The sequence below is a fragment of the Talpa europaea genome, assembly GCF_964194135.1.
Source record: "Talpa europaea genome assembly, chromosome: 13".
In the NCBI taxonomy this organism is placed as follows: domain Eukaryota; kingdom Metazoa; phylum Chordata; class Mammalia; order Eulipotyphla; family Talpidae; genus Talpa; species Talpa europaea.
In genome coordinates this window covers 27,553,857-27,625,945 of record NC_140080.1, presented here as the reverse complement: position 1 = coordinate 27,625,945, position 72,089 = coordinate 27,553,857, and the positions used below count along the sequence as shown (strand labels likewise).

At 43.2% G+C, this 72,089-nt stretch overlaps 1 protein-coding gene and 2 pseudogenes across 3 annotated transcripts; 1 reads left to right on the top strand and 2 right to left on the bottom strand.

The window, feature by feature from the left end:
- The first annotated feature begins 7,639 nt into the window (after nucleotides 1–7,639).
- LOC311183026 (large ribosomal subunit protein eL39-like) lies at nucleotides 7,640–7,790 on the top strand (annotated as a pseudogene). Its single transcript has one exon. The product of its transcript is annotated as a large ribosomal subunit protein eL39-like (transcript).
- A 9,779-nt stretch (nucleotides 7,791–17,569) lies between these two features.
- HSPA4 (heat shock protein family A (Hsp70) member 4) lies at nucleotides 17,570–57,013 on the bottom strand (the record flags this gene model as incomplete). The annotated part of the gene is made up of 19 exons (XM_084252443.1): nucleotides 17,570–17,845; nucleotides 18,029–18,190; nucleotides 19,523–19,642; nucleotides 21,010–21,117; nucleotides 21,658–21,783; nucleotides 22,500–22,652; nucleotides 24,144–24,233; nucleotides 25,122–25,303; nucleotides 26,234–26,367; nucleotides 26,774–26,880; nucleotides 27,375–27,526; nucleotides 28,679–28,755; nucleotides 33,602–33,846; nucleotides 34,902–35,035; nucleotides 35,629–35,728; nucleotides 39,075–39,197; nucleotides 41,295–41,435; nucleotides 44,141–44,198; nucleotides 56,907–57,013. 19 exons carry the CDS (start codon nucleotides 57,011–57,013, stop codon nucleotides 17,642–17,644), a joined length of 2,523 nt encoding a protein of 840 aa, XP_084108569.1. The 3' UTR covers nucleotides 17,570–17,641.
- LOC311182819 (U1 small nuclear ribonucleoprotein C-like) lies at nucleotides 43,408–43,866 on the bottom strand (annotated as a pseudogene). The gene has a single exon. The product of its transcript is annotated as a U1 small nuclear ribonucleoprotein C-like (transcript).
- Nucleotides 57,014–72,089: the final 15,076 nt, after the last annotated feature.

Here is a 72,089-nt window from a genome sequence, read left to right as displayed (position 1 = left end):
ACTAGGGTAAGCAACCCCTTGACCTGCCCTCCACACCTCTCCTTCCCTCACACCACATGCCCAGTCCCTCGCCAAGTCATGAGGGTCCCACTCCTTAAATCTCTCTCAAATAAGTGCACTTCTCTGCATCTCTGCCTCCACCACCCCGTGCAATGTCCCGTTCTCCTCACTCCCACGCTGGCTGCTGAGCGATCCATCTCAACAAGGAGCCAGGGCAAGTCCCTCTGCTGAAAACCTTCAGCATGACCCCACTGCTCTTGTGACAAGACCACATCTTCCCCTGGCTTTGAAGACTGTGCGGCCGCCTCTCCCATGCCATCTCCTACCATGGCGCTCCGCACTCCAGCCAACAGCCTTCACCTGGTCACCTTGATCCCTCCCACACCAGGCCATCACCTTCCATGCCTACCATTCCCCTCCTGTTTTATCACCTCAAGGTTATCCTTCAGGTCTCAGCTTAAACATGCCCTCCGTGGTAGGACATCTCCCTATGTGAACATTTCCCTCACCGCACTCACCAGTTGGTGATAATGCTTTCGCTTACGTGTTACCCAATGTCTGGCCCCACTGAGATCTTAGTGCCATACGAGAGGGACCATATAGAGCCTATTCTGCTCATCACCACACCTCCAGTGAATAATTACCACATAAATAATGAATAAGGGCAAGAACAGGGTTCCAAATGCGGGCCAACCACCTCTTCTCAAGGTCAGTACCTACTGTCCACATGACTCAGCCCAAATGTCAGCTGCCAGTGCTCCTGGGCTGACTCTTGACCCCAACAGCAAACCAACACTTGATACCAGCCCCTCCTCTATCCCCTCCTTGAGAGAGCAAGGGTGGTTCAGGACACTTTTCCACAGGCTTGGAGACCACCACAGTGCTCTCCCCTGTATCCTCGAAGCCCTGCTGAGGAACATCAGTAAAATCACAGCAAAGCAGCAAAAGAAGCCATGGTCCGCTCTGCCAGAACCACCTTCCCACCCATGGGCTTCCAGCTTTCCTCGTCTGTCCCCACCCCTACACGTACTCCTCAATGTGCTGACCCCTCAACTTCCTTCAGAGAAAATAAACAACCCCCAGCAAACATCACAGGTATGGGGAGAGATTTCCAACAAGCCTGGCTGGCTCATCAGGTCTGACGACATGCGGGGACGGGGTCTCCTAGGTAATTCGTCTACTGAGACATTAAGGCATCTCCCAGGAGGGGATTTGTCCTAAAAGGGCCACACATGACAAACTTGACCTAGAGCCCAAGACCATGCCTGGTAATGAGAGGTGTGGTCAGCTCTGTCCCTGAGGATGCAAGTGGGTGCAAAGGGGAGAAGGCGATCAATCAAAACCAGAAAGCCACCCTCCTGTGAACGTGGCAGAGCCGCAGGATGCTGGCAGCATGGACAAGGCAGTCCCCTAGATTGAAGAAAAAGTGAACAAGGAAGAGATGACTTCCTTCACTTGTGCATGAGCTCAGGTCACACAGCTGAACCTGAAAATACCCAAGAAAATGATAGTGCCCTTCAAAACCCGGAAAGCCTAGCCAGAGTTAGCAGGACCCAGAGGATGGAGCTGGAGCAGAAGACATTCCACCCTCGGTCTCTGATGAGACAAAATGATCATGGATATAACACGTCTAAGGACCCGGTGCTGGGAACTGGCTCCTGATGGGTCCAGAGTCAAAGAAACTCCTGTAACTGTGTGCCAGGGGGACAGAGTCAGATCCCCCAGTTACTTTTCAAAATCTGTAAAATCAAATGGTCCCCAGAGACTCCGACCTTCCAAATCTGAGTTCAGAGAGACAGGTTTATGGATCATTATTAAACTGCTGAGAAAAGGTATAAACCAGGAGAATATCAGGCATAAATCAGACAAATGAGGCTGTGGCCCCATTAGTAATGAGGAGGCTTGGACATGGGCCAGCAGCACCCACGTCTCGCAGACACTTGGTTCAGCAAGGGCAAAGACAGGTGGGTGACTGCCTGAGCTACACTCCCCCTCGACCTCCAACCAGGCCCACCTCCCCACCTCTGCAGGAACACCTGTGGCCCAGCAAGGCAGAAACAGTCCTGTCTGTGGGAGGTGACGGTGAATCCTGAGGAGTGAAGGGTGAATTCTGAGGAGTAAAGGGTGTGGTAGGACCGGCAGTTCTTCATGCTCGGACAAAAACACCCCAGCCAGGCCCAGAGAGAGGCTCAAGCCCTCTAGAGAGATTCTGGGAACAGCCAGACCTCCTGACAGTGTGGAAGAAATGAATGCAGATAGAATTTGCCTACTTTGGGGAGTTTGGGCTGAGCCCCAAGACTCAGCCCTGACACCTAAAGGAAAGGCCCCTACATTTCAAAGAACAGCCTTGCCCTCCCCAGCAGGACCTGCTAAGATGTGGCCAAGGAGGCCTTCCCTACCCACCCTTCTGCCCCTCCTGCTGGAGAAGCCAAAGCCAGTGATGTCAGAACCAGGAACTCTCAGAAGGGATGGTGGACTTCTGGAAGAGAAGAGAGGGCGCTCTGCCCCAAGTCCATGCTGGAGCTTTAAAGATGTCACTGGTAGGGCCTCCCCGGTGGCGCAGCGGTTGAGCGCTGGGTTGCGAAGCTGCCCGCGGCCTCTGCGGCGCCGGTTCGATCCCCGGCTGCTCCCAGGCCACTGGAGGAGGGTCCCACATGGCGCGCAGACCTCTCCTGCCGCCCGCTGCTCCCCTCAGCAGTGTACTTCGGTCCTTCTGTCTGCTCTGCTCCCCGCTCTGGCTCTGGTGAATTCTCTCACCCTCCCGCGCTTCTGACTGTACCCAGTGCATGTATAAACAAAACAAAAACAAACAAACCAGCAAACAAATAAAGCATGCCTCTATTAAAAAAAAAAAAAAAGATGTCACTGGTAAAGGGTAGAGGTGAAGCCAGGAGGGAGACCCCAGCTCACCCGTCCCTGGAGTTTTCCTGAACTGTGGAATCACAGATGCTAGTGCTATTAGAGACCAGGAAGTACAGAGGGGGAGGAAAGGAGAAGACAGAATATCTACTCCTGCTCCACGCAAGAGACTGAGGTTCTCAGAAGTTACCAAGATGAGGTAGCAGGTGGGGTAAGCCCTGTCTCACCTCCTGCCTAGGTGGCAAGAGCCAACATCCCCTAATATTAGGTTCCCCCACATGGACCAGGCACAACTGCAGGATGCATCCCTATAACTGCACACAGGACCACTCCCTTGCCCACACACCCTGAACCCACGCACCTACCAATACCAGGGCACCCTCCTAGGACTCCCAACACCAGAGGAGTGAGAATAGGAAAAGGGGTTCAACTGCCCCCCACACTCTTCACCCCAGCAGCATGGTGGCTCTCTCGTTAGAACAAGTAACCTCATGGAAAACAAGCAAGGACAAACCCCACCTGCCCCTGGCCCCTTTCACCTGTACCAGTCTGGCCAAGACCCTCCCACCACAGCAGAGCTGGTGCCACACTTGAGTCCACAAGGAAGGATGCCCTTTCATTTTACTTATAAATTACCATCTTGAGGGAAGGCATAAAATAGAGCCAGATCATTGGGTTAAAATAGCTTGGAACGTTTTTACCTAAGAATGTCAGTGTGGAGTGGACCAAGTTCATACCAAATGGGCCTCTTACCTGAGACCTGGCACTGCCATGCACCACGACAGCCGTGCTACAGTCAGTTCAACAAGCATTTACTAGCCACCGTGACATTCGGCTCTGGAGGACAGCAAGGAACAGGTTACACACAATTCTTGTCCTCCTGGAACTAAAAAGCCAAGTGGCTACAATGCCACTAACAAGTACAGGCTAATACTAATCATAATAGTTTCTATTTCCTAAATTCTGACTCTACGGCAGGCTCCATTTCAGCATTCCACATGAATTCATTCATCTAATCCTAAGAGAAGAGCTGTATTCTATCTCCATTTTATACATGAGGCACTAAGAGGCCTTGTCTAGGGTCACACAGCCAGTAAATGTGAGAAAAAAGCAACAATCACAGGTATGTCTGGTTCTAAGCTATTTCCACCCCCTCTCTCTGCACCTTTTGTGATATGACCCGTATAGGAAACAAACATGGTGATGGGAAAGAGCAACTGGTTGAAGCCTTTTTTATATGAAGATTGAAAATCACGTAGGACCTCTCCAAGGTGAACAGAGACCTAAAGGTAGTGACCAAGGTGCCATGTTGTTAAGAAAGCACCTGAGAAGCAGCCTGACAGGCTGTAGAATCTCTAACACAAAGTTCCTGATGCAAAACCAAGTGTAGGCTGGTTCAGGGATGAAAGTAGGGCAGGGGAGCGGGGAGGCTAGAGCTGGGTGAAAGAGGGTCATGGGAGGTGAGGTGGCTGGGGGGAGGTCAGACCCACATCTCCTCAGAGGGGATTCAAAGTGCACCAAAGTCCCATTTCAGCAAAGCCTGAGCCAGCAATGACATGGTGCCATTAGTTCTGGTGGAAAGTGGGTGGGAACACAGTCTCTGAGTCTCTGATTCCTCCTCTGCCAGGTTCTTCCTCTGCCAACGGGGTGTGGACTCTTTCTGGGGCCTTTGGGGAGATCACATAAAGATAAAGCTTCAGTGTTGATGGAAAACGGAGTTCCTGTGTACTCCGCAGGGGGAGTCTAACAGGAAGATGCTGGGGGCTCCCAGGGCAGCTGCACACAAAGGGGCAGCACACAGTTTGCCCCAGGGTGAGGGACAGGAAATGCAGGCTCAGTTCTTGAGGCCAGAGCCCCAACCACCAGTGAGGGCAGCTCTGAATCCAGTTGGCAGACAAGCTGGCACTCATTCCCTGCCCAGCCGGCCTTGCCTGCATTCAGTTCCTATTTGGGGCAACAAACTATCATTTCCTTCCCAGCCCTGCAGGTACCTGAACGCTAATGACAGTTTTGTGCCATGAGATCCAAGATTTTCTTTGGCGGTTTCAAGTGGGGATGAGAAAAATAAGGATCTATGCTAAGGCTGGGGAAAATAGGGGCGAATTTCTTGGCCTCAGCTCACCCTCACCACTGTGCCCCCCTCTAACAGGATCTGTCTCCTTGCCCATCTTTCCACAGATGTCCTCACCACCACATCCACTTAGAGCACTGGGCCAGGGGGGTGTCGGGATGGAGGAGCAGAGCTCAGAGAAAACTGGCTCCCTGGAATGCAAATGATCATATTAGCAAAAAGAAACTCACATTTGTGGCCTCCCTGGTGGCTTAAGGGGTTAAACACCACACTATGAAGCAATCAGCAGCCTCTGCAGCATAAGTTCAATTCCGGCTAGCCAGGGAGCAGCCCACATGGCGCAGCAGACCTCTCCTGTCTCACCCGCTGCTCCCCTCAGCAGTGTATTTCAGTCAGTCTCCCTGTTCTGTTCCTCACTCTGTCTCTGGTGAATCCTCTCACCCCACCCCCTTCCCCGCATCTCTGGTCTGTACCCCAGCGCTTGTGTGCATAAATAAATCTTTAAAAAAAGAAAAAAAGAAAAAGAAACTCACATTTGCTGAGCCAGACACTTAGTGAACATGCTTCCTCTAACCCTTGTGACCACCCTAGGAGGCAGGCAGGGTTCTTATACCCATTTCGCAGACCAGTAGGTAGAGGTCCAGAGAAGAAAGGTCATGTTCCCAAGGTTATACAACGGACGAAATGGATCTGAACCCTATCTGACCCCAGAGTCTGTGGTATTTCTGCCTTACCTCTTTACAAAAGACAGCCAGGGTGGGCTTCCCATTTCATGAATCTCTGTGTTCAGAATGGTTAATGACAGGTGATAGGAGGCCGACTTCTGGTTCAGGTCAGTCATGTTTGTTACTAGAAATCTGTTGCCCCAGGGTACTCTGGGGCTGACTGGAGTCAGGGTCACCCCATACACACACACCAGGAAGCCAGACTGGAGCAGTCAGTCACCACGAGGAAAGCTGAGCTTGTGTCTGGTCCAGGCGAGGAGCATCCATGGGGCACACGTGCCCCCAGAGGAAGCGTCCAGCTTCAGCTCTTTCAGGAGGCTCATTCAGGTGAGCCGTGGCAAGGCCAATGGACCCAAAACAGAGGTCCCTTGCCAGGCAATGCCCGTCCCCACAAAACCCCTCACACCCTAGAGGGCAGGCCTGCAGAGCTGTTGGGTCCATTATCCCTGAACCCTGGGACTGCCCCCACACACATATGGAGAGAGGAAGCTCAGCTAGAACCCCAACCCCAGCTCAAGGGCATGACCCCCCTCCGGCAAATCCCTTCCACCACCTGCACTGGGTCTTTCTCAGCAACCCTGCTCCTGAAGGAGTTGAGGGGAGTGAAGGTACAACCTACCAGCACAAGGGTTAGAATGAAGGCCCCGATGAGCCTGGAGGGACCATGTCAAAAAGGGACACTGTGCACTCTCCCAGCCCAGACAGCAGCATGCAACCACCAGCCTTCCCGTCTCTTGCCCAAACCCATACCCATTTTAAGGAAGGAAGCCATATGCAGACACCAGGAAAGCTGTTTGTTCTGAGCCCAAACCCAACACCCGGGAGTGCTCCTGTAGTTGGACAGCTGCTCTTCAGCTGTCTGGTTCAGCCCTCCCCACCCCCTCCCTGGTACTAGCACTCCACTGGTGGGGGCTCTCTATGCCCAGAGTGATGCATCCTCATATATCTCCCCAGCAGACAGGACCATGAAATCATCTCCATTTTACAGATCAAGACACAACCACAGAAAACCTTGCCCATGGTTGCCCAGCACATATGTGCAGAACCTGAGTGGTTCCAGAGTCTTCCTTAGTCCCCAGGTCCCTCTGGACATCTCTGTGCCCAAATCTCCCAAGGACCAGCCCTAGCACAATCCCCCTCTCACTTCTTCCTTTCCAGGTTCTAACTTCTCTGACCCCACTTCCTGCCCCAGGGGTCGCTCACAGAACAGTCTCCGATTATATGCTCTGACTGCCAGGAAAGCATTGAGAGACAGGCTGAAGCTCAGATACTTTCAGCTCCCTGAATGCAGTGTGACAGTGTCAGACTCCCCAAATGTTGTTTACTAATAAATCCCTGAGAATTTATAATAAAGTTGATGGGGCCTAACGGATGGGTCCAGGACAAAAGGAAGCCAATTACCCAACACTTTTTGCTATGATCTTAAAACAGATGTTTGAATGTGTGAAATTATGGCTTGCGGTTGGGAACTGCAGATACAATTCCAACCTTCTTTTTTATGGCCACTCATAAATGTTCGGTGCAGCGAGATCTACATCTGAAATTCAGTGTTGCCATTTTGTCCCACATTTCCAAAGCCAAGGACTCATTTCGGGTTGGTGTCTGATAATTATTATGCAACTCCAGATAGATGCAGAGCAGAGAACCAGATTCACCATGCCTGGCACAAAGCACACCCAGGGAAGGAAACCCAGGCACACCCCTGACACGCCCAGCAATAAAGCCCCTCGAATCTGAGCCCACCAGCACCTACTCCCTCACGTGCCCCACAGCGCCAAGCCAGCCTACCTGCTACCCACCTGGCCCGACCCCCTCCCTACAAATAGCCAGATCTCTCTACAAAGCTAATCAGATGTCTGTCCTAGCTTCAATCTACCAAGGCTTATCCATACCCGAAGGAGAAAAACAAAGCACCGCCCATCTTAGTGTGAAAGATACCTGGGCACTCACTCCCTCTCTCTGCCATTGCACTTGCCTCTTCGCCATGTCTTCTCACAGGACTTTCAGGATCAAGCGGTTCCTGGTCAAGAAACAAAAATAGAATCATCCCACTTCCCAGTGGATTTGGATGAAAACTGGTGATAAAATCAGGTACAATTCCAAGACACTGGAGAAGACCCAAGCTGGGTCTGTGAGGACTCTCACATGTGGGGGGATGTGTATTTATTTGGTAAATAATAAAATTCAGCTGTACCACTGAAGACATTAGTGCTTTGTGGACACGCGTTCTTAGTATGCATCTGTGCCTGGCACTGCAGTAGTGTGGGAGTTCTTTTATTTTGGGGGGGGGAGCAGGGGGGAGGAAAAAGATACCTGGTTCCAGGCCCTAGAAGTCCCTCCTGAAGAGCTCTACCTGGCCCCCCACCCCGCCCCGGGCGCCACCCCTGCTGCTTGCCCAGGTGACTTACCTGCTGTGTTCTGCAAAGGCTACCTGCTGTGTTCTGCAAAGGTGACTTACCTACCTGTGTTCTGCAAAGGTGTCAGCACAGGCCCCAAAGGGGAGCCCGCTTGTAGCCACAAGCAGTGCCCTCAAATGTTCGATACCTATGAAATGCCTGTTCAGTCAGCAGCACTTCCCTCTCCCCAGCAAAGAAACCTGGGGCTGAAGCATTGTAGATTTGGGGGCCAGCTGCCCCCATGTGCTCCTGAGCTCTGGGGTATTGGGTGAGTATAGGGGGCAGGAAGGGACAGTGCAGGTTTTCTATGATCCGAGCAGATGGGGTAAAGGAGGAGAGAGAGTCCTGGAGCCCTCAGTGGCTTTTCAGGCTTTTATTGGGATTTACCAGGTACAAGGCAGGCTGGCAGGCCTCCCAGCCCCCAGCAAGTCTTCACTCTATTTGAGCTCTCCGGCATTCTCTGGTGGTCTCTGCTTCTCTTTTGCTCTTTCACTCTCGTTCTGCTTTTCTGCTCCCCTGGCGTCCCCATGATGCCGCCCTTATAAGCCCAGCCTGAGCCCAGGTGTACCCAATTACGCATGCCCACGCCCTACTCCAGGTGTCCGCCATTAGGCATACATTCAGGACTGCAAGGATCCATCATCAATCCTCATGGTGGGAGGGCAGAAACAGCCTGATACTTTTTCACTTACCCTACAGTGAGGAAGCATCCTTCCTCCCTCCCATCCACCAGGTGCCAATTTTCACTTTACAGATTCTCTCCAGTGTCCCTACAGTCCTATATCTGATCTCACTCACCACCACACCCACTCTGATGGCGCTTATCTTCAACTTCAAAAGACCCCAAACCCTATATAAAATAAGGGCTGCACAGAGGGGGAGGGGTATTTTATGTGACTCCACCCATGGGCCCTGGGCCCCCTCCCTCTGGGCACTCTGCTCAGGCTCCCCCTGGCAGCAGTCTGTCAGTCCCACAGCCTGGCCTCAAGCTATCCCACTTTCAGCCAACTGACCGAATTCTCTTTACTTGCTTCTGCTGCTCTCCCCCAACCCCCAACACACACACTCATCCTCTACTCTTCAGCTCCTGATTCACCCCTCAGGCTGCTCCATAGCCTGCCTGACCCTGTGCGTTGATTGCTAATTATCTGTTTATTTGTAGGCCCCGCTAGCTACATGAAGACAGCTGTGAGCCCTGTTGATATCTGCATCCCAGTGCCAGGGCAGAGCCCCGCGGCTGCTAGAAGAATGTTAGTGGAAGCACCAAACAAGCCAACAAATAGTCTAAGCTCCCCACCTTCTGCAATCACCATGTCCCCCCACAGTTACCGTGACCCTCCTGTGGCCACCTCGGGCAGCCGTTCCTGGGAGGTGGGCTCCATCACAACGATGCCAGATTGTTGGGAGTCATTTATTTTGTAAACTCAAATTAACAGAAAGCAATTTCATTAACAGAGAGTGCTGCTTGATGAGTTTGTTCCCATGCAGGGCTTGTTTTTAGTGTCTTTAAAAGCTGTGTGGATGAGGCTGCAGAGCAGTCTGGTTTAATGGCAATTGGGTGGCAGGTGTCAGAGGGGACACCGAGGTGGCCTTCCCCTCCCACCCTGAGGACCCCCAAGCCGCAGAAGTCTCCTCCGCTTTGAGGAGGGGGTGAAAAGGGGTGTGTGCTCCTGAAGCCAGACTGTGGGCCCAATTAGAGAAACTCAACTCAGCCAACTTCAGGAGCGCCCTGCGCGCCGCCGTGGAGAAAGCCACACGGAATAGGCCCAGACTCACCTGTCGGGAGGCCAGGAAGCAGCCTTCGGGCCGGAGACAAGGCCGGCCGGGGCAGTGACGCCAGTCAGGGCTAACTCCCGCCACCCCGGGGGGGGGAACTCGGGACGTCTGTCCACAGTCCTGCCGGCTGAGTCGTGTCCAAGAATTTCCAAACTTGACTCCACATTTTCCCAGGAGCGCAGCAGCGTCCTCGCGCCTTTGCGCCCGGCCGCGCGCAGCCCCTCCCGCCGGCCCCGGCCGCCGGGCCCGGCCGGGCCCCGGCGCGCACCTTCCCCTCAGCTGCGCGCGTTCCTGCGCCTCCGCCTCCGCCCGGGGTCTTGGCCCAGGACGCCAGCGCCGGCGCCACCTGAAACTTGTTATAAATGCAAATCCTCGGCCCCACTGCTGACCTCTGACCTCTGACCTCAAAACCTGGGGGCGAGGGAAGGAGGAGGGGGGAGGCTGCAGAGGCGCAGCGGAGCCGCTGCCTGACCACAGAGGCGAGCCCCAGAGCGGCCCCCGCGAGTCTTCCTCACGCGCTCCCCGGCCACTGGGCGCTGGGTCTTGCGCCCATGCTCCTGACGCGGCAGTGCAGGATCCGGGAACACGCCCTGGCCAAGGCAGACCTGGCCCGGGGTGAGCACAGCTGGAGACAATCTCCTCTAAATGACTGGGGGCGGGGAAGGCCGTGGGGATGTTGTCACCCGGCGGGAAAACTTGTCTTCCGCACCCCTCAGAGCTGTGCGCTCTACCACCAGCACGGATAGGGTGGACACTGGGAGTGTGGGTCCAGGTTCAGGGTGACACAGCTGCTTGCTGAGATTCCAGTCACACTTGCGCGCACACACACACACACACACACACATGCGCGCGCCTCCCCAGCCTCCTCCTGGACTGAGGTGGCTATGCTGAGTCAGGAGGAATTAATTTAAAGAAATGGTGCTAGGTAGAATTAATTTTGTGTAGTCCAGGGCCAGAAGTCTCTCTCCCTCCCAGGCCTGGTGGCCACACCCCCAAGAGAAAGTCAGTGCACCCCAGCTGGCTCCTAGGGGCTGGCACCTAGCTGGCTGTTGCTCCAAGTTGTTTCTTAAGGAACCTGGGCCTTGGCAGGTTAAGAAGAAGAAGGCGCTTCCTCTGCAGCCTGGGGCCTGCTTCTGCCGGGGTCCGCTGTCCTTTCACCCAGCTAGTGGGACTGCAAAAGGCAACTTAGTTGTCTGGTGCTCACAATACCTTTATCCTTCCTGTCTCACATTTCCTCCACAGTCATCTTGTGTCACAGACAGGACTGTGTGATCCCAGTTTCACAGGCAGGGATCTGTGAGCTGAGGGTCCTACAGGTGGTTTTTTCCAAATGAAAATTAGGGCCATGATGAGCGTCACTTGGGAGCTTATGAGAACTATAGTCTCTTGAGGCCAACTCTGACCTACCGGATCTGAATCTCCCTTTTAGCAAGATCCCCAGCCGAGCTGGAGAAGCACTGGGCTAGGTCAGTCCAATATTCTTTTAGAACAAGTGATTCAAGAGCTAAGGACCTAAGGGGTTACAAGCAAAAGCCAATGAAAGAACCCCTGCATTCTAGATGGAGGCCTGTTAAAGACAGCTGTTTTGCTTTAAGCGCCCCAGAAGGGGAAGAGATGGCTGTGCGTATTCTCCAAACTCCAGGACTCCTCATGGACTAAAGTCTGCCGATTCTGACTCAACGTAAAGGAAGGGCCATGCTGCCCTCACGTGGCAGCTCTCCCGCTGCAGCTCCCAAAGCCAGAGCAGGGAAGGCCTAAGGAGGCCCATTCAATTCTCGGGGAGCAGGTGTGCCTCCAAGAATGCTATATTCAGAAGTTTTTTTTTTAAAAGAAAGATTTATTTATTTATACAAGAACCAGAGTATAGGCCAGATGCGCGGGAGGGTGAGAGGATTCACCAGAGACAGAGTAGCGAACAGAACAGGCAGACTGACTGAAATACGCTGCTGAGGGGAGCAGAGGGCGAGACAGGAGAGGTCTGCTGGGCCATGTGAGATTCTCCCCTGCTGGCCAGGATTGAAACAGCACTGCAGAGGCTGTGGACAGCCTCACAGAGCTGCGCTCAACGACCTGTGCCACCAGGGAGGCCCCAGAATGGTTTTTTCCGAGGGCAAAAGCCTCATATTCTAGCCACACAACCTTCCATGAGATCAACATTTTTCAAAACAGCTGGAGTCACAATTCCAGTTCTATGAGCTTTACCTGCTGAGATCAACATTTTTCAAAACAGCTGGAGTCACAATTCCAGTTCTATGAGCTTTACCTGCTGAGCCCTTTCCTCATTCCTAAAGTGAAGGGTTGGATAACTGAATTTCTAGTTCTAATATTGGGGAGGCGGGGGTAGCTCTTCATTGAAGGTATTGCACTGTGTGTTCAAGTATGCACTGAGTGCCTTGTACAGCCTGTGCTTCACGCTGGAAGCACTGTGATCTCAGCAGAATCCCTGCTTCAGCTGTAGGATGTGAACAGGGCAGGGCCGGTGACAGAGCAAAGGCCTCTGTGTGTGGGGGGTGAGAGGCAGTCATGTAGGGATAATCACTTTAAGCCCTTGCCAAGCCGAGGCTTCCTTACTGCATGGGCGCACTGGCTCTCCTGGTCCACATGGCCATTCCACTGGCACTGATGAAAGGCACCCTATCATTTGGGCCATCCTTTTCCACATCAAGTGAAGCAACATAGCCTCAAAAATGCTTCACTGGGATTTACATTTTAGAAGCTGAGCCATTGAAAAGGTTTTTCCAAGTATTTCCTCCAGCATTAGCAGAGTCTTAACTGTATGGAAGACCATTATGTTTTAAAACACATGTAGAAAAACAAGGCCTGCTAACTTGCAATAACAAAAATGCTCTCCTGGGCCTTCCAGTGGCGCAGTGAATTGAGCACAGCACTGTGAAGCTGTCCGCAGCCTCTGCAGCACGGGTTCGATTCCTGGCCGGCCAGGGAGATTCCCACATGGCATGGCAGACCTCTCCTATCTCCCCCACTACTCCCCTCAGCTGTGTATTTCGGGCATTCTGCCTGTTCTGCTACCTACTGTGTCTCTGGTGAATCCTCTCACCCTCCCGCACCTCTGGCCTGTTCCCCAGCTATTGTATAAATAAAAAATAAATCTTTAAAAAAAAAAAAAGAAAAATGCTCTCCTGCCACTGATCCAGGACTCCAAATGTAACAAAATTCCACCCAACATTGGAAGGGAATACCAACCCAGACACAACTAATGAAAAAGGCTCCAAAAGTACATTCTCCATATTCTTACATTCTTCGGCTTGTGCTTGAGCCTGGCAAATCCCACTGAGGGGTCAGAAGTACATATTCTGTCCATTCTCCCTTCCTGTCTGTACCACATGCCAAAACTGGATTGACAAGATCAGGATTAGCGTGGTGCTTGCCCATGGATATTCGACAAATCTAGAAACCATTTTTCTCCCCGATGCCCCAAAAATATACTCCCCTCCTCTCTCCTGCTGTAGCTCTTAGCTTAACACATCCATTTCTCTATTTTGTCTCCTAGTCTGTTGCCCAAGAGATCACCTCCTTCATTTCCATACTTAGGACATGGACAAGGGATTGAGGACCACATCCGGGGCTGCTCCAGCCCGAGACAAGGGGGAACAAACGCACTGGCAAGTCCAAGACTGCGATGGTCTCCAGGTAACTCATGGAAACCATCCCCATTAGCCCACAGGGCAGTGAGCCCAGTATGCAGCTTAGCTTCCTTCCTCCCCAAGCTGGTTCCTCATTTCAAGCACCCAAGCCTCTCTACCTGCAACCTCAGAAGCCCAATTCTCTCACTTCTAATACAACCCACAGCAAACTCCCTGCAGGGCAGCACCACCTCGCTTCTCAAGATACCTAGTACAGGATCATTTCTCTCTGCAGCTCCCCATTTTTTCCAAAGCTTCCAGTTCCTCTTCCCAGCACATCTAAACACAATCACTATGCCCAAAATACACCCCCCTCCCAAAAGCTTCCTTTCATGTTCAACTCCATCTTGTAACAAATCCTATCTTAGCCAGACTCCAACCAACATGCCCACCTACTCCTAGAGTTGAAGCTTCATGTGTCTCTCTTCCTTTATTCCTGGTTTGAAACCCTGGGGCCCTTCTTTTAAAAATACTTCTAAAACTTTTAACATAGAATTCCAAAATGCTTATTATGAAAACCCTAAAATACAAAGCAAAAATTTACAAACAGAAATCCCTCCCAGGAAGCATTCACTTTGAAATGAAAATGTTTCATTTTGAAACACCCATCTATTTGGTTTTTATGCAAACATGTTTTGTTCTTCCTGAACATGGGAACTTATAGATTTTGCCTTTCTCATGTAGAAAATGTTAAGCTACTAATTAGAATAGATCAAGTGTACAGAGTATTATCTAACACCAACACAATATAATCATCAGGCCCCCTAATTACTCCAACTTTTAAGTACTCCAATTTCTAACAGCAGTTTCTTGTTGAAGTCATTTTTGAATCTTCTGGATACCAGGATACCCCTTTCATTTGGCTCTTCCCCTCAAATGTGGATTTCACCTTCCCCAGGCCTAACACATTCTGCACATATCCCATCAGTGTCCCCCAAACACACACTCACTCTCAAGCTATAAGATTTTGACAGTCTCCAGTGTTCCACACCAGAAGCCCTCAAAGCCTAGTAAGGACTCCATCTAATGCCTCTGCCTGAATCCTCACCAACCCTTTGGGAGCCCTGGAAGGCAGTTCTTCCTGTTAAGTTGAAGTAGCCCCAACTTTAAGGAGTTTTTGCCTCCAACACTCTCTTCCCTAGTGATATGCAGGGACACTGGTAAACAGGGCTGTTACTTTCCAGGTGACCCACTCTTAAAAAGTCATCCTCTGGCTGATCAGACTGGTCCCAGGCTCACTTTCAGATGTTTACAACTCCCCCGCCCCCCACAAAGGATAGAGACCTAGGAAAAGTTTCTTGAAGGTGGTTGGCACAGAACCTGTTGGTAGGCCATCGCAGGTAAGCCCCTAGCATGAAAGCACCAGACTGTTAAGTAGCAAGAATAAGGCCTGACAGCCCACCATCTAGGCCCCATGCCTTGTCGAGTTCGGGTCTCTTCTGATGACTTCATCCCCATTCAACACTCTTCATCGCACACACACTCTAGCAGACAAACACACACAACCTGCATATCCATGGATGGCCACTGTTACTAAAACACTCTGGACCATCCCTGTTCTTTAAATGAGCAGGCATCAATCCTGGTCTTTATGGAGCCATAACCCACTTTCTGCTCTTGTCAAAATCCTCAAAGGTCCAGTCACAGGTGTGAGAATTACTACATCAGAAAATGGGGTCAGGGGCCTCCCTGGTGGCACAAGGGGTTAAGCACCGCACTATGAAGCAATCCACAGCCTCTGCAGCACAAGTTCAATCCCCGGCCCACCAGAGAAACCCACATTGCACAGCAGACCTCTCCTGTCTTGCCCGTTGCTCCCCTCACTAGTGTATTTCAGTCAGTCTGCCTGTTCTGTTCCCCACCCTGTCTCTGGTGAATTCTCTCACCCCCCGTGCCTCTGGCCTGTACCCCAGCTCTTGTATGCATAAAAAATCTTAAAAAAAAAAAAAAGAAAATGAGGTCAACTCAAGATGAGAGAATGAGTACAGAAAAATGACAGCCTCTTGCCACCAAGTGTGCTGCGCCTTGATTGTTCTTTAGGTGGTGCTATTTAAACTTTACAGCTCCAACAAAGGTGAACTAGAATCTAGCTAAGAGGGCTATTTGGGAAGTTCTCTCTCTCTCTCTCTCTCTCTCTCTCTCACACACACACACACACACTCATGAAATTAAGAAAACCATTTCTTTGAGTGTAAGACAGGATTCTTTTATTAATTTTTCCTAAACTTGTCTCATGTTTACTGAATGTTTTTCTTAGTGTAAGAATGTGACCTGGAGCTTTAACAAACCAATTTGGATAACAACCTGGATAAATGCTTGTCTGCACAAAAGTCGATTAACACACCCTCTCTAGTCTGGCCTCCATATAAATCCAATTGGTCTTAAAGCCTGTTTAAGCAGAGAGTAAGCAGACCACACCCCCTATTTCTAATTTAAACTTTAAAATTCAAAGTCACTCCCATCCCAACACCCACACCCTCCCCGACACAGAAAATGTTTTTAAAAGAAATGGCCATTAAGAAGAGAGTCCATTGCATAAGAATTGGCTTGATCCTACAGCCAGCACTCCAAAGTAGCCCCTGGCCCCACAGCAGGCCCGCTGGAACTTTGAAGCCTGACAGATAGACAATGGCTATAGGATGCTCTAGAAACAGGGCCAAATCTGGGTGCTGCAAGGTGTCCATGCATGCTTACACACCAACATAAATATGCTTCCATCTTCCTCCTCTCTAAGCAATTGTTTTTCGATAGCACTCTTTAGAGCTCGTAGCACTCAAACATTTTTTTAGTGTAGGGATAGACAGAAACTTATTCTAAATATGCAAGATATAATCTTATTTCTAATGACATAGGCCAAAATTAACAGAGAGGCACTCCGTTATACAGAATAACAATCATTACAAAGATCCAAAATGTAATCAGCAAAGCTTTTAACAAGTTTCTAAGGCAGGTCCCAGCACTGGTTTCTAATACAGGTTTTCCAAAACGCCTCCCTCCTGTAACACTGCCCCAAACAACAGTCAAGGGGAATGCTTTGGTGCTGCTGACCTGGCTGCACAGGAAAAATGAGGTGTTGCTATGATGTCAGGCACCAATTTCTTTAACACTAAGTTCAAACTCATCCAGTACAATCCAGTGTATCTTAATTTTGAGTATAATCTGTCAACTGTTTAACACATACAAATTGGCAGATTCATGACAGATATTAACACTTAACACATGATTGTGAATGAGAACTTTTAATTCTTGTCCTAGGACTTCAAGCTTTTAAATCTCAAATATACACAAGAACATCTCTCACCTGAATAGGCAGGCCAGGATACCAATCTTTATACCATAGTTAACAAGAATCAATTCCTCAGTTAAATTTACCATGCCTACACACCCAAAAATTTATCTACCCAATTCTACCTTTCCAAAAAGAAAATTATTTAGACTTTGATGCTTGGGGTATTAGTGAATATACTTTCAGGAACACACTTTCTTAGGAAGAGCCTCCAGGTCTAAAATCCTCAATGAACATCTTGCTCCAGGCGAAGGGGTCTATTTTCCCAAGAGCAGCACATGGCATTTGTAATGGGACCTCCTTTACTGGGGGAAGAGGAGCAGATAGATTGGGGTGGAAGTGGAGTGAAGTAAAATGTGAAGAAGCTCAGAGCATTCCTTGGTGGTTCTACTATGTTAATCCATGCCATGCCATGCTCTAGCCCTCAGAAACAGGAGACCCCACACCCATCCCCACACCAGCAGGGAGTCTCTGTGGCAATCTCCACAACAGATTTTTGAAACACAATTAGAATTCCTGCCATATATATCTTAACAAAAACCTGCTTGATCACTAGTTATAGCGTCTGCTATAGCTCAACTTTCCAAAACAAACTCATCTTTGTAGAAGCATGATTAAACGTAAAGGTGTGAAGCATAAGCTCAGTAAGACTAACTGGGCTTCTAAATAGTACCATTATGAAAAAGATACAATGCACTTAAATTTCTGTATCTAACTATTTAGAAGTCAAAATGCTCCATACATTACCTATATCCCCTCCCCCAAAGTCCCCTAAAAACCGACTAAGAAATCTCCAGTATTTGATTGCTCTAGTTGATATTTAGAACAAAGTTGACAACTTAAAGCTTTATAATAGTTTGTTTTAATATAAACAACTGTTGGAATCAATCAATGTCCATTTCAGGAAGCTTCTTGTCTGAATCCGAAGGCACAGCTGGGTCTGTACCCTGCTCAGCAGCCTGGGGGCCTGGGCTGTCTCCTTGTCCATCCACTGGTCCATTCTGCTCTGCATTTTTTTGCTCCTCTTTTGGAGGTTCCACTTTGGGTTTGGGCTTTGAAATTATAGGGCTACAGAAACTGGTCAGCTCCTAGGATGGTAGGAAAAATTGTGGTTTCTTATAAAAACAATAAATTTTTACAAAACATGCCAAACACTAATCTAGTCTCTTGCATCTAATCCCCAAACTCCCTCCTATGTGTACTTTAAAGACTGTTAATAATAAATAACAAGGCTGATGAGAAAGATTTAAATACCTAAAGCCCCAAATTACCTTTATTTTAGCTTCAATCTCTTTTGCCTTGACAACTGGATCCACGGTCAGACTCTGCTTGTTCTGCAGATTCAGCTTGTTATTCATCCAATCCATGGCCTCATTCGTGCTTTTTTCCACCCTCCCCATGTCAGCAGCATCCAAATGCTCATACTGGTCCTCCTGCCACCGATAGTAGACCAAGTATCAAAAGAGGATACTCTCCCTCCCAAATACTGTCTATGCTTCTGAGTCTTCCAAAATGTTACCTCTTTCCAAAAATAAAGTACAGTTAATGTCACAACAGAAACATTCAATTTCTTAAAAATTCAAGAAAGAAAACAACCCCAATTTTTATAACACTCAGGAAACAGATTTAAAGGCCAAAAAACATCCATAAGGTGGCAAGTAAAAGGCTTCACAGTATAAATAGTGGCCATACTTCAAATAAAATCTTAAGAAGATAATTTCATAATGCAAAAAATTACATGTCAACATATCTGATAGCTTGGATTTAAGCATGCTAGTTAAGAACCGAAACAAAAATATCTACAACTTTTTAAAGAAGGAGCCTCAGAAGCAAAACTTTTTTGTAGAAAAGAGACAAGCTCTTCCACTGACAATACTTAAAAGAGCCTGGTTATTACTTAAGGAAAGTTAAGTTTAAAGAGCTAAGATGTTGTATATAAGCTGATACTACCACTTACTTAATACGGATCAAATGAAATAATGTATTTATGGGGTATACATCATACAGTGATCAAAAATTTGGTAAGCAGTTTACGGTTGATTCAGTCCTACACCTGCATAACCAAATTATTTGCTGGGTATGTTCTCAGAAAGACCAGGATAGCACATTGGCTCCTCGCCATTTCCAGTTTTGACACTGCCCACTGAACTCAATTTTTGCTCTAATAAACTCAAAAAAATATTTTTTAAAGACCAAGATAGAGCAGGTTAGGTGGGAAAAAATAATTTCACAACAAGAAAAAGAGAATGTGTAATAACAGTTCAATTCCAGAGTCCACCTACTAAAGAGAAGTAGCAAAAGCCAGGATTCTTAATGAGATTCTATGAAACACCATACACTACACTAACACCCAAAAAGAAAATAAATATTTTTTAATTTAAAAATATTAAAGGGCGTCCCTGGTGGCGCAAGGGGTTAATAAGTACAGCACTGTGAAGCCATTTGCAGCCTCTGCAGCACAAGTTCGATCCCCAGGCAGCCAGGGAGCTACCCAAATGGCAAAGTAGACCTCTCCTGTCTCGCCCGCTGCTCCCCTCAGCAGTGTATTTCAGTCAATCCGCCTGTTCTGTTCCCTCCTCTGTCTCTGGTGAATCCTCTCACCCTCCCGGCACCTCTGTCCTGTACCCCAGTTCTTGTATGTATAAATAAGTAAATCTTTAGAATAAATAAAAATATTAAACAAGATATAAAAATTGGTATGCAAATGCTTCAAAACTTTACCAAAATAAGAGTAGGGAAGAGGGAAGGGTAGGGAAAGAAGATACCTTGTTTTTGAAAGAGTTGATTACTTTCATATACTGCTGGATTTGTTTCCCTAGTTCTTCAAATAATTTTGGTCTTTCTTCAGATTCCTGAAATCGTATCTTAATAGGTTGACCTAGATTCTTCAAAGAAGAAACACAAAGTATTCATGTGTCAGCTTCAACTTACCAGAGTAGTATTGTTTTTACTATTTTACTGAGATTGATTATGGAATCAAATACATTTACTCTCCATGTGCTATATATAAGAAATCAAATATTGTTCCAAAGCGCATGAAAATATATTCCATATGGAACCACTTCAATATGTCACTTGAGCCCTCATTCTGAAAACACAGTGGGAAGACAACCAAAACTTACATACACAACACAAAATAGGAAATGCGGTGGCCTGAATAAACTTTTGCAACTGAATCTGGCAAAACCTTTTATCTAAGATCTAACCATCAATTAACCAGTTAATTTTAAGAAACCACAGAGATGAAAATCAGCAAAACCCAGACTGGAAGGAAATCCCACAAGACTAATGATCCAGGTTTTTCACCTACTAACTGGGGAGGGGGAAGAGGGGGGAGAGAACTGATGGAAGAACTACACAGATTTAAGAGACACAGCAACAAAATGTAGAGACCGTATTTGGATCCGGCGCAAAACAAAAAATAATATGTGAAACTGGAACTTGAGAACTGCTGATGTTAATGCTGATATTAAGGAATATTGTTAGGCATGATAATGGTACTGTTTAAGGTTACATTTTCTTGTAAATATTTTTGGATTAAATATAACATGAAGGACTTGCTTCAAACAACTGGGAGGGGAGGAGCAGATAAAATATTGGGCCACAGGTTGACAACAGGTGAAACGATTATTCTACTTTCACATCTGGTATCTCCTATAATAAAAAGTGAAACAAAAAACTCAGTGGTAAGGATCTGCACTGGAGATTCTTGCTACTCTTGCCACAAAGGTAATAAATTGCAGGCACTGTCCTTGAGCAAGTGCATTCCAGGTGTCATTCACAATGGCCCCATGTGACAAAGAAACAGAAAAATGAGAAAAGTTCTTCTTGTGCATTTATATCCTTTAACAAACAAAAGGCCTCAATTTTGGATGATTCTTCATACATATAACCCTAAGGCTTAATGGATTACATAATCCACCTTATTGAGAATCAAAGCTAAATACATAACAGCACTGCAGTTGCCCTCGGGACAGGGACACAGCTTGCTAGTCTATCTCTTCACACACTGATATACTCAAGTTCCATTTCAATGAAACATTTTAAGTTTAAATTCAGTTTTCAGAAAAATTATTTTGTTGCTATGAGGTTCTGAAACATGATGAAACGTGTGTGTTTAAGGGTATAGTTATTAAATCACTTTCAACCTGCCTTCATTATATCATATGCAAATTACTGCTCATTTTGAAATATTTTTCTTGGAAACCACAGCATGGGTTCAGGACACTTCTGCTCTCAAGAGTTAACTTACTTTTAATTCGGCCAGTTTATCAACATAAACTTGCTTTGGTTCATCTTCTCCATCTTCATACAACCAATTTTCAGTATCTTCAAGTTTCAAGGTAAAACTGTTACGATCCTAAAAAGGAAGAAAATATTTATTTAGGTCAATCAAACATCAGCTGATTCACCAGTGAAGTCACAAGTACAGGCTATAATTACTGAGATTTGTAATTATAAAATATGGGGAGGGGAGGCAGGGGGACATGGATTTGTGGAAAGAGTGAGCAAACAGGACTAGCAAAATGTCTTGCTTACTAACTAAGGGGTTTTATTTTACTATTCTCTCTGCAGTAGAGGCTATATGAGTATGTCTGAAATTTTCAAAATTAAAAGCTGCTTAAAAATGAATGAGTTAACCATCATGTAAGAGTGAACAGATTTTTCTAAAAAGTACCAGGTAAATTTTTCAGAAGTGACGTACACACAAAAAAGGTGCTACGACAAAGACTACCTTTCAGGAAATACTACACTAGGAAAAAAAAAGCAAAATAAAATGATATAAAACTTTCCCCCAAAAGTATATCTTTAAACATTTTACTGTATACCTACAGATGCAAACTTCCATTCTAACCCATTTAAGGATGCTCCCTGAAAACACAATATGACCCATACTTACATCTTCATTCACAAACTTCTCATATTCACCACTAAGCTTATCTCTCATCTCATACACATACTCTTCTACTGCATTCTTAGCATCATTCCTCTCCTTCTCCAGTTTATCTTGCATGATCATCTTGCCCTGAGAACAGCATAAATTAATTATAGGTAGGAGAGTCCTTCTTCCCCAAATCCTCTTAGTTCGACAAATCACCCAAAAGAAAGTTGAAAGCATTAGCCCTAAGAAAAGGAAAAGAATCTGAGAACTTTAAGAAACTACTAGCTCAAGTCACAAGGTGGTGTGTACTCTGCTGTATTATTACTATAAAATGCCAAGAAAAATCAAACTTATTAATATAAATGCTCAAGGTTCTACAAAACTTATTCTAAGACCCAGTGCATATATAAGAAACTTCACACATTAATGTGTCAAGGGTCCCAAACCTTATATAATTCACTACAACAAGTGTTACATATTGACTGGTCACAGGCAAGGAACTTAATGATGCGTCTATTAATGCTATGTGATTCTGCCTACCAATCAACTTCCATTGGTCGATCACCTCAAATATCCCAGTAATCTAGTGAAGAAACATACTCACATACCCAAACAGGAATTATACCTCCCCTAAGGACATGACAAAAAAATCTCATAACCGTGCTTCTAGCAATATATCACCATAAAAGAATTCTGACATTACTGAAGATCTGTTACACTTGCCTTTGCAGCACCCACAAATCTAAGATTATTTTCTCAAACTCCAAACAACCAAAATGTATTAAAAATGTTAGACACAGAGTATAATCACTAACGTCACATTTGTTAACTTATTGTTCAAACAGACATGAAATAACCACCTCATTTTCGATGTACAAGTTGAGCATCTCTCTGTCTATCTGCCATAATAGCTGATTCTCAATTGGCAGATCTACAGTACTGGTCTTCACTTTTGCCTTCTTGGCTTGTGGTGGTTGGTCCATCTTTTTGTCTTTTGATCCAGCTTGAGAAGTCTAAAATAATAACAGAAATCACAAAAAACAAACACTCACAAAAATATCCTAAATTTCCAAATGGGTCACATTTTGCTTTTTCAGTGAATCAGCATTCTGATGATCTAAATAACCTAGGGCTATTTCTAAAATATCTGGAAAGTTAAAAATACAAATATTATGTGAGTAGTCAAATCCACAGAAAGGAAGGAAGGGGGCTTCCTGGGGCTATGGGAGGAGGAGAAGTGGGGGTAAGAGGGAGTTGTTATTTAATGGGTACAGTGTTTCAGTTTGGCAAGATAAAATGTTGTGGAGATTGGTTGTATCTCCACACTGAACCCAGTGTGTGTGCATGTGTGTTAAAAGAAAATCGTCCATCATCCCACAAACATATAATCACCTTTAAATCTCTAATTATTTCCCCATTCTTTCCTAAACATAGACGTGTATCATGTGAGTGAAAAATGAGTATGAAACTTTATGCATGGAGGCCTCACTGGTGGTGCAGGGGTTAAAGCGTCAGCGCTATAAAGCTATCACAAGCCACTGTAGCTTAAGTTCGATCCCTGGTCAGGAGCTAACCCGTATGGCACAGCAGACCTCTCCTGACTACCCGCTGCTACCCTCAGCAATGTATTTCAGCAGATTCATCTGTTCTGTTCCCCACTGTCTCTGATGATGAATCCTTTCACCCTGCCTCCCCCACACCTCTGGCCTAGATCCCAGTTCTGGTAGGCAAAAAGAAATAAAATGAATCTTTAAAAAAAGAAAGACCTGTAGTAGAAGTATTTGTGAGTATGATTTCCTCTCATCATTATTTTCGTTTTTACAATTACTTGCAAAGCTCAAGGAAAGTAATTAAAATTTGTTGACTATCATGAAAATGGATAACAAATTCAATTAAGTTATCTTAGGGCTCTACAGACTTTTAAAATGCCACAATACAAAAAAAATCAAAGGTGAGATTATACATTATATCATAACTTAAAAGCTGTACTTAATATTGATAAAAATTTAAACACAAAAACTTGAAAGTTAGAATTAAAAAACAGGCTGTGGATTTAAAAATGTTACGTATTCATTAAGTGCTTGAGATAATTATTACATAATTTACAAAATACATGTAAATACATTATAGCTTAAAACAATATCTTTTAACAAAAAAATCAAGTGTTACAGCGCTGATAAAATTTGAATTATGTGTCATTCTTTTAACAATAAAAAATTATGGATCGGATGACCATTAGCAAGTATTCACTGCCACTAAAAATCCAGACTCCAATCACAAGCTTAGAAAAACTAGGGTTTCTGGATGCTTTTATGTCCACGCATACCAACTAGAATACAGTTCAAAAACCACCTTGCCAAACATACTTTCCAAACACACTATAAATAAATCTTGCTTAAAAACTGTTCAAATAAAGAATCCCCAATATCCCAACCTCCCAAGACATAGTCAGTCAAAACCACATAGGTGAGATTGTAATTCACATTCTAAAACCCAACCTATACCTCCATTTCTTCAGACTCAGCCTTATTTTCTGCTGGCATCTGCTGCTGGTGCTCTTCAACATGTGGCTCCTCCTGGTCCACTTGCATCTTCTGAAAAACAGGTCACATCAAACTCCTGAAACTAGGAAATACTAGTCAAAGACTAAGCAGCCTTATGATACATTGGTAAAAATCACAGAGTATGTAATTCCTGCTGAACACCAGCAATCAAAAGACCTAAACTAAATTTCCAGCTGTGACATGGGGAATTTTCCCTGATGGATCCCAGTTAATACATCTGTTCAATGGAAGTTAACACTTAACCTGCTCTGTATATAAAAATAAGAATGGCTATGGAATTACTTTGTAAACCATAAAGTATAGTGACAGTGTAGTGTGGAAATGTTTAACACAATATAATCTGAAGAATGCATGAATTTCTTAACTACCATGCCTCCTCATGAGTAAATTTTTCTCAACCTTTTCAAGCATTTTTTTTCAACTTTCAAAAGTATGGCTATTGTATGCATAAGGAGATGGTGAACACTGAGAATTCTATTAAAATAACAAAGGCTGATAATAATGAGAAAGAATGGAGAAATTCCTGGATCAGTGGCTTTTGATGCCTACAGCATAACAGAAAGACCTCAGGGGATTTTAAAACTGCCTGGCCCTGGCCCTGCCCCTGCCCAAATTCAAACAAAATCTCTGGGGATGAGACCCAAACATTTGTAGTTTTATAAAGCCTGATTTTGATGCACAAACAGGACAAGACCCAGCGCATGATTCCAACAAATTGGTATAAAAATTGTTGCATCTCTATTTAATTTCTGCATAAAGACTTTTTGCCACCCAGTGGGGAAGGGGATGCATACAAACCAACTCTCCGCAGCTTTCATCACAGTGATCCTTCATTGTCACCAATCTAAAGTAATTTCTACATAAGTCACCACTGGGCCATCATAAAATACTGTGAAATGGTTTCAAATGTCCAGTTACCTCCTCCTCCTTCGAATTCTGATCTGTTTCCATCGGTTCCTCGTTTTCCTCAAATTTGTGCACTTCCACTAGAGATGCACTGGACACACTGAAAATGCCATGGACATTTACTCGAACCTTGACTTTTACTTTTGAACTGGAGCCATCAGACTGAGGAGTGACTTTCTGAACTGAAAACTGAGCTAGGAATATGAGACACAAAAGACATACAACTCAAGAGGCTGAATCCTAACATACATATATGCCCATGTTGCCAGGTTATGTCCATGTGCCAATGACATAACATGACACTTCAAATAAGCACTCATCAGACCTCTCCTTTCTCTTTCACATAAAATTCTGATTTTGTCCCAACTAAGTAGTAAAAGATCTCCCAACCCACCAAACACTTCATATTCTCTTATCCCTTACTCCAATTCATCTTTATATGCACTACCTAAAAAAAAATGTACCCTTAAGTCACATACTCCTCTACTGAAAGGAAAAGATAAAGAACAGTGATTCCATACTGCTTTTGTCATTTATAAGAAATGGCCATTTCTGGATTTACTTATACTAAGGTTTTACTAATGCTTTTTAATTTACAAAATTCAGCAAACTACAAAATATCACCCTTCTTCCAGTATTACAATTGGGGAAAACACAGTTTCTAAGTGCCATTCAGGATATTCCTGATACTATACCCACATATCATAAGTTTGTAATTATCTCAAAACTCTAGTTGCTCTCTTCTGAACTACTACTATTTCTAAATCATCAGAATTTCTCTATAAAGATTCCAGTCAACCACAATTTCCTAATGATTTTCTGTGTACATCTTATAACTCTATGTTAGGACATGAGAATTCAACTCCCTACAGTATCTAGCATTGCATTATGCACAAGACATATCCACAATGAGCATTAACCAAGAAATACTGCCCATAGACCAGAAGATCCAGTTAAATAATGACTATCCTACTGGTTCTGAACCTGGTCATTAGATGGAACAGGTTTTTCTTATAAACTAAAATACCCAAATTTCAGAATATCATACTTGCTCCGCTAAGTCCATTTTGCCCAAGAACAAATTCAAAAATAAATTTTTTTTTAAGTCCCAACTCTTTACTTACCTATAGCAGGATCTGGATAGGGCAAATCCTGAGGAGAGCTATAGTAGGCCTCAAGAGTGAAAGGTTCCTTTCTATAAAATGTGAGTACTTTAGAGAAGGGAGTACAATGATTTTTTGGAAAGACTTCACAGTCACTGAACGGAAAAAAGACAAAAGTACACAATTTCAGGACAGTCCTAATAATTCACTTATTCCCATACAGTCTAGGTTTGCAATTATTGTATAGCACTACTCTTTTCCAAATTATATGTCTCCAAAAAAAATTATAAATATGTGTAATCAGTTAAAAAAAAAGGGAATATATTTCAATAGGCAAATAAAAAGCATCAATTACTTCAGTAGGCTCAAGTACAGGAAACTAAATGAGAACACTAATTTGCTGAAGACTAAAATAAGTATTCATTGCTTCATGTACACTAACAAAATGTTACAGATCTGTAACAATAAATGCTAAAATTGGTGGGAGGGGGAGTGATATTTTACTCAGACTTAACAGCAAGTTAAATTTGAGTATAAAAATGAAATAATAAATGTTATTACCTTGACCCTTCTTCAGCTGGAGAATTCCATCTCAGAGATATTGGATATGGCACTACATCAGTGATAGAAAACTCTCTGACTTTGAAAGCAGGCGATAATATTGCACACTAGAATAATAATTTTATAAAATTCCATTGACAATTTTAAACATTATGAACATGACACCTGTACTAATTTCAGCTGACCATCATCGATGGCTTTTAAATATTTACATTAATTTAATGGCGTCTGAATAAGGTTTTACAAACTTCTGTCTTTTGTCAAATTACATATATAATCCAGCAATTCACTTTTCCATTAACCACAACCTTTATAACTAAGGTACAATACTACTTCATATATAGACAACAGAAAATATGCCAAATTCTAATAACATTTGAGGCTACCTGTTATTTCTAATAAATTCATTCCATTACATGTTAGAGAGTACAAATTCATTTATGAATGCCACCTCTGATATCATTTTAAAAGAAAAGTTAGAGAATTTTACACACTGAGATCACCCTAAACTAACCTCTCGCTATTAGTTGGACACATGAAACCACTGTTGTCTTATTACAATGACCTACAAACGGTTATCTATGAAAGTATGGAGACCTACCTGCAATGCACAACCTCGTGTAACAGCTTCATCAGCATTTAGTGTTGTACTAAGTTCTTTACCAAAAAATTTGCTGATCTTTTCTTTGACTGCAGGGATTCGTGTTGCACCACCAACTATCTCCACTGCATAAATATCTTCTTTCTTTAACTCTATTTTAAGGCAATTAGACATTTAGATTTAAACAGTCTTTGGATTAGTATTTTATAATGAAATAAAAGAGCAACATCTTATCACAGTAACTCACAGATGTTTAACAAAACACCATTCTCTCCTTTACTCCTTCAAAAAACACATATGTGTGCACAGGTATATGGCAGCTAAAAACTAGTTGGTATGTTTTCATGCTCAAAATATTGGGGGCAGGGTGGTGTACACAATATTGGGATTTAGGAGAGGAGAGCCAGGACTATTCATTGTTCTATATTGTACAGGTCCTCCAATCTCTGAAACGGTCCCAACACAAACAATTGTTGAAATATCACTAGATAAGCTAGCCATGGAGAATTAACAAAGTCTCAAAAAAGTGGGTTACCCCTGACATGGCATGAATGACGAAGAGCTACTGAGAAGCACATCTAGTTACTCCAGCAATTTATCCAGAAAATTACGACAGAATTTCCTATCAGAAAGGAAATAGAAACCAAGGCTCTGCTGTCACTCATAAAATACCTCAATTCCACCTGATTTTCCAGTCACATATTATGCACTAAATACTGACAATTATTGAGAAAATCAAAGTGTGCGGTCCCATGTAGAAACAATATGCCCACACTGGCCATAATCATTGATTTGAGAGTTGAGCCAATGTCAAGCTGACATTATATCTCAACATTCTGAAATAGCTAACAACCAATACAACAGTGACTGACTGTCCAAGATTTGGGAGGAAATTAGCAATATATTCCAAAATCAAACTTTCACCTTTTGGCCCCAAGATAAAATTAAAGTATGCTATTTAAGAATGTGGTTATCCTATCTTTAGTTTGCTGTATTTCTGATTCAGCAAACAAAAAGATTCATTGACAGAAAAGTCTACAAAAACTATCAGCGAGCAGCAGTGCTAAAGATAATGCTTCTCACCATGAAATTACTGAGACATTAATATTCATCTGAGCCTGAACTAGGTTTCCCAGGACACTAGTATCAAAAAATGACAAGTGGGGGAGTGCTCCAGGGAGAAGATACCAAAAAAAGGCTTAATACAAGCACTGCAGTAGTTCATAAAGAACAATTTGCGGAACTGAAAAAAAAAAAACCAACAATTTCAGATGCACAAACAATTCAATCTCACAAATACTTACTGGCTTGTTCCAAAACACTCCGAAGCGGTGGCTCCACTCTAAGTAAGAGATCATCACACATTTCCAGAAATTTGCCTCTATTTAAAGAACACAAAATAGGTTAAATCACATTCTACTGTTATAAGGAATAATGTCCATAATAAAAATAATTATTGGCAAGGAGGTAGAGAAAAATGGATCTCTCACACATTTCTGATGGGAGTGTAAAGTAGTGTACCCACTTTGGAAAAGTGTGCAATTCCTCAAAATATTAAAGAGTTACCATATAACCCAGCAATTCCACTCTAGAGAAATGAAAATATTGTCACACAAAAATCTACAATTTTCACAGAAGCATTACTGATAACAGCCAACAAAAAGTGGTAAAAGCCCTAATGTCCATCAAGAGTATTTAGCAATAAAAAGGAATAAATTACAATAGCCGACATATATTAGACACAGATCAATTTCTCAAACATTCTAGATAAAAGAAGCCAATCACAAAAGAACATGTCTATTATGACTCCATTTCTAGGAAATGTTCAAAACAAGTAAAGACAGAGAGACTAGTGGCTGCCGAGGGCTGAAAGGAAAAAAAAGAGATGGTACCATGAAAACAGCAATAGCTACCGTTTCTTGTTTTTCTCTTTAATAACTGTTTTATCTTTTAGATCCATTTTTAAGAGCAATAATAGCAAAGTACAGAGAATTCTCATATACCCCTCATCCTCCACCCTGTTCCAATAACATCTTGCATTAGCACAATAATTTTTAACAACTGAGATGCCAATACATAAGATACTAAGTTTCTACGTTTTTTTTTTTTAATTTTTTTTTTTGATTTATTTATGTATACGAGTACTAGGGTACAGGCCAGAGGTGTGGGGGGTGAGAGGATTCACCAAAGAGTGGGAAGCAGAACAAGCAGATCCACTGAAATACACTGCTGATGGGAGCAGGCAGCGCAACAGGAGAGGTCTGCTGTGCCATGTGGCTTGCTCCCTAGCCCACTGGGGACAGGGATCAAACTCATGCTGCAGAGGCGGCCAACAGCTTGATAGTGCTATCTTTAATCCCTGTGCTACCAGGGAGGCCCAGGTTTCTGTTTTAACAAACATGTGATGTAACTATCTACCAAAACAGCTTCATAAGGAATAGTTTCACTGCCCTAAAGTCTGTGACCCACCTCTTCATCCCTACCTCCCTTGAACCCTTGCACAACAATGGTCAATCTTTTTACTATTAATTTTGCCTTTCCCAGAACGTGATATAGTTGGAATCATACAGCTTGAAGTCGTTACAGAATGATTCTTTTCCTAGAAATATGCATTAAGTTCCTCCAATATCTTTCCCTAACTTGTTAATAGCTCCTTTGGGCTTTCTTTCTTTCTTCCTTTTTTTAAGATTTTATTTATACAAGAGCTGGGGTACAGGCCAGATGCACGGAAAGGTGAGCGGATTCACCAGAGACAGAGCAGGGAACAGAACAGGCAGACAACCGAAATACACTGCTGAGGAGAGTAGCGGGCGAGACATGAGAGGTCTGCTCTCCATGTGGGCTGCTCCGAGGCCAGTGGGGATAGAACCGGCACTGCAGAGGCTGCAGACAGCTTCACAGCATGGTCTGCCTATTTCACAAGCGCTCAACCGCCTGCGCCACCAGGCAGGCTTCTCCTTTGGGGTTTCTTTATGAGATAATGAAAATATTCTAAAAGTGGTTTGTGGTGATGACTACTAACATCAACATTGGTGAGGAGGTACTGCAACAGAAACTTTTACATTTTGGGAGGATTTTTAAATAAGTTTTATTCCTAAAAACAAAAATCAGAAAAGAGCCAGTATGCATCAGCAGAAAATAATAAACCAACAATGGCATACAACAGTCAGTAACACATGGGAGAATCACTGATGTATGCAAGAACTAAATGAATCTCAAGATTTATGATAGCACCAAAAAAAAACCCATACCACATCATTTCATTTTTAAGAAGTTCTAGAACACGAAAATTTAAACTATGATCCTCAAAACTAAAGAAAAAGGGCCTCCCCTGGTGGCACAGTGCTTGAGCGCTGGGCTGCGAAGCTGCCTGCAGCCTCTGCAGCACCGGTTCGATCCCAAGGCACCGGCGAGGGTCCCACATGGCATGCAGACCTCTCCTGCTACCCGCTGCTCCCCTCAGCAGTGTACTTCGATCCTTCTGCCTGTTCTGCTCCCCGCTCTGGCTCTGGTGAATTCTCTCACCCTCCTGCGCTTCTGACTGTACCCAGTGCTTGTATGAATAAATGAACGAAAAACTGAAGAAAAAAATAATCACAACTGTGGCTGCCTGTACAGATGAAGGCTTAAGGAAACTTTTCTATGATAATGGTCTATTTCATGAAAAGGATACTGCTTACAAAGATATATGCGTTTATCAAAATTCAGCAAATGAACACTTAAAACTTAAAATGAACACTTAAGAAAGTATTTAAAAGGACCTCCCCTGGTGGCACAGCGGTTGAGAGCTGGGCTGCGAAGCTGCCCGCAGCCTCTGCAGCGCCAGTTCAATCCCCGGCTGCAGCGAGGGTTCCACATGGTGTGCAGACCTCTCCTGCAACGCCCGCTGCTCCCCTCAGCAGTGTACTTCGTCAGTCTGCCTGTTCTGCTCTCCGCTCTGGTTCTGGTGAATTCTCTCACCCTCCCGCGCTTCTAACTGTACCCAGTGCTTGTATAAATAAATAAATATTTTTTTAATAAAAAATATTTAAAAATGTCAAAAAGGGGGGCCTCCCTGTTGGCACAGGCGGTGAGTGTGCACTGTGAAGATGTCTGCAGCCTCTTTAGTGCTGGTTCAATCCCGGCCAGCTGCAGAGATACCCACATGGTGTGGCAGACCTCTCAGGTCTTGCCTGCTGCTCCCCTCAGCAGTGTATTTCGGTCAGTCTGCCTGTTCTGCTCCACACTCTGTCTCTGGTGAATCCTCTCACACATACCCCCCACCTCTAGCCCAAACCCCAGCTCTTGTATGCATAAATAAATAAATCTTTAAAAAAAAGTCAAAAAGGAAAAACTATAAAACATTGAACAGAGCTTAATATGCACACATCAGTATTTTGGACGACATGAAGAGAGAGATGTGTGCAATTTACTTTGAGATGCATCAAAAAGTAAAACTGTTAAGTAAATAGGATGGATAAATGATAAAAGCAAGTACAGTAACTAATATCAGTAAAACCTAAGTGGCGGAGTAAGGGCATTCACTATAAAATTCTTACAATTTTGCTGTGTGTTTGAAAATGTTCATAATGAGAAGTGCACAGAGAATTCTACAAAATGGCAGAGGTTTTGTTTTTTTTTTTTTTAAAGTTTTACTGAAATATAATTCACATACCATAGATTTCAGTCAGTTAAAGTATAGAACTCAATGGCTTTCAGTATATTCAGAGTTGTACAACCATTACCCTAATGATTTTTAAAATATTTTCATCACCCTACACGGTTATCTCCAAAACCTAATCTACTCTCCAGCCCTACATAACCACTCATTCTGGATATTTCATATAAATAGAATTACACAAGATGTAGTCCTTTCTGAGTGGTATATTTCATTTTGTACTATACAGTATGTAGTCCTGACTAGTATATTTCATCTTGCATAAAATTTTCAAGGTTCATTCACATTACAACATGTAATGGTAACACTTTTAAACCGCCAAATAAGATCCCACTGTATGGACACACCACATTTTGTTTATCCATTTTGCCCACTGGTGGACAATTGGATTGTTTCCATTTTGGGGCTATTATGAGTAATGCTATTATATAGTGTGTGTGTGTGTAATTGCTAAATCACACAGTAACCCAATGTTTAAACTTCTGAGGAACTGCCAGACTGTTTTTAAAATGGATGCAGGGTTTTAGGTTGCCACAGCTGTGTAGAAGGACTTCCCTATAACCTTGACAACACTTATCTGCATTTTTTTAAAGATTTATTTATTTATGCATACAAGAGGTGAGAGATGTGGGGAGTGGGCGGGGGGGGGGGGGGGGGGGAGGGTGAGAGGATTCACCAGAGACAGAGTGAGGAACAGAACAGGCAGACTGACAGAAGTACACTGCTGAGGGGAGTAGCGGGCAAGTCAGAAGAGGTCTGCTGCGCCATATGGGTCAGCTCCCTAGCAGGGGATCGAACTCGTGCTGCAGTGACTGCGGATTGCTTCATAGTCCAGTGCTTAACCCCTTGCGCCACCAGGGATCTGTATTTTTGATTACAGCAATCCTGGTGGATGTGAAGTGATCCCATTGTAGTTTTGATTTGCATTTCCCCAACAGTTAATGATGTTAAGCAGCTTCTTATGTCCTTTCTGATTTCTGTATCTACTTTGGAGAACTGTCTTTTCAGATTTTTTGCTGATTTTTTAATTGGGTTGTCATTTTATTACTAAATTATAGGAGTTATTTACATATTCTAGAAAAAACTGAATTTTTATAATCTGTTCACATCTAAGCAAGTAAGCATATAGAGTAACTATCATATCAAAACCGAAAACTCCTAACACCTAGAGTTACCTATTTATGCAAAAATAGGTAACACCGTTATCTCGCCACAAACCCCAAATACAAATGGGTACAGACAAACCACCAATAGTTATAATCCTTGCATGGCATCAGATTTTGTGCAAAAAGAAGCAGTGTGTTTCAGTCAATCTGCCTGTTCTGTTTCCCACTCTGGTGAATCTTCTCACCGCCCCCCCAAAACCTCTGGCCTATATCCCAATTCTTGTACGCATAAATGAATATTTAAAAAAAAAAAAAGCAGGATCCTGAATGGTCCCTAATTTTTAACTGGAGAACTGCAGTTTTACATAACAAAAATGATGACTTCAATAATTAGCTAGTTATGGCTAATATAAGTGGGGGGGGGATCACAATTTAATGTAACATTAAAATATTAAGACAATTACCTGTTCATAGTTCCAGATACATCAACATCATTCATAAAACACTCGATATTCATGGGAAGGTCTGAAGCATTTGCACTCATCAGTTTCTTGAGTTTCTCACACTCCTGAGATAGTCGTAATAATGCACGGATTTTGGACTTTATGTCTAGCTTGTATTTCTTCCCAAATTCTTCACAGAAGTGATTTACTAACACTTCATCAAATTTTCTGCCTCCCAATGTTGTGTCGAATGCAGTGGCCAAAACCTTAGGGGAAAAGAAGATAATTCAAAAATTAACCAATTTAAAATGCTATCATATTTCAGTGGCAAATTATAATAAAAGGGTTTGAAACAAGACAATGTGCATGTGTCATTTAATCAGTGTTACAACAACTGCACAAATACAACTGTAATCTCCAATTTACAGATGATGCTACAGGCCTAAACAGATGAGATTAATTTGCAGGTCACAGAGTTAACAAGTAGAAGAAAAATTCAAAATCTCATCTCCTCCATTCCAAAATTTAGCCCTCTCCACTATACTAATCTGACTCCAAACAGCAATTACACAGTCAAATACACTAAAGGCCAAATACACTAGGCCAAATACACTAAAACATGTCGCTGACATACAGTTATAGGCTTATCATTGTCACAAAACAAGGCCTCGCTATATGCAGCTCATTACTACAAATGATACTAAAGCATCAACTCACAAAATAATTTGTTTCCTATTCAATATAGATGTCAATGTAGAATAGTTTGGGTTCTACATCTTCCAGATCTCCAGATTAGAAGGGTTGGAATGGGATTCTCCTAACTGCCCAGTCTTGTGTCAAAACCCATTCCTGGGATCAGAACTGCTGTTCCCAAGGAAAAGTATTGCCTCCCCACCCCCTCCTATGGTTCCCATGATATGATGCTGTCCCCAAATATTTCTATACAAAGGAACTTGTCCTTTCCCTCTGTTCTACAACACATGAATTAAACCAATATGGGCAAACAAAAACACTACTCCGAATAAAACTGATAGGTAAGCATAATTTCTCCATTTTACAGAAATAGAAAATAAGGTTCAGTGCTCTTTAAGAGCTTTTTCCTCAAGGTCTATGATCTTGGCTGCACACCATGCCAACATTTACTACAATTATTGTGGGCTTTCAAATTCTACTCCACCCCTACATACCTAGTTTCTAGTTTAGATGACTCATAGCAAGTTTCCAATAGTGACCAAAATTCTTTAGCCAATTATTTAATTGCCTCTCATAAATTTCTAATTACCATACACTTGCAATAAAGTCTTTTGGAAAAAATACTTACCTTAAGTTTTCCTCTATTAAACGCACACACAGAAACTTGATAAGCAGAATGCCCCATGTCCACAAAAACTACATTTCTTGGTTTCTCTTCTAAGGCAGGAAGATCTTGCTTATAAATTCCATATGCAAGAGCAACTGCATTTTAAAAAAAAAAAGAATTCCAACATTGCTATTATCATTTAAATAGTAAACTTCAAGCTCATTTAAGTTGTGAAAAACAATTTTGTGTGTAGTAAATGGAGCTGCATCCTGTTCTTTATGAGCTTTGCATAATTTATTCATGAAGCACATTAACTCCCAAGAGTTAAATGCTGACATTCACTTAGGTTTCCTGAACACTGCAAACTTCCAATTGCAATGAGTTTGGCAAATTTTTCCAAAACACTTGCCCTACTATACAAATATTGTTTTCCCAGACATCTTCCACCCCTGTGCCAGCTCAACATTCCCACATATCCTAGTCCCTGGGATGTTACTTTACAGCCCATTTCTCTGACTCTACCAGTCTACAAGTCAGACAAAAGGCAGTTCCCAATACACAAACCATAATGTGATTATATAACAAGGTAACATAGTTATGAATAAGTACTGATCAGAAGAATTCTATAACACCTAGGTAAATGATTCAAGGGGGTGGAAAAAACAGAAAACAAGAAACTGTAGAGTTTACGGATTTCACAACCATCAAGATTGAGCAAGTCAAAAACTTCGTTTAATGTCTCTCTCACCTGCAGTAGTTTCATTCATTAATCGGAGGCAATTGAGTCCAGCTATCTGTGTTGCATCCATAACCGATCGTCTCTCTGCATCAGTATAGAAACAAGGAACCTAAAGTATTTGGAAGTTTAATGTTATTACGGAAATTCCATACTTAAAAAGCAAAACACAATAAAACTCAGAAACATCCTCAAATACCTATAAAAACATTCTGTATGTGGTAACAGAAGACTTTCGAACTAGCAGAGAAAAGTTAGGATAGTTAGTAAGTACTGCTGGAACAAATGGCTAGCCACACAGGATAAAAGAAAGTTGTGCCCTTCCTACACACTTTATACCAAAATATATTTCAAATCAAAGATTTAAATGTTGGTTTTTTTTTTTAAGTCATTGAATTGAGCCTCCCTGGTGGAGCAAGGGGTTAAGACGCAACCTATGAAGCTATCTGCAGCCACTGCAGCACAAGTTCAATCCCCAGCCAGGGAGCTGCCCACATGGCGCAGCAGACCTCTCCTGTCTCGCCCGCTACTCCCCTCAGCAGTGTATTTCAGTAGATCTGCCTGTTCTGTTCCCCACTCTGTCTCTGGTGAATCCTCTCACCTCCACACCTCTGGCCTGTACCCCAGCAGTGCTTGTATCCATAAATAAATAAATCTTTAAAAAAAAAAAAAAAAATCATTGAATACCAAAATGGAGATGGAAACTTTACCATCAATGCAGGAAAAATTTTCTAAATATAGAAAGAAAAAGAGGTATAAGGGATTAATACATTTGACTACAAAAAAATTCTGATGATCAAATGGGGGGAAATATTTGCAACTCACATCATAAAAGGGCACAGAGGAAATCTAATAAATAAAGAATTACAAATCAAAATGAAGTCCATAAAACTCAACATGAGCAAAGGATAGGCACTCACAGAAAGAGAAAGACAAAGGGGTTCTTAAATCTTGAAATGTTCGGGCCTCCCTGGTGGCACAAGGGGTTAAGACACAGTGGCTGTCCGCTGCCACTGCAGCTTGGGTTCGATCCCGGGCCAGAGAGCTACGCGCATGGTGCAGCAGACCTCTCCTGACTTGCCCACTGCTCCCCTCAGCAGTGTATTTCAGTCAATCTGCCTGTTCTGGTCCCCACTCTGGGTGACTCCTCTCACCCCACACATACCTCTGACCCATATATATAAAGAAATCTTTTTTAAAAAAAAAAGTTAATTAATTTCCTCAAGAAATGAATTGGATTCCCAAGGCGAAAATTAAAAAAAAAAAGAAAAAAAATCTTAAAATGTTTAACTTCATCTATTTAGTAAAACATTAAAATCACATACACTTTGAAACTATTACCTATTAAAATTAATATACTGTGCCAGTGGAAGAATAAATTCGTATGAATTCTTTAAAGGGCAATTAAACAATAGTTGTTAAAATAACATACAAATTTGTATTCGTAATTGCATTTCTAGGAATTTAGTCTGTAAACAACAAAAACAGACTGGTTTAACAGATAATGAAGCATACAAAAACTGGAACTCTACAACCATTAAAAGAATGAAGTATTTCTTCCTGTTATGGAGCAACTGCAAAATAAACTGTCTACAACTTATTAAAAGAATAATGAAATAAAGAAGAATCTATATACATACTTGCTTGAGTACACAGTAACCTCTGGAAAGATCTATAACAAAGAGGTAAAACTGGTAACCTCTGAGAAGGAAAAACTACTTAGGTGACAGAAGGTGAAGTTTCCCATACACCCTTTTACACAATTAACTAATATTTTATCATGGGGGTGGGGGGGGATGTTCTTATTACTAACGTTCTTTAAAAAATAAACTTGGGGGCCTCCCCGGTGGCGCAGCGGTTGAGCGCTGGGTTGCGAAGCTGCCAGTTCGAACCCCGGCGCGCAGACCTCTCCTGCCACCAGTTGCTCCCCTCAGCAGTGTACTTCGGTCCTTCTGCCTGCTCTGCTCCCTGCTCTGGCTCTGGTGAATTCTCTCACCCTCCCGCGCTTCTGACTGTACCCAGTGCTTGTATAAATAAATAAATAAATCTTAAAAATAAATAGTCTTTTTAAAAAATAATAATAAATAAATAAACTTGGGCCTCCCCTGGTGGTACAGCGGTTGAGCGCTGGGTTACGAGGCTGCCCGCAGCCTCTGCAGTGCCAGTTTGATCCCCGGCCACCGGCGAGGGTCATACATACATACATACATAAATGTGTGGATAAATAAATAAATAAATGCATGAATGAAGGAATGAATGAATAAATAAATAAATAAATGAATGAATGAATGAATAAATAAATAAATAAAATTAAAAATAAACTTTATGGGCCTCCCTGGGAGGTTAGGTCTCAGGGCTTTCACCAGTGTGGCCTGAGTTTGATGGCCTGAGTTCAATCCCTGGCCAGGGAGCTAACCAACATGGTGCTGAAGACCTTTCTTGTCTTACACTGCTGGGATGAGCAATGGTCATTTCCATAGATCTGCCTGCCCTGCTCCCCTCTCCACTTTGTCTCTGGTGAATCTTCTCACCCCAACCCAGCACCTCTGATCCACACCCCAGTTCTTGTAGGCATAAATAAATGGGGAAAAAAATTAAAGGCACGGGATAGGGAAAATCTGAGACCATTAGAGATTTGGGAAAAGACAGAAACTATGTAATAAATACCATGACTATAGTGTATCTGAGTTCTTTGAGAAAAACAGTATTTTCATTCTTCGCATGCCCAGAATGCAGAACAGAACAGCCACAATTCAGTTATTACTGATATATGTCAGTTCTATTTTCTATGTAGCCAGGACCAGAACAAAGGAAACTACCAGGTAACAGACCCGGGGGTTTAAAAAAAACACCTAATAGTCCTTGTTTTCCAATCAATACACCAACATTAGTACAAAAGAGACCACAGAGCTAAAATGTAGACAACAACTGAAGAAGAGAGTCATTAGCAAAGCCAATATAGCCACCCAAAATTCAGCAATCCCAAAGAACTCCAACATTAAAAAGCTACAAATAAACAGGCTTCCATCCAATTAAGAATAAAGAAAAGACAACATAAAGTTTATTGCTGCCTTCCTTGGGTGTTAAGACAGAAACAAGAAAGATACAAAGATAAAAATGGAAAAAAAGCATTTGCAACAGACAGTACTCAACTAATTCAACAATTCACAAGTTAGCTGCGTTTCAATTAACAAATAACTACTGCATGCTAAGCATTATGCTAGGTACAGAAAGGAATTCAAGAAGCAAGTTTTGAATTAAGTCTTTAAACAGAATAACAAAGGAGGCCTGAGCAAAAAACCAGGGAGCAGGATAAACTGTTCAAGAAAATGAAGACCAGTTTGCTAAATTCTCATTACAACATGAATAATCATTACAACATGAAGCAAAAAGCAAATTTATTTGCAATTAAGAGCTTCTTTTTCTTCATGCAAGTCATCTGGAGGGATTGAACTCACCGAAACAACACAGTCTACAACAGGCTTCTTCAGAACACTTTCTGCAGTCTCCTTCAGTTTGGACAAAAGCATGGCAGTCACTTGCTCTGTAGTAAAATTTCGCTCTTCCTCCATATATTTCACCTACAATTAAAACAACAAAGATACAGAATTCTTAGAGTTCAAGTCCTAAACACAAACATGAACAAATGGCTCACATCTCAAGAGATCAAAAAAAGACAGCTAATTTTGGTAGTAAATATAACTTAAAGGTCACTTTCAGCTTTTTAACAAGCTTGTCACACACACAGTATTTGGAGATAAGGACCATTATGTAAACAGTATGTGTGACCACCAACAAAGTTTAAACAATTATCTGGATCAAAGCAAATTCATATAGCTCACCATGACTCACCTGACCTCTTCAAAAAAGGGACTAGAGATGGAAACTGTCTTACTATTTATTTAACATATTGTGTGTTTTATTTTGTTGCCTTTGTTGACATTACTATCATCTCCCCAATTAGGACTCAATCTAACAAAATTGTTTTTTTTTTCCTTCAGATTTTTTCAGTTATAGCCCCAACACCTAGGACAGAACTGGCACAATAAAATATTTACTGAATTCAAAAATACATGATGAATAAAGTCTGTATTTTTGACAAGATTTACAAATTTCAGATGTTGAAAGACTGCTTAGAGTAAGTGCCATCCCACATGCCCACACTCCCCAATTATAATCCAGACCAGATAATACACTCTTAGTTGCTCCAACTCAACTTGAATGCCACCATCTCTTAACTTCCTCACTCCCCATCCAACTACATTTCATTCTGGTTTAGAATTTAACAGTTACTCACTACAGTTCATGATAAACATGGGAAAACACTCCTCCCTTTCTAGTTGCCGCATCCTCCCTGCATGTGTTTAACAACTCTCAATTCCGCCACCTTGTACTTGGTTCCATGTGTTCCCCGTATTCCCTGTATCTTCTCCCTAGTTGGCTTTTCCTTTGAAGTGAAATGCATGACTAAATCTGCCAAAACCCATCCCATTTCTTTCTTAACCCGAAATATCCCCCCATTCCTTCACCTCCTTTTTTTTCCTTTCCCCCTCCCTGCTATCCAGATTTATCCATTACTAGGTCATACAAACTTCTGAGATTAATACCACAGATGTCCTAAGTAAACCCAGTGATCATTCTTCAGCTGTCCCAATTCTTTTTTTTTTATACTTTTTTTTTAAAGATTTATTTATTTATACAAGCACTGGGTACAGTCAGAAGCATGGGAGGGTGAGAGAATTCACCAGAGCCAGAGTGGGGAACAGAACAGGCAGACTGACGAAATACACTGCTGAGGGGAGCAGCAGGCATGGCAGAAGAGGTCTGCCCACCATGTGGGACCCTCGCCGGTGACCGGGGATCTAACCAGCACTGCAGAGGCTGCTGGCAGCTTCGCAGCCCAGTGCTCAAGCGCTGCACCACCAGGGGAAGCCCCAGCTGTCCTAATTCTTAACTTCTAAATCCAATTGAATTATCACCTACAGTGGCACAACTACAATGAACTTACCTTTTCCCCACAACCTTTATCATGTGTTCAATCTTGAGCCTGTCCCCATGACCTTCATTCTCCAACTGTGGTGACTCAATCACCAAATCTCCTCTCTCTAAACTAATTTGCCTGGAAAGCTCAAGCACTCTTCCGGACCCCACCTCCAGGTAGGTATGAGGTAGTTATGTCCACTCTACCCATTCTCATTTCACTATATGCTTCACAAAGACTCTTTTAGATGTCCCAGCTATCAAAGATTAAACTTCCTTTCTCCTAATTTTAAGTCCTTCCTTTCCTATCTAAATTCTACTATTGTCAAAACGATAACCATATAGCTGGCTAGTAATACTAAAGTGTTGATTTCTATGCCAGCACTTCCAGAAGTCGTTGCCTTAAAATCACACCAGAAAGACCACTACACATCAGCATATAAAACAAGCAACAATGGAAATGTTAACCTCAAACCACCACTACCCATGCATTCAATTCACATTAACAGTGCCACTTATGGTTCCACTCAAAATCCAGCGCACTCCCCAAAATGACCAATGTTTTTTAACTAGCAAAGGTTTTTCCCAAGTATTTGTAAGCATTTTCATAACTTGAAATCAGGATGGTACTGATATACTTTAACCTGAAAAAGCAAAATGCTGTATTTTAATCACAAGGCTTATCTTGAGAACCTTACCTTTATTCCGGTCAATCCAGTGGGCAACTGTACAATATCATATGCAAGGCTGGATTTTTCTGCCTCCACAAATGGATCAGAGAATGCCCGGCCATGGAATCTTTTAAATCCCTGGACTGTGTTCTTTGCATTGGAAATTATCTAAGAGAAAGAATATGAGAGTTAAGGAATGAAAAAATTAAAACTGCACAACATTAAAGAAAAAAAAAATTCAAACACCTCAGATTAAATTTGCATCATTTTAACCCTCAGTTAAAAGTTTCCTTCTGAAGTAGTTTTCTTCAGCACTAAACTTAGCCAGAATCATTCCTGCTTGCATGTGCAATGAGGAGTAAGAGGTCTGAACAGGTCACAAAGAAGCAGGAACTGGAACCAGAGTCCAGCTTGTTCTGCTTCTTCAAGAATACAGATTATTCATTACAATTATTAAAGTTATTTTCTTAAACTTTTAACATATATAGAAAATGAGTTTTTACTTTAAAAAAATTACTCAGTTTGTCAATTCAGAAACTCTAGTGAAATACACAGACCAAAAAAAAAAAAAAAAAAAAGACACTAAGAACACAAAGATGAACGCAAAAAGATACCGACAGAGTAGTATTTATGCCAATAGCAGACTGGAAATAGTCTGCTCCATCAGTACTAGGGAAAGGGATAAATAAATTGTGACATATCCATTCAGTGAGTGAGACTGTTTTGGGATGTTGGATACAGGAGGTATATATTAATGGCATGATCTCATTTTCTTTTTCTTGGGGGAAACAAGAAGATTTATATGCTTGAAAACAATACAAAGGTTATATATTAAGAAACTAGCAGTGGATTTTAGATAATGGTAGTATGGGTAACTTTGATTTCTGTATTTTCTAATTTCTCTAGAATAAACTAATATATACATATATTTTAAAGTTAGCAAACACATGAAAAAACTCAAGAATAAACATGTTTAAAATTTATAGGCTCCTCTTTCCAAACACAAGAGTGAAGTATAACAAGCCTCTACAGGAAAAACTGCTGAGCGCCTCTGCATAAGCTATGTCAAAAGGTCCGCACAAAAGTCCTTTTGTGAAACAATAAGGCCTCCAAAGTAAGGCTGCCAAGAAGAAACTCAGTATCACTATAGCTACATCAACTAGAACCAGGCAGTCAGTTTAATACAGTAACTATTCACAACGAAAAAGTTTAAAATCAGGAAGAATTTATAAGAGCTTTAAAGGAAAGCTATTTCGCAATAGTTCTATACTTGCTATCTACTGCTTCCTAAAATATCTTGAGCTTATTGAAAATGAGATTACAAAACACCCAATTTAGTAAAAATCAGTTAGCCAACCATCATTTTCTAGGCTTGTAAGTTTTAGACCTTGCTCCACCTAGAAAGAGAGTTATTCATTCGACATGTCGCTCCAGGCTGAACCTTAAAAAGATTAACTATGCCAAGTCCTTCATTTTACACTCAAGGTAAAAGAACTGCTGAGGTTCTGATATTCTGGTCACTCAGAAACCAGCAAACATGCCAGGTTTCTGACTTGCAAATAAACTAGTGACCAGTTTATGTGCTGCATTCCTTTCTGTACTTCATTCCTTAAGCACACTTTCTAGTAGTCACTTTCTCTCAAGTTAAAATAACATCAAATTCAGACACACCACTGAAGAAATTCTAAAAGACAAAGTTCTTCCCAAAGACCATTTCTCTCTTAAGCCAGGAAAGTCTTCTCTTCCTCCTACTTTAATAATGACTTTATAAACTGATTACCAAGATCAAATCTAGAGACAGTATTGATTCTAAGTATGAGCACAAGGTCAAAAGACAGACTTTAAGGAGCATTTAAAATATCAAGGAACAAGTTTTGTGTTGTTTTTTCCCAAATGAAAGGGTTGACCATTTTATTTCACATTTCATGATACAAATGAACTTAGCATTTTCTTCTTTTTAATCTTACTTAGTCCCCTCCAAAACTATTCCCTCTCTGATAGGAAGGGGGAGCAAGTATTCTCTGCCACACTGTTAGAAAACTCCCAGAGTCACAGCACCATTATCTAGTATTGGCGAAGCAGAACAACAGAACTGACAGAAACTGACAGAAAAAGTTCTCTCCTCTCCTTCTCTGTCTGGTCAAGTCACTCCTGGCCAGGTGGGCACCATCATGGGTCGGGCAAGAGGTATCATCATCAGGGTGTCTAGGCATCAATGCTATATGGCCTCCCATAAATGTCAATTCATTCCAGGAGCAGGTCCTACTGGCATCATCCCAGGAGAAAGAGGGCCCATCACTGGCATCATGAGTGGGAGCCCCATAGGGGTGCTGGCATCATATGAGTGTGGAGGACCCAGCAGACTGGGAGAAGATGGAATCACTGGCCCCCACAGGAAGAAGAGCAGAAAATGGAGTAGGAGGAATCTTTCCTTGTTGAAATGCTACAATTGTTTTGTCAATGAGCATGCTCTTCCATCCATTTCTGACAGTAGTCTTTTATGTTCTCTTTGTGTTTCCTACCGCTGCAGGACATCTTTCTCACAGATGGAGTCATGGGTGAGGTATGTACTGCATTAGTCACAATAAAACTTGGGCATGTTGCTCTGCAGGCTGCTGGCCACCCCGGGGAGTCAACCAGAACAAGTAAATATCATCTTGTTTAAATAGTATCTTGCTAGGTAAAATATATCCTAGTAGTCTGATTCAAACAGATTATATTATTTAAGTTCTTTGTTACTCAAACGCATGATTAAGGATCAGATCTCTCAGCTGTACACCCAGGGCTTGCCATAATCGGCACTCAAACAGTTGCTGAATGGAATAGAAATAAACCTGAGAAATAATCATTTTAGGAAAAAAACAAAATGCTACCTGGCTTTTAGCTGCTGCTCCAATTGAACGATTCTTAGGACCAAAAGAAATGCAAGCCCTAGAAGACAAAACAAACATTTAAGCATCAAATTTATTTTTTTTTATTTTTTATTGAGGTAACAATGGTTTACAAGACTGTATCTGATTTGCAGGTACAGGTTCACACCTCTTCAGATGTATGTTACCACATTAGAATAACCCTCTACCATAGTCCATTGAATCCCCTTAAACTTATTTTAAAAACAAAATTTATTTTAAAGCATCTATCTTTATTGCAATGTTACAACCAAAACCACAGCAAGCAAGATTTCTGAGTCCTAGTTAAAAAACTCATATTTTAGGGCCTCCCCCGTGGCACAGCAGTTGAGCGCTGGGTTGCGAAGCTGCCCGCAGTCTCTGCAGCGCTGGTTTGATCCCCGGCCACCGGGTGAGGGTCCCACATGGTGCGCAGACCTCGCCTGCCGCCCACTGCTCCCCTCAGCAGTGTACTTCGTCACTCTACCTGTTCTGCTCTCCGCCCTGGTGAATTCTCTCACCCTCCCACACCTCTGACTATACCCAGTGCTTATATAAATAAATAAATAAATCTTTAAGAAAAAAAAAACCTCATATTTTATAGCCCACAGTATCTGGTATGAGTTGAGTTTTCCATTGAGTTAAACTGTCCACAGCATGTGTACAGCCTCTTAGAATGTAGGGAGTCCTGTCATTTAGTTGTTGAAGTCCAAGGTTAATGTGATGACCATCTGATTAGAATACTACAAAAAGATGAACTAGCCAGTCTCCACCGTCCTCGAAAATTCCTAGTGTTCAAAATCCCCATATAAAATAATGTATCCTCAAATCAATGAAATGTTTTTAAAGCAACTCCTGACTGCAAGACAAGTCTACAAACTCCGAAAACTCTTGCCCTATTGTAAGAAATTAAGTAATTCCTTTTAGAACTCCCTTCCTGAACTTAGAATTTCTGACAAGAACTTCATCCCCACCTCTCAACACTTTCTTCCAAATCACCAATACATACCTGCCAGTTTGATCTACTTGCTTATTTTAGAAAACAAAACTGAAACCTGTTTAAAGGTATAACTACTTTAAAATACTCCTGAAGTTTAGAAAGTAAGCTATATTATAGTTGAGGCCTTTGCTATTGACACCTATGTCTCCCCAGCTTTTATTCTAATTAATCCCTGTAGAACCCTGCCCGTTCCCTTTACTCTCACATACTTGTCACCTCACTTTCTAGTAGCTACTTTCATTAAAATAAGATCAGGAAAAAAAAAATAATAATAAGATCAGGGCCTCTCTGGTGGCGCAAGGGGTTAAGCAACACACTATGAAGCAATCCGCAGCCTCTGTAGCATGAGTTCGATCCCCAGCCAGGGAGTTACCCACTCAGTGAGGCAGACCCCTCTTGTCTCGCCCGCTGCTCCCCTCAGCAGTGTCTTTCAGTCAGTATGCCTGTTCTGTTCCCCACTCTGGTGAATCCTCTCACCTCCCGCATCTCTGGCCTATACCCCAGCTCTTGGGGTACATAAATAAATCTTTAAAAATAAATTAATAAAATAAGATTAAATTCAGTCACATCACTGAAGAAACCCTAAAAGACAAAGTTCTTCCCAGAGTCCATTTCTCCCTCAAGCCAATAAAGTCTTCTCTTCCTCCTACTTTAATAATGACTGTGTAAACTGCTTAAGTATGCTATCTCATTTAATCCTCATAAGCACCCTAACTCATCCCCAACTTACAGTAGAGGAATCGTTTCTCCACACTTTACACTCTAGCTTTTAACCTCTCTATCCTCCCTGGTCACTCTAGCTATTCCAATATAACAGCATGAATAAGAATGAAAGACTGGACAGAAGCTCTCCTGCTGACCTGCGACTATGGAGGTGTTTCTCTTCACCAACCTTCTCCCTTTGTAAAGCAGCAATGGAAGCTCTGCTCCCAAAACTCTTAACAAGACTGTCTTTTTCAGGGATAGCTCTTACTGCCTACTTGTGTCTGTATGGACATCCTTGACTTCCCGTTTTATAATAAACCTGCCCTTCTGAATATTATAAAAAAGGAATATTGCCTTGGTTCAAGTCTGACTACATTAGATGACCAATTAACTGAGTAGGCTCACATTACTTAAATAAACTTGGAAAGCCAATGCTACTGGCAGAATGCTGGGTCTCTATGTGCCTCAGGGGCCCTTTCCAAACAATAGTTAAGCACTCCCATGACCCAATCTCCTAGAGCACTGCAGGTAGCTGTGCCCTGTATTAGAATGGCACAACCTGGGATTTCAGAAGATTTCCTCCGAATCTTCAGCTCTGTGGACCTAAAATGTTGCTGAGATTATCCCATCAAGAATCATATGTGTCGGGCCTCCCTGATGGCGCAAGGGATAAAGTCAGTGCTGAGTTCAACCCCCAGCCAGGGAGCTAACCCATAAGGCACAGCAGACCTCTCCTGTCTCTCCCACTGCTCCCCTCAGCAGTGGATTTCAGTAGATCCGCCTGTTCTGCCCCCAACTCTCTCTCTAGTGAATGCTCTCAACCCCACCCCACACACACCCTTCTGGCCTAAACCCCAGTTCTTGCAAGCATAAATAAAAATAAATCTTTATTTAAAAACAAAGAAGCATACCTGTCAAGCTCAACCTTTCTATAAGTATTTTCAATAAAATTAAAAAATTCTAAAAAAAAATCCTAAGTACCATTTAAATGTCTCACCTATCACAGCTCATACTTCCCCCCACCTTTCAAGAAACTGCTTTCAAGTTGTGCCAGCTGATGTAATGACTACCATTCAATTGCCTTTTTTAAAGATTTATTTATTTATGCATACAAGAACTGGGATGTAGGCCAAGGGTGTGGAGGGAGTGAGAGGATTCACCAGAGACAGAAAGGGGAGCAGAACAGGCAAATCTACTGAAATACACTGCTGAGGGGAGCAGCAGGTGAGGCAGGAAAGGTCTGCTGCGCCATATGGGTCACCTCCTGGCTGGGGATCGAACTCATGAGACAATGGCCAGTAACAGCCCAACAGCACTGTGTCTTTAATCCCTGCACCACAAGGGAGCCCCTCAACTGTCATTTTTTTAATGAAAGTAGTTTTAATTCTTCATAAGTAGATGACTTTAAAGATGGTTGACTAGATTTTAGAGAGAATTTGAGAAGCTGAAGCAGAACTTACATAGCATTACTGGTCAGTACATTTTTGTATGAAACTCAGACCAGGGCCTCAATGGAGTGGTAATAGCTAATATGATATTATTCATGATGTGTCAGTCTCTGACACAAACCCTTTGAAGTCTATCAATAAATTACATCTTTATACCAGCTATGAGGTAGGTGCTGTAATTTTCCTTAGTTTAGAGATGAGCAAATTGAATTTCAGAGAGGCTAAGCCAGAGAGAGGTGACACAACTAGAAAAACAGAAGGATTTGGACAGACCCATACTGATTCGAGAGGCTGAGCTCTTCTGCACTTGTGTTTAAATCAATCAAACTGATGGCAAGGTGCAAACAGTTTAAGAATTCTCTCTATACTACAAAAGGTGGCTATTTATTAAGAATGTTTTTTTAGAATGTAAAAACTATATAGACATTACAGTGATGATTTCCTGTAATATGGCAACAGGGATGCTGGGAATATAAATATTTTTTATTCTTTAAAGTTAGTAATTGAGGGCCTCCCCGGTGGCGCAGCGGTTGAGCGCTGGGCTGCGAAGCTGCCCGCAGCCTCTGCAGCACCAGTTCGATCCCTGGCCGCCCGGTGAGGGTCCCACATGGCGCGCAGACCTCTCCTGCCACCAGCTGCTCCCCTCAGCAGTGTACTTCATTCTGCCTGTTCTGGTCTCCGCTCTCTGCTCTGGCTCTGGTGCTTCTGACTGTACCCAGTGCATGTATAAATAAATAAATAAATCTTTTTAAAAAAAAGAGTTCGTAATTGAGATGAAGGTTTGAAAATAAGGCTGCAGGAACAATAATGAACGATAAAATGTTGACTCAATTGGGACTGAAGCATCAGTGAGATACACATTAGAAATTCAAATCTGGGGGGTTTTAGAAAGACATACGTTTGTCAATCGTTTGGCTTAGGCTAAAAGGCCTACATGGGGTATACAGAGTTAAGATTGTCTTTTGTGTGAACTAAAAGTTTACACAAAGAAACCTATTACTTAAATGTGAAGGAAGTCCAGAAAGATGAAGTTGACTATTAGGACCCTAGCTCAGTGTTTTCTAATGTAAGCTCCTTCTAGAAAATTAGAAAACAGAAAAATATAAAGAAGATAAAAATTATCTGTAGTTCCACATCCATCCACTCCATAGGCAGCCATTAGGTAACTGCTCCAAAAATACTAAATCCTAAAATAAGCAGAAGCTACAAATCCCATTCAGTTTGTTTATCCTCAACAGAAACTCAGTGGCTGAATTATGGGTTCTGACATGGAATAAGCAAAACAAGATATTTAAAAGAAGCGTATGTACTGCTTCTCACTCTGCATGAACTCCCAAAATTTGCACACTCTATCCAATCTCTATAGGAAAAAAACCTGTATTTCAGTCAAGTAAGTCAAGCTCCCTATACCACAGCTTTAATCACTGAAATTTCATATAACAGGCAATGTGCTAACATTCCATATTGAGTCCCAAATACACTGAGAAAAGGACTATTTTACTGACCCAAGGTTTTGTTTTGTTTTGTTTTTAAAGATTTATTTATTTATGCATACAAGAACCAGAGTACAGGCCAGAGGTATTGGGGTGGGGGTGGTAAGAGGATTCACCAGAGACAGAGTGGGAAACAGAAGAGGCAGATCTACTGAAATATACTGCTGAGGGGAGCAGTGGGCAAGTCAGGATAGGTCTGTTGTGCCATGTGCCTCAGCCATCCTGACTGAGGATCAAACTCATGCTGCAGTGGCTGCAGATATCTTCATAGGTTGCATCTTAACCCCTTGCTCCACCAGGGAGGCCCTGACCTAAGTTTTTAAATGAAGAACTGACTAATATGCCCAAAAATGTAATAAATACTAGAATTCAGGATTCAAAATCAAGACTATCAGACAATTCATATGCACATCTTTGTAATGCCTACCAAAACCTGCATTTATTCCTACTTCTATACCTTCCCTCAGACTGTCCCAGTCCTTTCCTATTCAAATCCTATTTGCTTGTCACACTCCAGCATTTCCTCATTACTCCATTCCCCACTGATATAATCTCTCCTCTGAACTGAGTATATTACATGTGTTTAATAATTTTGTCCATAAACATACTGATGAATCTCTACCTTCTACTTACTGAATATTCCAAGTGAATGCTGGTAAAAATGTAAGTACTCAGACACTTGCTGCTTGACTGACATTTTTTGTCCATTTACAAATTACAATTTGACATTACAAGAAGTTCATTCAATGGGCCTCCCCGGTGGCGCAGCGGTTGAGCGCTGGGTTGCGAAGCTGCCCGCGGCCTCTGTGGCGCCGGTTCGATCCCCGGCTGCTCCCCGGCCACCGGAGGAGGGTCCCACATGGCGCGCAGACCTCTCCTGCCGCCCGCTGCTCCCCTCAGCAGTGTACTTCGGTCCTTCTGCCTGCTCTGCTCCCCGCTCTGGCTCTGGTGAATTCTCTCACCCTCCCGCGCTTCTGACTGTACCCAGTGCTTGTATAAACAAAAAAAACAAACAAATAAAGAAAGAAAGAAAGAAAACATGCCTCTATAAAAAAAAAAAAAAAGAAGTTCATTCAAATAAAGATTCCTGTGTTCCAATTTCTAAATCCTAGAAATAATCTTTTTAAACCAGAGAGTAATATTCTCCTCCCTTTCTAGCGTAATACCAAATACTCAGACACTTTCTAGTAGGATATGAACAGCAGCAATGGGCACCAATATCTAAAAGTTAGTTTCATGTTTTTAAATGTGTACATAAGTACTCTCAGAATATTAGGACCCCTGCAACTCTAATTCATCTTCTTCTTAAGAAAATGAGCTTTGGGCCTCCCTGGTGGCGCAGCGGTTAAGCGCTGGGTTGCCAAGCTGCCCACGGCCTCTGCAGCGCCGGTTTGATCCCTGGCCGCCAGGCGAGGGTCCCACATGGCGCGCAGACCTCTCCTGCCACCAGCTGCTCCCCTCAGCAGTGTACTTCGTCACTCTGCCTGTTCTACTCTCCACTCTGGCTCTGGTGAGTTCTCTCACCCTCCCACGCATCTGGCCTGTACCCCGGTTCTTGTATAAATAAAATTTTTTTAAAAGATTAAAATAAAAGTATCCTCTGGTTACAGCCTTACCCCCAAACTATCAAGTATCCTACAAAGTTGCTATCAAAAAGACCAAAAAACTCATTCTTATGACATATGGAGTTCCTAAAGCACAGCAAATTCCTGAGTTAACTAAAACTTACACATTACAATAAAAACTACATATTTGATAAGTCATAAAAACAAACTTCTATTGATTTTATTTTACTGTCCCAATATCTAATCCATTAATAAAGCATTACATACCAAAAGTATTAATAGCAGTGGTAGAAAATATTTGGGCACTAAGAAGTATTTACTACATGCCAGGAATAATTCTACAGAGTTCATAGTTTTAACTCATTATAATCCTCACAAGTTTCGGTGAAGTAGATAAATCACTTCTGTTCCTAATAAAAATTAATCCCTTAAATTTTTGTAAAATAAGCTAGCAATAAGTACTAGAAATCAAAGCATGCATAACCTTTGCCCTAGCACTATCACATCTGGAAATCTACCTAACAACAAAAAATACCAGTAAACAAAAATAGAAAAGACTACTTGTTGAGGGCCTCCTTGGTGGCGCAGGGGTTAAGTCACAACCTATGAAGCGATCCAGAGTCACTGAAGCATGAGTTCAATTCCCAACCGGCCAGGGAGAAACCCCTATGACAGGACAGACCTCTCCTGCCTCGCCCGCTGCTCCCCTCAGCAGTGTACTTCCTTGGGTCCGTCTGTCTGTTCTGTTCCCCGCTCCGTCTCTCGTGGGTCCTCTTACCCCCCGCATCTCTGACCTGTACACCAATTCTTGTATAAAATAAATTAATTAAAAAAAAAAAGACTACTTGTTGAACAATTTACAATAGCAAAAGTTAGAAATAACCTGCATCTGAAGAAAATGTTTCAGTCATAATATGGAATATTACATATTTAAGGAGATGTCTAAAATGTAGGTCAAATAACAGTTACAATACACAGTATGATTCTATTAGCTTAAACACACACACCACCCTATGTTATGTAAACTCCCCACAGTTGTAGAAGTCTAGGGGAAGTTATGCTAAGATATAGAACAAACAGCAAATAGTAAGAGGGAAGAAACAACCTTATTTTTGCACTTTAGTATTTTTATTGTTACAGCAAACAAATATTTTATTAAATCAAACAAAAATTTCAATTTAAGAAACCCAATTTAGAATTTGACATGATATTCCCTTAAGATTATTTCTACCAGGCCCTCCCTGATAGCACAGGGGTTAAAGTCTCAGCACTACCAAGTTATAGCCAGCCACTACCTCATGGGTTTGATCCTCAGGCAGGGAGCTGACCCATATGGCAGAGCAGACCTCTCCTGTCTTGCCCACTGCTCCCCTCAGCAGTGTATTTCAGTAGATCCGTCTGTTCAGCTTCCCACTCAGTCTCTGGTGAATCCTTTCACCCCCCCGCCATCCCACCCAGTTCTTGTATACATAAATGAATAAAAATAAATCTTAAAAAAAAATTATTTCTACCAAGTTTTAATTTTTTAAGATTTACTTATACAAGAACTGGGGTACAGGTCAGAGGTGCAGGAGGGTGAGAGAATTCACCAGAGAGAGGGGAGAGCAGAACAGGCAGAATGCCCGAAATACACTGCTGAAGGGAATAGTGGGCAAGACAGGCGAGGTCTGCCACGCCATGTGGGTATCTCCCTGGCCGGCCAGGAATCAAACTTCACTGCAGAGGCTGTGGACAGCTTCACAGCCTAGTGCTCAACTTGCTACGCCACTAGGGAGGCCCTGTACCAATTTTCAATACAAGGTTGAATGTTAGTACTTAAGAAGAAAACTTTTCACAATTTCTGCAATCAGACATATCAGGGGGAACAGTGTAAGCAGTCTGAAGCTGAAGTTTTAGCAGACAAACCAACTTTACTTTGAATCCAAAAGATCCAACTCATCCTCCTGCTCTCCTTAGAGCTACACATATAAAGACACTTCATAGAAGAATCTTTTTCTTTTTTTTTTTGCACAAGGTATCAGATGTTAATCTTCCAGCAAACCAGAAACTACACATACTTCCAGCTTCTGCTCTTGTGAGGGCAGTTTAATTAATAGACAATGTCATCTCTTCAGATTCCTAATACACTGGCTTATTAGGAAGGCCATGAAAATGATAATATAAACAATTCATACACAAAATTATTTTCAGAAGTAACTAAATTCTACCTATAATTTGTTCCTTTTGGAAAGCATGGCCTAGTTAACTTTTGCAATGTTTAGCAGTCCAATAGCATTTTCCCCCCAAATTACGTTCATTGAGATAAAGTTCACCTCTTGTATTCATCTGGTGAATAGCATTTTTTAAGCCAAAGAAGCTTTAAAGCTGCACCTTCTCTGTTAACGATCCAACTAAATATAGACTATCCATCTTATTCCAACCAAAGTCTATGTTCAAAAATTGTCAACACACAGTCGTAATTTAAAGCTCCAGAATTAATCTAAAAGCCACCCACACACTTCTCTCCCACGCCACCAGACTAGGGCAAGGCAACAGCAACTCCCACAGAGGCTGAATATTTCAATAACCTCTTTAGTATATAACCCTACTTCTCTAGTCCTTCTCAAGTAACGCCATTCTCCACAAAAAAGGCAATCTCATTTTAAAATATAAAGTGGATCACTACCTACTGCACAAAGGTAAACATCCTTAACCACCATACCTAGATAAAAATTCTTAATTTACAAAACCCTGACTATACTCTAGTCCACTCTGCCTAACTCCTGTCCAGACTAATTTCATACTATTAAGAGACTCAAGATTAGCTATGGCCCTCTCAGTCCGCCAAGTGTGCCAAGGTCTCTTGCCTCCAGGTCTTCCTCATTTGCTACTATTCCTTCTCCCTCCACCAGCTCCTCCTGAGATTCACCAGGGGCCTAGTACACTACTAGTCAGCCTCCAGGTACCAAATTAAATGGCACTTCTTCGACAGTAGCTACCATCTCCACCCCACAACGAATTTAAGTTAGGTTCCCCCATATTCAGCACTTTCCCAACTTGGCCTTTTTCACATCCAATAATTAAATATTTTTGTTAGGCATCTGATTTTTTCTACTAGTCATGTCCATGAAGCATGACCTTGTTTATTTGTTCATCAGAGTACCTCCAGTGCTTAGTTCAAAACTGATATATTGGAAGCAGTCAATTACCTGCTAAAATGAAGGCAGGCTAAATTTAGGGAAAAGGCCAGGGTGTCTCAACAGGCTCCACAAAAAGTGAATCCAAAGTCTGTTACACAATTTTAAATTAGGTACTTCCAACTTTCTAGTTCTTATCCAACCCATGAGAACCTATACTTCATTTCCACTCTCACACTAAAACATAGATCACACAATCTATATGTACCTGAAATCTAAATTTATTCTCCCAGAACCACTACCATAAAAAAAAAAAAAATCAATTTTTCCACACCTATGTTCTACTTAGCCACAACTCCAACACAGAAAATCTAAGTTAATCAAAATCCTAGTACCAGAGTTACTTGAATGTACAGCACTTCTTTAAGTTCTTGAGGAGTATACAATAGAAACTATAGAGGAAAAATAGAAGAAATCATTTAAAGTATTTAAGTAGTATTTTCTTGTCACAGTTACATCATGTAGCTGGTTATCCATCACTTCCTCTTTGAGGCAAATTGAACTTTAATTTGAGAAAATTATTTTCAGAAACAACTCAGTTGCAAATAATGAAATTCACAGTGAAAATGTTGTTGCTGCTCTTTGCCTAAAAGAAATATGTTATAGAAGCATAATGGTCTAAAAGATAGGACAAGACCACCCTGGTAGCACTGGGGTTAAAGTCTCAGCACTATCAAAATATCACTAGTCATTGCAGTATGAGTTCCATCCCCGGCCAGGGAGCTAACCCAGGTGGCACAGCAGACCTCTCCTGTCTTGCCCACTGTTCCCCTCAGCAGTGTATTTCAGTGGGTCCACCTGTTCTGCTCCCCACTCTCTCTGGTGAATCTTCTCACCACCACCCCCAACACCTCTGGCCTATACCCCAGTATTTGTATGCATATATATATATATATACATATATATAAATCTTTTTTTTTTTTTTGGGGGTGGGACCCTCACCAGCGGCTGGGGAATGAAGCGGCGCTGCAGAGGCTGCGAGCAGCCTTGCAGCCCAGCGCTCAACCGCTGCGCCACCAGGGGAGGCCCAAAATAAATTTTTTTTTTAAGATTTATTTATTTATACAAGAACTGGGTGTAGACCAGAAGTGGGGGGCGGGGTGGGGAATGATAGGATTCACCAGAGACAGAGCTGGGAGAAGAACAGACAGACAGAGGGCACTGCTGAGGGCACCATGTGGGTTATCTCCCTGGCCAGCCAGGAATTGAACCCGTGCTGCAAAGGCTGTGGACAGCTTCGCAGCATGGTGCTCAACCCGCTGCGCCACCGGGGAGGCCCAAAAATAAATCTTTTTTAAAAAATAAGTAATAGGACAGGAACACTGGTCATTCAATATTTGGTTCTCTCCTCTTTGGAGCTAAAGTATTTTCAATTCAAGGCAGAAAAAGACCAAGTTACATGCTCAGCATGGTACTCCAACCTTTTAAAATTCCTTAAAAAGGGCCTCCCTGGTGGCCCAAGGGGTTAAGTCTCAGCACTATCAAGCTATCACCAGCCACTGCAGCACGAGTTCAATCCCCGGCCAGGGAGCTGACCCACATGGCACGGCAGACCTCTCCTGTCTCGCCTGCTGCTCCCCTCAGCAGTGTATTTCAGTAGATCCGCCTGTTCTGTTCCCCACTCTGTCTCTGGTGAATCCTCTCCCCCCCACCAACTTCTGGGCTACACCCAGTTCTTGTACGCATAAATAAAATAAATATTTCAAAATAAATTCCTTAAGTAACACTATTCTTACAGATGAAGGTAGCTAGGATCCAAAAAGAAAACAATATCTAAATAAAATTTACGCTTAAATACTTAAAAACTTCAGTGCTTAAAACTGTACAGCATGTGCGTTTAATCTCAAAAAAGAGACTGAGGGCCTCCCCGGTGGCGCAGCGGTTGAGCACTGGGTTGCAAAGCTGCCCTCGGCCTCTGCGGCGCCGGTTCGATCCCCGGCTGCTCCCCGGCCACCAGAGGAGGGTCCCACATGGCGCGCAGACCTCTCCTGCCGCCCACTGCTCCCCTCAGCAGTGTACTTCGGTCCTTCTGCCTGCTCTGCTCCCCGCTCTGGCTCTGGTGAATTCTCTCACCCTCCCGCGCTTCTGACTGTACCCAGTGCAAAAACAAACAAACAAACAAACAAATAAATAACTAAAACATGCCTCTATTAAAAAAATAAATAAATAAAAATAATAATAAAAAAAGAGAGAGACTGAAAGCTTCAAACAAAATCGAAAACAGGTTTAAGAAATTACAGCTTTGGGCTCAGGGGAAGCACCGGAACTGGGTCTGAAGTAATGAGCAGAATTTGACAAGATGAAGGGAAAGGTTGTAAGCTTTAGAGATAGCAAAGATCAGGCTCATAGCACTCTAATTTGGCTAGCTGGCTGAAAGCATCTTGACAGAAGTTCACAATGAAAATGGGCGATAAATCTTAAGTCCTCCAACAGCCACACCAACAGCCACGCAAATAACAGAAAACTTAAAACCTGTTTTCCAAGAGCAAGACAATGGATGAAAAGGTATCTCCAGATATTCAAAAAGTACACTCTAACCAAGGAAAGGCCCTGGTTGAGTCATGCTTTTTTAGAGCTGTGCCTATACCGGTACCATTAACTTACTATAGGAAGTCAAGTGAGTTCCTGAGTCATTCATTAACAATTGCGGCCAACACCCAGGTTGGAAGGTATTACAGTGAAAGTGGAACCCTGGTAAGGAATGGATGTGCACAAACGATAGCACAAAATCACCCAACGCAGTTCAATATACTGCAACGACATGAAAAGCCAAGGTGACTGCAGAGGTAGCAAGAGGGCATCGTTTGCATGAAATGTTTTGCTGAAACGTGTCCGCGGCATCCCACGGTCCGTTCCGAGCCGCAGCCTCGGGTCTTCGGGCTCCCTCTCTTCCGGGCGCCGCCCCGCCCCCACTCACGTGGGACTCGGGCTCCACTACCAACCTGCCGCCGGCAGCCGCCAGAAACCCATCGATTCAACTAACTTTTATTAAACGCCTGCTGTGTGCAAAGTTCAGAAGTCAGTGTTGGCTCCAGCACCACCTGGGTCAAGTCTTTGCCCTCTGAAGAGTACCCTGATCCATCTCACATGCAGGCCTGCCCTCCCTCCAGGCTCCTGCCCGTGCCCTCCGCGGGTCTGAGAATCCGCTCACAGCCTCCGCTGAGCCTCGCCCCTGGCGCACACCCCACACGGCGGGTCGTGGCAGTAGACACATGGCACCCAGAGGGGCTCCCCCGCCCACTGGGCCCTCGGTTCGGAACCGAGGTGACTCCCGGCCCGCGTTCCCCAAGCCGCAAGGGTCGCAGAGCCGGGAGGCGCCACCTCCCCACCCCCTGTGCACGCGGCCGGCCAGGCCCACACTCACGGCGTGCAGCGGTCGCTGTACTCATTGGCGATGGTCTCGATGCCGCCGGCGCGGGCCACAGCGACGTAGCAGCTCTGAAAGCCCAGGTCTATGCCCACCACCGACATGGCGCCGGCTACAGCTCGGGCTCGAGCCCGGGTCCGGCCGGCGAGACAGGACACGGACCCCGGCGGGGCTAGCGCGCGGAGAGCAGGCCGCGTGGGCCGCGGGGCCTGGGCTTGTAGGGGGCCGCGGGTGTCCACGCGAGCGCCCGGGTCCTCGGAAGGAAAACCGCAGCGGAGGACTCAGCTCAGGCCGGCTCCGGCTCAGCGGCCGCAAAGGGGGCGCCGGTAGCGGGGGCGGAGAAGATCTCGAAGGATCTCGTTGCGACGAGATTAAAGGTGCAGCGCGAGAACTGCGACGGAGGTGGATGTCCTCGCGAGATCTCAGCCCGGCCGTGGCTCCTTTTGAGATCTCGCCCCCGGGACGTGCTTACGTCACGTCCAGGCTCGGGAACCTGGGAACTGTCATGGCCGCCCGAAGCTGGTTGGGAGGCGAGCTGGCCGATTGCGACTGCGCGCAGAACCCGCCGCCGAGGCTTCCCGCTAAGAGCAGCGGAGCGTTTCCCCTTCCTGAGGAAAATAGGGGAGTCGGCTTTAGGCGAAACACTTAGGAAGCGGCTTTGGTCTCCTTCCTCCTTGTTTCTTTATCTCAAAGAAACTTCCGGTGGTGGGACCCCCTGCGCCCCATCTTTTGCTCGCCGCCCCAATGGGAGCTCCTCGCCAAAGTTCAAGGGACCCTCTCTGGTTCCCTTCGTGGTAGGTTAAACGGAAAACGAGATGGCCGCCATTGGAAGGCGGCCCTGAACAAGGCCCGAGGTCGGACTCTGTCAAAGTCAAAGACAGCGCCCTCTGCAGCCGAGAGGAGGCATTCCCTCTCAATCCCAACGCCTTGTATTTTCGTTTCACCTTGCTCGTTGTTCTCTAAAGTTATCCTTAGATCAGAGTGAGGTGCCTGCATGACCTAAGCCTTTCAGCTTTCGATATATATCAAGGAACCGTTCTGAGCTGGATGCAAGAGACATAGCCTACATGCTACCTAGATCCCTTTTATGAAGCTAACGAATCTTAAGCTTCATTAAGAATGGGGAGTTCTAAGGCCTCCCTGGTGGTGCAAGGGGTTAAGCACAGCAATGTGAAGAAAGTCACAGACACTGCAGCACAAGTTCGATCCGCGAATGGCCAGGAAGCAACCCACATAGCGTAGCAGACCTCTCCTGTCTTGCCCGCTGCTCCCCTCAGCAGTATATTTCAGTCAATCTGCCTGTTTGTTCCCCACTCTGTCTCTGGTGAATCCTCTCACCCCCTGCACCTCTGGCCTGTACCCCAGCTCTTGTATGTATAAATAAGTACATCTTTTTAAAAAGGGGGGGGAGCTCCCCTGGTGGTGCATCGGTTGAGCACTGGGCTGCGAAGCTGCCCACAGCCTCTGTAGCGCCGGTTTAATCCCTGGCAGCTGGCGAGGGTCCCGCATGGCGCACAGACCTCTCCTGTCTCGCCCCCTGCTCCCCTCAGCAGTGTACTTCGGTCAGTCGGCCTGTTTTGCTCCCCGCTCTGGCTCTGGTGAACTCTCTCACACTCTGGCGCTTCTAACTGTACCCAGTGCTTGTATAAATAAATAAATAAATAAATAAATAAATAAATCTTTGGGGAAAAAAAAAGGAATGGGGAGTTCTTAACGAAGAGAATAACCGAGTTTTTCAGGTGGGAAGGAATAGCAAACTTGCTCTCAGGAAGCAATTCCTCATAAGTATCTGCTCAAAGTGACAAAGCGATCTCAGAAAAAAGGGGACTATAAATCCAAGTCTTAGGTAATTTGTTGTGATTTCTTGTTCAATGTATTTGCTTTGTGGGTTTTTTTTCTTTAATAAGGGCCCCCAACAGTATATAAACTTCAACCCCACAAAACCTGAATCCACCACTTCAAGAGCTAGACAAGTTAACGAGATTCCAGTAGAGTGGCAGGTATTCTATGCACAGAATGGTGGGAACTAGGACCACTCAGTAAAATGATAGAGTCCTTCCTAGCTGGAAAAACCAGCGAGAGAGCTTTCCTACATGGGAACTTAAAGAAGAGGAATCAATATATCAAACTCAGGGCTAGAATAATTAAATCAGAGCACTTAATAAAGTGAATAAGCAAAGAAGAAAGTACATTGTCCCAAATCTACTTTTCCTATTACTACTTCCATCTGGGAACAATGTCTTAAGCCCACATTTTTTGTCTTTAAACTCAAATTACCACACAGTTCTCACTCTGGCTTAACTAAACCTGTCCTTGTCTGCAAGGACCAGTAGTGATGGAGTGGGTGTGCACTGTTAACCACTCCAGCAGCTACTGGGGCTGCTGCTGCTTTTCACCTGGTCTAGCTGTGAAAACCAGGAATTTAGCTCTTGAACCACCACAGGTTCTTGTCCTACAAAGCCCTAGAAAGGAAGCCACAAACTTTTTAAAAAAGTAAGTACAGAGAAGCAAACTTTATTCAAGAAAGTAAAGAACAGTTTATTTAAAGGAAGAAAGCAAGGACTCCCGGGTGCACTGTATCTGGGAGGGAAAAAGAAGCCTTTATGGGCGGGTTTCTAAGGGATATTTAAACTATTTCCTCCATTCTAAAATCTCATCCAACTTTGTGATTGGCTCTCTCTCCCAGTGGCCATATTCCTCAGGGCAGATGTGCCCAATTTCCCAGCTCTTAGAGTTTCTCCTTTACTTTTCCTATCCAAGGTCTCTTAAAATTTACTGCCCTCATTTGCCCTCCAGGATTTCTCTGTCCTTATCTCAGAAGGCTCTGTAACTGCCAGAAATCCCTACCTGCATTGTCCCTGTAGCTGCCTCCTTAACCCTAACTTGCCCTAGGACTCAGGGAGTGCTGGAGTACTGCTGGAGAAGGTGGGGAGAGCATGCTGTCAAGAGGAAAGCAGAGAAAAGAAATGGCTTTAAAAAACAGAGAGCAGGGGGCCTCCCCGGTGGCACAGCAGTTGAGCTCTGGGTTGCGAAGCTGCCCACAGCCTCTGCGACGCCGGTTCAATCCCCGGCTGCTCCCCGGCTGCTCCCCGGCCTCCAGAGGAGGGTCCCACATGGCGCGCAGACCTCTCCTGCCACCCACTGCTCCCCTCAGCAGTGTACTTCGGTCCTTCTGCCTGCTCTGCTCCCTGCTCTGGCTCTGGTGAATTCTCTCACCCTCCTGCGCTTCTGACTGTACCCAGTGCATGTATAAACAAACAAATAAATAAATAAATAAAAAACATGCCTCTATTAAAAAAAAAAAGAAAAAACAGAGAGCAGAGATCAATGTGGACACCCATGTTCACTGCAGCACTAACCACATTAGCCAATAGGTAGAAACAACCCAAATGTCCATTGATGCATGTGTGAAAAAAGGATGTTCAGAACAGAGTAAACAGCTCTATTTTGTGCTCGAAACCCTATCTTACTGGATTTTTAACTTTTTAAGACTACTGTCTGACAAGAACCAGTTTCCAGCAGGCATGGCCTTCACCCAAAGCGGTGAAAAGATAATTTTATTTTCTTTTTCTTCTCTCCGCAGTAAGCAAGGCCAGCTTGACTAAAAGCCAATGAAGTCTGAAGAATCTTAATTCTTGGAAAACAGCTTTTGCAATTCTATCCTTCCCTGCCACTTTTGTCCTTTTTAAAAACCTTTTAACAAAGAACCATCCTAGCAAGCTACAAATTGGGCTGTGACCTGAAACTGTGTTCCCTGTTCTCAAATAAATACTATTGCTTTATTTTATTATTTTTTGAAGATTTATTTATTTATTTTTTACTTTATTATAATTAGTCTTTTTCCTTGTCCCTTATTTAGGTTTTCTAAATTCCTGCTGTGAGTGAGACCATCCAGTATTTTTCTTTTTCTTTCTGGCTTATTTCACTGAGCATGATCCCTTCCAGCTCCATTCATGTTGCTGCAAATTGCATGAGTTTTATCTTTTTTGATTGCTGAGTAATATTTATGCATACAAGAACTAGGGTACAGGCTACAGGTGTGAGAAGTGAGAGGATTCACCAGAGACAGAGTGGGAAACAGAACAGGCAGATTGACAGAAATACACTGCTGAGGAGAGCAGCGGGGGAGACGAGAGAGGTCTGCTGCACCATGTGGGTAGCCCCCTGGACTGGGCTCGAACTTGTGCTGCAGTGGCTGCGGATAGCTTCAGAGGTTACATCTTAACCCCTTGCACCACCAGGGAGACCCTTGCTTTATTTTATTTATTTTTTTTAAGAGGCATATATTTTTATTTATTTATTTATTTGTTTGTTTATTTATACATGCACTGGGTACAGTCAGAAGCACGGGAGGGTGAGAGAATTCACCAGAGCCAGAGAGGGAAGCAGAGCAGGCAGAAGGACCGAAGTACACTGCTGAGGGGAGCAGCGGGCGGCAGGAGAGGTCTGCGCACCATGTGGGACCCTCCTCCGGTGGCCAGGGAGCAGCCAGGGATCGAACCGGCGCCACAGAGGCCGCGGGCAGCTTGCAACCCAGCGCTCAACCGCTGCACCACCGGGGAGGCCCCCTTGCTTTATTTTAAAGTAGAGTTTTTTGAGGGGACACAGGAGTGGATTTTTAAAATAGGATATGCACATATAACGGATTATTATTGCATCCTTAAAAAGGAACAGAATTCCACCATATGCTACAACATGGATACTCTTGACAACATTATTCTAAATGAAAGAACCCAGACACAAAAGAAGTTTTGTGTGATTTCATTTACATGTGGCAACTAGAATGGACAAACTCAAGACAGAAAGTAGAATAGTGGATGCCAGGAACTTTTGGGTAGGGAAGAATGGAAAGTTATTGTTTAATAGGTAGAGATTCAGTTTGAGATGATGAAAAATTACTGGAGATGGATAGAGGTGATAGTTGTACAACAGTGGGGATGTACTTAATGCCATTAATTGGTACACATAAAAATGGTTAAAATGATAAATTATCTAACCACAAAAAAAAAAAGTTTATGTAAGAGAAATCAGGTTGACCTCAACCTACCTTCCTCTATCTCTTATTTTTCTATTGAGGGGAACACTGATAATAACAAGGCCAGTATCTGCCTTAACTATGACAAAGTATCCTATCTCCAGCTGTCTGCCTGGGTTATTAAGCACTGGACAAACAGTCCAGGCTGTCCTTAGCTGATGTGTCTAATCTACAGAAAAAATGACATCATCTGTATTACACAGTATCTCCATCTTGTTTCTTGTGGGAAGTCTCCCCACCTTTAACTAAATTGACAAAAATTACATCCATATCTTTTTATATTCCAAATACCTAACTGCCTTTTTTTGCCTTGGCACTGCTTTCAATTAAAAATACCATTCGTCCTATCATTCTTTTTAATGATTTCTCCTTTCAAAGTACAACTACTCATTCTACTATAAATAGTTTCCTGGATCATCAAACTTATAGCTTAAAAGGCTATTTTGGGATATTTAAATAAAAGAAGTCAGAAAAAAGTTATTTAGGAATGCTGAAGACTCTAAAATGACAAGTTTTCAAGAATCATAATTGTGGAAGTGCCAGTTCCTTTCCTTCAATGGAGTAACTTTAATATTTTAGAAGATGGGAGTTGTTAAATACTTTTCCTTGCTACAATGATTAAACTTACTTCTATGGCCCTCCCCTGGTGGCCTAAGGGCTAAGTCTCAGCGCTACCACATCAATGGCCCACCATGAAAATCTGAGTTCTATCCCCAGCCAGGGAGCTGACCCACATGGCACAGCAGACCTCTCCTGTCTCACTGCTGCTCTCCTTAGCATTGTATTTTAGTAGATCCATCTGTTCTGCTCCCCACTCTGTCTCTGGTGAATTCTCTCACCACCCCACCCCTGACCTCTGGCCTCCACCCAAGTTCTTCTACACAAAAATAAGTATTTTTTTTTTAATTTACTTCTAAGCAACCAGAATGTCTTTTTTTTTTTTTGAACTTACAGTGTTCATATGTTAGTGCACAAGCAAGCAGCGTCCAGGAATCACCAAACTTGCATGCTTTAAAATAAAATGGATACCTGTTCTGTTCCCCACTCTGTCTCTGGTGAATCACCCACCGACCCACCCCCACACCTCTGGCCTGTACCCCAGTTCTTGTATGCATGAATAAATAAATCTTTATAGCTTCACCTGGCCACACAGCTCTGCCCGTAGTTCCCAGCAGCTAGTCCAAAGCAGCAGCCTGTAAGTGGGGGCAGGGAAGATAGTATCTCTCCCCTTAACAGAGGTGTAGCTGTAACACATACACCACCCACCAGAGACAAAAGGTTCTCAGTTGGAGACTCATAATCTTCCCCACCAGGTGTCCTGTGGAGTCCTGCCCTACACTGGAGCTGCTTCTGCAATTCTTTGCTTCACAAGAAAGTTCAGATAATAGTACTTTTCTGGCCTCCCTGATATCACAGTAAGTGGAGCAGTGCCTTTCGTTAAACCAATACTCTTTCCTTAAACTCCAAAACTCTAAAAAATCAATAATGTTGATAGGGCCTCCCTGGTAGTGCAAGGAGTTGAGCACAGCACTATGAAGCCATCCCCAGCCACTGCAGCATATGTTCAAACCAGTCAGGGAGCTACCCACATGGCACAGCAGACCTCTCCTGACTCGCCCGCTGCTCCCCTCAGTGGTGTTTTTTAGTCATTCTGCCTGTTCTGCTCCCCACTCTTTCTCTGGTGAGTCCTCAACCTCCCCCACCTCTGGCCTGTACCCCAGTTCTTGTATGCATAAAATAAATAAATCTTTAAAACTAAAAATAATAATATTGATAGATAACCTCATCTCTACGTTCTACAGTACATGCCAGTCATTGTGCTAAGTGATTTGAATACCATAATTCATTTAACTTCCTAGCATACCCTACACATAGGTGTTATTTTCCAGCTTTATAGATGAGAAAACTGAGACCTGATGAAGTTAAATAACGTGTTCAAGATCACACAGCTTTTGGGCCTCCCCAGTGGCGCAGCAGTTGAGCGCTGGGTTGCAAGCTGCCCGCGACCTCTGCGGTGCCGGTTCGATCCCCGGCTGCTCCACCGCCACCAGAGGAGGGTCCCACATGGTGCGCAGACCTCTCCTGCCGCCCGCTGCTCCCCTTAGCAGTGTACTTCGGTCCTTCTGCCTGCTCTGCTCCCCGCTCTGGCTCTGGTGAATTCTCTCACCCTCCCGCGCTACCCAGTGCATGTATAAACAAAACAAACAAACAAATAAATAAATAAACATGCCTCTTTAAAAAAAAAAAGATCACACAGCTTTACAGCTTTTAAAACTCCAACTTCAACCCTGATCTCCTATGACTACACCACTTTCTTTCTTTTTTTTTTTTTTTTAAGATTTATATATTGGGCCTCCCCTGGTGCCGCAGTGGTTGAGCGCTGGGCTGCGAAGCTGCCCACAGCCTCTGCAGCGCCAGTTTGATCCCCGACCACAGGCAAGGGTTCCACATGGTGCGACAGACCTCTCCTGATGCGCTCGCTGCTCCCCTCAGCACTCAGCAGTGTATTTCATCAGTCTGCCTGTTCTGTTCCCCCCTGGCTCTGATGAATTCTCTCACCCTCCCGTGCTTCTGACTGTACCCAGTGCTTGTATAAATAAATAAATCTTTAAAAAAAAAAGATTTATTTATTTATGCATACAGGAGCTGGGGTACAGGCCAGAGATGCAGGAGGTGAGAGGATTAACCAGAGAGAGTTGGGAACAGAACAGGCAGATTGAGTGAAGTACACTGCTGAGGGGAGCTGCGGGCCAGTCAGGAGAGGTATGTTGCGCCATGTGGGTTGCTCTCTGGCCAGCCAGGGGATCGAACTCGAACTGCAGAGGCTGTGGATTGCTTCATAGAGTGGTGTTTAACCCCTTGCGCCACCAGGGAGGCCCCTACACCACTTTTATCTCTTGTTCCTCGCCAAGGCTCATTAGAGGAAATTTAGGAAACGAAGACAGTAAAGCGGAATAATTCAACTCGAGTCACTCACTGTTGACATTTTGGAATATTTTCAGTATTTTTGTTACATATGATGGTTGAGTTTAGCTTTGTCTTTTTTTTTTTTAAGATTTATTTATGTATTTATTTATACAAACACTGGTATAGTCAGAAGCGCAGGAGGGTGAGAGAATTCACCAGAGCCAGAGCGGGGAGCAGAGCAGGCAGAAGGACCGAAGTACACTGCTGAGGGGAGCAGCGGGTGGCAGGAGAGGTGGTGGCTGGGGAGTAGCCTGGGATTGAACCGGCACTGCAGAGGCTGCGGGCAGCTTCGCCACCCAGTGCTCAACTGCTGCGCCACCGGGGAGGCCCCTAGCTTTGTCTTTTTAATCATTAGGTTAAAACAGCCTTTCTCAGACTGTGTTCGTAAGGTATTAACTGGTTCATCTTACCATCTTACTTTTTTAAAGGCCCTGAGAAATTTTATAGAAAGCTTTATATGTAAAAACTTGGATTAATCATAACTACAAGTGCAAATATCAGAAATACAGAAATACAGTTAAGGAGTAATAGAGCACCCCCACAGCATTTTTCTAATCATAATGCTCTGATGATATAAATAATACCATGACAAGTCACTTCTAACTCCAAACTGACTAGAATCCTGAAGTTCTTTCTCACTCTATTTAACACTCACATAGTCACACTATGATCTCACTCTGAGGTCCTTTCCTAAAGCCCCACTTTTGTCCTTATTCAGGCTGATCACACTTAGGCACATGATTTGCACTATCATTAGCAGTATCAGCCCATTCCCTCTTTAAAATCTCAAAATGCTGGGTGACCTTTACGCAGATTTTCCAGGCCACACAAACTGATATGGTCATGAAAATGGAAGGCCCTTTCCCCTGGGCCCCTTGACCACCGAAAATTTTCCTGGTCTGACTCATGAAGTTCTTATCCGCCAACTCCTCCCTCTCCTCCACCAGCCCAGGCTCAGCCTTCTTCCACTCCCGGCAGCTGACATTCCAGCTCCACCCCAAAGTCCTGCCTGTTGGTCTGGTCTACAGAGAGCAGAAATGTGTCTCTGACCTGTTCAGCCCAGCTCTGCTCTAACTTGTCCCTTTTCTCAGTATCGAGCACCGCCCCTAGGGAATTATCCTGCTTAGGAGCAGCTATCCATTTCTTTTCTACAAATCACAAAACTTTTTTTTCCCCCAATCTTTCATTTTAACTATTAAGTTCATCAGGACTCAATGTAATCTGTGCCAGTTTCCCTTCAACTATATATATTTCATTGATCAGAACGTTCATTGCTTCCAGCTCTAAAGCTCAAAAAGAGTCATTTTAAGAGGTTCTGTGGCCTCTGATGATAATTCATTTTTCAGTTTTCCTGATTAAAGAGGAATCTTGGGCATATGTATTTGTAATTTAATAAAGAATCAGTGTTACTATGAACAAGTTCTTGTGGCATTCTGCCCGTTCATTGCTTCACAACCAGAGGAGGACCATTTATTTTCTTGTTGACATGTCGTTAATGTTCAAATGCACTGTGAGTTCAAAATCTAAATATATCACAGACGATTACAATTTGACACATGAGTTCAGAGGAGAGTGACTAACATATTTTCCTGGCAGTGGCACAGGAATTCACTTGAATGGCCAAAGCAAGCAGCAGCAGCAGCAGCAGGCTAAAATCAGAGAGGAGAGGACTTGAGTTCAAAGTTCTCTCTCATAACTTCAGAGTTCCTCTTATAGACAAGAAAAAGACAAGCCTGGAAAAGGTGACCAAAAGGAGTTCCACTGGAGAGGTTGCGAAAGAAATGGCACAGAAAGAACTTTATGTAGGATTGAAATGCTTCCAAAGAATGAGGTGCTCAGCAGAGAATAGAAATGTAGGTATTCATCACTCAGCCTTGAATGACTGAACAGTCTTTAATAAGACTATTTATACTATTTATACTCATATTCAATGTGAGGCTATTTTGTGCCATTTGAAGAAAGAGAAATGACCCTAAAGATTCCAGCTGAGTATCCTCACTGAGCTCAGCAGCCAGGGCTAGTGAACAGAGCTCGGGAAATTGAAAGTAGTCAGGAAATTCTTTGGCATGTTTACCTTAATCCCGAATGAGATGAGGTCCAGGGGCCCAAGAAGGCCCCAGACACACTAAACGTTCCCATTTGATTCCATATTCCTCTTCTCCTCTGCTCTCTTCTCTGCTTTACTCTCCCCTTTTTTCCTCTACCCCCTTACTCCCTCCTCTCCCTTCTCATTACTCTCCTTCCATCACCCTACACACGCACACATGTGTGCACACACACTCACAAGACAGAGGCAGAAATTGGAGTGATGTGGTCACAAGACAAAGAACGTCAGCAGGCACCAGATTAAAGAGACAAGAACAGATTTTTCCCCAAAGCCTCTGGAGGGGACACTGCCCTGCTGCTACTTTTACCTTAGTCTAGGGAGATGGGTGTTGGACTTCTAACTGTAGAACTAAGAGTGTTAATTTCTGTGATTTGAAGTCACCCCTGTCACCTAGGAGCTATCTAGGTTACAATTTTAGAGGGGTTGAGGAGGGAACCACCAAGATTTTACCAATAGCAACCTGTTTAAATAAACTGTGATTACAGTAAATGCAACTAACTGCAAATTGGAATCCTGATCCTTCACAGGATGGAATCTTTGTGCTGTCTGCCTATCTGCAATTGGGCTGGTAAAATGGAAATGGGAGGAGTTTCCAAACCCTTAATAATTTCCTTAGACACTAAGGTTTCCAGTTACATTTGCATGTTGGGTTACTAGCTAGTGCAAGGAGCCAAATTTCCCTGGACCCATATTACAGTGGGCCATTTTCTGGTCATATTGACTCATTTACCTGGAGGTTTCACAGCTCTTGAGTAATGGGAACAGAGACTTCTGTGACTTCTAGTTCCCCTTAAGCTGAATGTGTCCTCAATTTAAAACGGGAAAGCAGCAAGTACCTTGAAAAAAATTGTACAAAACATAATGAGTAACTTGAAATCTAAAGGCTTTTAACATTTTTCATTTCAAACTTCTAGCATTCAGAATAAAGAGAGGGAGTGACAATTTTTTTGAGGAAGGAAACATGGGCTATCACATGTGACTCTTTGAACTGGAGAGGCCTACAATGAAGGTTCCTGGCAATTTTCCAGTATCATCAGCACAGCACTGCTATTTAATTATGAACAAAGGTGTGTGTCTTCTGCTTCAAGGAAAAGTTCTCAAATTTAGTTCAACTGGAAGTAAATGAAAGTCTGCCCACTGTAGAGCTATTTTCTTTATCTGCCCAGTGTGCCACCTCTTCACCATTCTGACAGTAGCAGTGGACTTACCCCAGGCTGAGTCATTCGCAGCACCTCCCCCTTCTGGGCCACAGTGATTGAACCAGAGATGGCCAGATAAGCATATGACAAACACGTGGCGCTTTTCTCAGAAATGTGTCTCTTGCAAGTACTGGGGAATCTTCTTTTCTCTTCTCTATCTTGACAGCGTTAACTTTACCTGGAAAATTGAGATGGTTCATGGAAAACTGAGATGGTTAGGAAATCCCCCCTCCACCTTTGTAGGTACTAGCTTACGGCAAAGAACTACTCTTCCTAGTGTGACTTAGATAAGACTCGTAGTCAACCTCCTTGTTGACCTGTGAGAAAGCCATACACACTGTCTCCCAATTCCTATCCGGTATCATAAATGATTATCTGAACTGTCTATCCCTCTGATTTCAAAAACAATTATGTAAAATCACCCCACTTATAACTCATCTACTCCACCGACAAAACTGATGAAACCACTCTGCTGAGACTGCGATCTTCAGTCTTGTCATGCTCTTCCTACTGCAGCTATTTAAAATAAAGCAATTTCCTTAATTGTTTGGTTTTTGTCTTTGACAGGCTGTGGAATCATAAGGATGTATTCCAACGTTCCAATGTTCTTATTCCCAGCTATAAGAGAAATCGCAGGGGCTGAGGCCACTACTAAGAGATAAGTAGGATTTATTTGTCTTGGCAAAGGGTAACATATCACTGAATCTGGGTCTTGGTGCCTAGAGCTCCCCTGTTCTGGCATCTAATAGTTCTACCAGGCCTCCCTGGTGGCGCAAGGGGTTAAGCAAAGCACTGTGAAGCTGTCCACAGCCTCTGCAGCACGAGTTCAATCCCTGGCCAGTGAGCTGCCCACATGGCCCAGCAGACCTCTCCTGTCTTGCCTGCTGCTCAGCATTGTACTTCAGTAGTCCACCTGTTTTGCTCCCCGCTCTGTCTCTGGTGAATCCTTTCACCACCCCAAGCTTCTGGCCTATACCCCAGTTCTTGTACGCATAAATAAATAAATCTTTAAAAAAATAGTCCTACCCCTTATATATGAGACCATTTTTATATAAGGGCTATTTATTGAATGATAAGTAAATATTATGTATATTCTAGACAATTTAAAATTTTTACCTATATGAAAAGGGAGGGGCCTCCCCTGGTGGTGCAGCGGTTGAGTGCTGTGCTGTGAGGTTGCCCGCAGCCTCTGCAGCGCTGGTTCGATTCCCCACCAGCCAGGGAGAACCCCACATGGCGCAGCAGATCTCTACTGCCTTGCCCGCTGCTCCCCTCAACAGTGTATTTCAGTCAATCTGCCTGTTCTGTTCCCCACTCTGTCTCTGGTGAATCCTCTCACCCCCCGTGCCTCTGGCCTGTACCCCAGTTCTTGTATGCATGAATAAATAAAATTAAAAAAAAAATCCTTCTCACAAGAAAGGCAAGCTTCCCAATCTTGAAGTGCTCTCAGGCTATATTTGCTTTCTGTGAAGAGGATATCTTGCCATTCTAATTCATAAAACAAAGCATAATTACTTTTATTTTTGTTTTATATACCACATAAACTGAATCTTACTGTTGTTGTTGCTTATTATTGACTTCATAATCATAAACTTAACTCTGCAATCCAGCTAGAAGGGGAAAGGAAATATGGAGCAAAAAAACTATAGGAGCATAAAGATTATAGGATGCTTCAAGCAGATGGGGGTAAAGGGGTGCAATCTGAGCTGCAGAAGGAGCAGTCTGGTGGTTAAGATAAAACACAAATCAAATGTGTTAGATTTGTCCACAGTCAGCACGGCGATCTTCTTATCTTCTTGCTTGTCTTGCCATTCCTGGACACAAAGTGCTCCACAGCTTACACAATAGTCACATCTTCCTCATGTTGCCAGAGACCATAAGCTTGCCATCCAGCTACTAAGTCTTGGCAGTGCAGGTGAAAAACTGGGACCATGTGTGTTGGGTCCAGCATTTACCATGGAAAAGATTCCAGGACCTGTATGCCTCAGGACGAAGTTCTCTTCATCAAATTTCCCCCCATAGATGGACTTGCCACCAGTGCCACGATGGCTTGTGAAGCCACCATCCTGACACATAAATCCTTGGATAATTCTGTGAAAGCAGGAACGTTTACAAGCAAGCCCTTTCTTCCCAGTGCTCAGAGCACAAAAGCCTTCTGCTGTCTTTGCAACTTCGTCTGCAAACAGTTCCAAGAAAACCCAGCCCAAAGGCTCCCAGTCAACACTGTTATGGAAGAACACCCTGGGGTTCACCAGGGCTGCATGACCGTGATGCGGGAGGTCTGGCAGTAAAGACGGACACAAACGGGAATAAAGTCAGGCCCCACATGACAGGGAAGGTGCAGTGGAGGGGGTGGACAGCCAGAAAAGTTTGATAAATGAGGATATGTCTGGAAGAAATATTAGAGCTTCATTCCAACTTTCACATGAACCTTAATAAAACAGTCATATATTTGCTTTGGCGATTAAAATGTTTGCACTTAGAGCACAGGAGGTTAACATCCTCACAAGAAAAGGGAGAAAGAAAGAACACTGACACCAAGACTTTTGCTTCAAGTAGTTTCCTTTGCCTTTGCTATATGGTATTTCTAAATGTCTGGCTACTTGTAGGCCTTTGCAAAAGGATCTTAACTCTCTCACTGGAACTAGATGTGAAAAATTTACATGGAAAGATCTTATAAAAAGATCCTATTACAGACTACAATGTGCATCTTTTTTGGATCATTTTCTGCTCAGGATTCATTCTTTGAGGTATTCCTCTGGCTTTCCTCACTCCAGTGGACTGCTAACTGTGGGAGTTCGCTCTGGATTTAGAGGAACTGGCACAATAAGAAGTCAAGCAATCTCTTAGCAGGTAACTTTACTATTGAGGTGGGGCTCATAGGTACTGCCGGGGATACAACCTGATCATGGGCTGGCATAGCCTAAGAAGGTAGCATGGAAGTTGCGAGTACTACACTCTGGACTTTTCTAGTTCAAGACCTTCTCAAAACTACATGTATAATTCCTTCTTCTAGACTATGAGCTTGCCAAAAAACTTCCAATAAATTCTTTAGCCAAAGTTTTGTTCTGTCTTTCTTGTAATTGAATCCTAAATGATACAAGGGAAGTTTTGTTGTTTTTTTTTTTTTTAAGATTTATTTATTTATACAAGAACCAGAGTACAGGCCAGATGAGTGGGAAGGTGAGAGGATTCACCAGAGACAGAGCGGGGAACAGAAATGGCAAACTGACTGAAACACACTGCTGAGGGGAGCAGCGGGCGAGACAGGAGAGGTCTGCCTCACCATGTGGGCATCTTCACGGCCAGCGGGGATCGAACCTGTGCTGCAGAGGCTACTGAAAGCTTCACAGCGCTGCGCTCAACCGCCTGTGCCAGCAAGGAGGCCTGGGAAGTAGTTTTATATTATCTCAAAGTAAACAAAACTGGCTGAAGGGAAGGAAGGTATAAAATGGAAGAATCTCAGGGCTGTGGGCCTTGGTAAGCTCATTTAACACATCTGAGTGTCAGTCCTTTCACTTGTGAAATGGAGATAAATTCCACTTCTGGTGATAAAGTCAAGGAGCTTTGGAAGGCAAGAAACAACAAAACCCTTGAGCCACCTTAATTATAAAAGAGATTTTCTATAGGGAAGCTATGATAATCCAAAGAAACAAGTGTAAGCAGGTCTTTTCTCTCTGTCTCATCTCTGCCTCCTCTAAGCATATCAATTTCTTTCTCTACTGCAGATAACTTTATTTTATTTTATTTATTTATTTATTTATTTAGATTAAAAAGCGCGGGAGGGTGAGAGAATTCACCAGAGCCAGAGCGAAGAGCAGACTGACGAAGTACACTGCTGAGGGGAGCAGTGGGCGGCTGGAGATCTGCGC